Here is a 61,966-nt window from a genome sequence, read left to right on the forward strand (position 1 = left end):
AATAAGAGACAGAATTCATTAGCTTTGGAAATGTGACACGTGGTGAATTTCTCCTGGGAGCCACTCATTGATTAAACTCATTCTCTTGTTGGACAATGGCTGTAAGAGCCAGTGGAGCTGCTGGAACACAGACAGAATGAATAAGTCTTCACACGGGGCTGAAAATGTTGTGCACTTGCCCGCAGACTACAAGGAGATATTCATCTCATCCCCTCGTTTCAGTGTGACCTCTTAATGACGATGGAACAGGCCTGCAAGAATTCAAGCAATTTTCTAAATTGATTTTTCTCCTCAGACAATTTACTTTGCCATTAAGGCGTCATTCATAACTTTAGAGGAGATTTGACACGAGCCTCTCTGTTTGTAGCAGAGTGAACTCCGTGTCCTCCAGCAGAGCTTATTTCCAGGACTCACATGGGATGTACATGTGTCTGTACATGTGCAGTACCATGTAGGATATATATTTTTTCCACCCATGCTTATCCCAAACCACAGATGGATTAGACCTCGGTGCGAAATCTAAACATCGTCTTTCTTTTCAGCGGCGTTTTCCATCTCCTCCCCAGGAATCCCGTCCAGTGCCAGACGGGATATTTCATGTCTTCACCGGTTTTGTCGGGCCTCCCTCTGGAAGAAGACATTCCTCATCTTGTCTCTGAAGGACAACACAGACTAACGGTGAATTACACGTGTTAAAATATGCTTCTTTATTATTCCATGTTGAACACACCCAGTGGCATCTGGTCTTAAACTTCTGTGCAGAAGCTTCAACACTCCTGGTAAAACCTTCTGTGTTTTCTGTTTTGGTGAACATCAAGCTCAGGTCTGGTCAGGAACTTCTTCTGTTGATGAAGATCCTCGTCTTCATGACTGTCGGTAAAGGTTGGAAGTGGTAATCCAGAATAATAATCCACTCACAGGATGTTGGAGGAGCTCTGTTCGTTCAGATTGGTTTCTTTTGGTCGAGGTGTTGCATGTCTGGAATATTACTCCCTCTGGTTTTGCTGTGCAGCTGGAAGGATTGCTATGATGCACAACCATGGCAACCAGGTTTTGTTTTTACAAGCATTAGCATCAAATAATACCTCAACTATGACCCCAAATCCCAGGGGAGTCGAAAAGATGGCGTCATGGATGCAGAGGAAGTTCAAACCATCTTTCTTTGATCATGAGCATCATATCCCCTACTCCAACATCTCTGCCCAACTTAAAGCCACAAACCCACATAAAGAGGATTTTTATTCTGTGATCATTTAGGAACAAGACATTAAGATCGTCTTTTTATTTTTTATTTTTAGCTTGTCCTGTCTGGCAGTGTGACTCTGAAGAGAGTCAAGTTGAAGCCAGAATGATTTACTTTCACCATGATTCCCCACTTAACATATATATTAAACTGTATTAGAAATGCTTTGGGTTTATTTCAAATGTAAAGGCCACAGAGAGAAAGGAAAGAAAGAAAGGCTGAAGGAGAGAGATCACAGTCTGCCTCTAAACCTGCAGAAAGAGGAAAAACAAAACCAGAGAATCCACAACAGCAAACAACATATTCATATCTAATAATAACAATCTGACAGAAATTATTCCACCATTTATTCCCTCTGAGAACCAAAACCTCTGACTTGGAGGACAGATTTCTGTCCTGCTGCTTCACACAAACTGAAGTTTGTTCCAGTTTAGTTCTTAGTTTGACAGAAAGTCCGTTTGCTCAAACCTCAGTTTGGTTCTGCAGATGTGTTGGCATGTTTGAGTTGAACTCACCGAAAGCATCTCTGTCCAAAGAGAGAATAACTGTGTGAACATGAAGACAAATTGGTTGCAGCAGGTTTTAGGCAGGCTGGGCTGACGGTCAATAAAAAGAAGGATGAGGAGAAACTGTTCAATAAAACCACCAGGCTGTGATGCAGCTTCAGCTAGAAATGGACCAACAGAAAGAGATGCATGGAAATGTAAAGAGTTAGATGAAAGACAAAGAGAGAATCCAGCATAGGTAGAGAGGGAAGAGGTGGAATATTACAGTTTAGATTTATTATAAATAACTAGAGGGAAAGGTTTGGTTTGGTTATAAGAACCTCAGCAGAACAAAACCTCTGATCAAAACTTCAATACTTTGGTTTCATGAACTGAAACTTTTTCACAGCAAAAACACAAAATCTAATTTCTACTGCAAATGTCGAAGTAAACTTTAAATAAGACAAAACTTACTCAAAGGTGACTTTTCAGCCAGATATAATTCATTAATATTGGTGAGAATGTTCTAGTTCCACTGGCAGATTATTTAAGTTATAAGAAAACTTTTCTCCCATTTTATAAGTGAAATTATCTGCTAAAGGATGAAGTACTTTTTTGTCAAAATTAAGGAATTATTGACTGAAAACTTAGACATAAGTTAGTTGTGACTTATTTAAAGTGTACTAAGATGTTTGCAGTAGAAATAAGACTAAACTTACTTGGTAATATGTTGTGTTTTTGCAGTGAACGCACTAAAAATGAGTCATTAAAATTAAAAGTATTATCCAATGAGTGTGATGCTGGGAATCCTCAGCCCTCCCAGCTCACACACCAAACCAAACATTTTCTCTTCCTAACATAAAAATGCAAAACACATGAATGATTCCTATGATATTACAAAAAAAAACATTTTTTTATACTAAGATATTTTCACTTGAAACTAGACCAAAATTACTTGGTGAGATTTTGTGTTTTTGCTTGTGCCGTTTATTAATTTGAGTGGTAACCGCCGTCTTCGTTTTCCATGCTGTGTAAAAACCAAGAGCCCAGAAAGGAAAGAGCCAGAGAGGAGCTGCAGGAGGACAGGCAGCAGCTCTGCACGGAGCGAGGCTTTCCTTTATAAATGCTCTGTTTTGGCTCTGCTTCCCCAGGTGTAATTAGGGTTAAATCCAAGGCTGTCAGTCAGCCTGTCATTTATGGCCACTAAAGGAGCCATCTCCAGTGCTGAGGAGTGCAGGTCTGCCACTCCAATCAGCTTTATGATGCCGGGGGCTTGTCAGATAAGCAGGACCTGGCAGAGCAGCAGGATACGTGCAGCCGTGGCGGCGGGCAAATGATCCGCTCCTTCAATGAGCCAATTAATGAAGGAAGGAGGATGCAGTGTCACACGGCTGTGGAAACACTTAGCATTGTTAAACGCCACAATCGACTGAGCAATAAATCCATTGTGATGGGTAATCCCAGGAATTACAACTGAATTGGCATTAATGCATTTTCAGTTTTTTAATAAACAAAGTTATTTATTACTTTACTAATCCTGATCTCTGAATTTCAACTTTTATTTTCTTTTTTCTTTAAACTTAACATTCATTATAATGACTGTTTCTGTTTGGGTCTGTTTTGACACCAACATTTCCCCACCGAGGGACGATACAGAATATTTCTCTACTATTTTATTCTAGTCTAATATTCCTACAGCACTTTGAACTTTAATAAATCAAAGTGCTTTACATTATAAAAACACAAAATAATCATACAAATAATCCTCAAAATGAAACTTCAGAGTAGATACGTCTTTCATTTATCTATGCAATGCATATTAATCAACATATCAGCAGTTAGCATCAATATAAATCTGCCAGTTAGCAACACAGCGAGTTTCTTTTGCCGACTGGCAAATAAGAAGAAGCAGAAATAAAAGAGAGCAGAGAAATAAACACAGAAACATAAAGTTAGAATAAAGTCATGAAATGGACAAAGGAACCTAAATATGAGAAAACCTCAGCTTAGCTTTCCACCAGTGTTTCAAAGAGTTTTAAAGATGGCCGCCGCCATTAATCCTGCACCGCCTCATTTCAAACAAAAATAAAAACGCCTCATTCTGGCTCCAAAACTTTTTATAGAAAACTTAGTTTGTTCCAAACCATTGAGTGAATTTATTTTTGAAATTTCAGAGTCGGGCAGTAATTGGTTACATTTACTTGAGTAAAATTTCTGGATTTTTTGAATGAAAAACATTTTTAACCAAAACTTCACCAGACACACCTGCAGCTTTTGTCAAGTTTCATCAGTTTTTAATTGAAATCAACTGATTTGGAAACATTTTCTTTTAATTGATTTTGTTCTGTATTATTTGTATGAATTACTGTAATTTTTCTCCTTAAAATACCGAAATTTCCACGTAACTTTATATTTTGGTCCGTCTGGTTTTGTAGTTTTTAGATATTAAATGATTGATAATTTGATCATCACTTGACTTTTTACTCTTACTGGAGTAATTTCTTGTCTCTCCTTCTCTCACCAGTTATGCTAATGTCACCTCCCTGTCTGCACTCCTCCTCAGCCAACGCAGTGACTTGATAATCTGCTGCTAAGAGAGCAAAGAGCAGATGAGAAAACAATCAGAATCTGACAGAACGGAGAGGAACCAGCCGACAGACTCCCGTCTAATGACGGCTTTAACACCAGCCAAGTGACCGACGGCTTCGGCAGGCCTTCTCACCGAGCCGGTAAAAGTCTGGATCGTCACCAGTGGCACAAGTTAATTAGGCGAATGTCATGAGCTCGTCCCCTCAGCAGACAACAGCCCGGCCCACCCACAGAGGAATAATACTGTTAACCGATCAGAGTGGCCGACCTCATTAATTTCTCCAGACGTCTCCTGTCATCAGCTCCTGGCAGCTTCACTTTTTACACCCATTTTTCCTAATAAGCCACAAAGCAGGAAGAGCCAAGAGAGTTTGGATCGTCCCGTCCAGCTCAGTCGTTACCAGAGAGTCGATTTCTCTGCGTCACGACTCAGACTGGGCCTATTTAAAGAGACGCGCCTGTCCTTCCCCCCACAGTCCTGACGCTGAAGAGCAAGGAAAGCCAAGACTTCTTACTTTATCACTTTACCTCTGATTTTTAGCATTTCTTCAAGAGTGCTTCACCAGCGTATTCCCTGAATATCTCCATATTTTATCCTGTTATCATCAGCTGTATTGGATTATTATCTGATACGCTTTAAAAATCAGAAAACTGAACAAGACCTGGAGCTCAACTTCCCTCTGCATGAAATGTGAACTCAGGTGGAGCGGCGTCAGATTTTACAGGTCGTAGGATTTTCTTCTGCTGGCGCCAGACGCGTCTTTATGCAGGCTGTATTTACCCAGAATGCCCTGTGCTGTAGTCCACTTCCTGCTTTTGGAGCGGTCTCTGGACCGCTTGGCGTTCACATTTGCATCTGAACCGCACCAGTATTCACTTCAATCGACCCGAGGCCGAGGTTTGTAGGTCCCAAATGAACCGGACTTCCTAGACAAACAAACTGGAGTTGGATTACAGCAGATTAAGCAGGGCTGGTGTGAACACTAGCCAGTCATATATATATATATCGAATATGACTTAAAGGAAATTTGACCTCCTGATTTAAGCCTTGAAATTGGGCCCCTGTCTCTTTAAAGATTCCTGCTCTGGTTGAAACTCCGCCTTCAACATGGCTCCTCTGCTAACACTTTAAAGTTTTTACCAGCGTTTCACTGTGAGGTAGCTGCTACAATGAGCTCAGCAGGTGTTTGCTAATTGCTGCTGGCTAGTCTGAAGGAGCTCAGAAGCTTGGAAACTGCAGCTTAGAGGAGGAGCTGCGTCTTGAAGGCGGGGCTAGGTCCAACCAGGCATTTTGCATAGCTGAATGGTTGCCATGGAGACTGCAGGTTTTCTCAAACATGCCTGAAAGAATCAAATCAACACTCCGGGTTTGTTTTGGATGAAGATCAAAAACTTTTAAATATTTCTTCTTAAAGTTGACATGGTGTGAGTCTCGACCAGTGGATGCTGAATGCAGCGTTACGTGACCTTGTGTGTCCGTCATAAACTGTACAATTAGATCGTAAAATTATAATTAAGGTAATCAAGTTCTTGTATGAATGGAGTCTGTCCAACTGGTGAAGGTCTGTCACATCAAAATCCCAATAAAACATGATGCAGCTCATGGTTGTAAAAAAGAAAACTTCACGTTAAACGTCACAAGTCGATTCCTTCTGATGTTTTTCGATTGCCCTCTTTGAGACGCAGTGAGACTTTCTATAAAACAGGAGCAGAGCAGGGATTATTCAAACACCTGCTTTCCCTCCGTAATCCTGAAACGGGATGGAAATGCGGCAGCAGGAGGAAATCTGAGCAGTTCGGACACTGATGGACGGCTTAAGGAATTACTGGACCGTGTAAAGTCTCACCTTGCTGAGCATCTGCTGTTCATGTGAAGCTCGGGCCTGATAATGTGGGTCTTTTGTCCGACTGCCCTCGCCTGGCCCAATAAAAAGGCAGCTCTGGTTCTGCTGCGTAAATGAGCGATGTAACTCGATCTGGACACGACGGCAGCTTTTATGTCTGGAATGGGAGCGCCGGCACATCTGCAGGTCCCATCTCCGCGTTGCCTGCTCTGATTTGTTTGTCCTTACTGCTGTGGCTTTTATCTGCTGGTTCTGAGCTAATGTTTCTGACAGCCGTGACCTCAGCAGTAATGGACCGCTCACAGCGCCGCCTTCAGATGGCGGTCCAGCCACCGCTCCTCCGTCCAGGAGGGAAACGTTCACTCTGACATCATCGCTTCTGAGAAAAACCATCATTTAACGACAATAATTTGGGCTAAAACTGGGAAGATTCCTCTGGGTTTGGATTTTTCCAGAGATGACAAAATCAATCGATCAATCAAGTTTATTTGTACTTTAAATTTCAGCAACAAACATAAAAACATCATAGAAATACAGTCAACAATTGTGAAACTAGTAACAAACACAGCATTTTGTCAAAGACCATCATCAAAATCACCAATACATCAAATATTATCTTCCTAAAATAATTGGAATCTCTTTTCTTTTTTCAAAAGTCTTAGGTTTTTTTTTTTTTTAAATCAAAAACTGATTTATGCTTTTATTTTCAGAAGTTGACAGCATGCTGGTCAGTTTCTCCAAACCGGAGGGTTTTAGTCTGGATGTAAAGGAACTCAGTGTTTCTGCTGATTTGCAGTTTTCTGGAGGTTTGTTCCAGATTTGTGGTGCATAGAAGCTGAATGCTGCTTTTCTATGTTTGGTTCTGCAGATCAGAGGGTTGATACAACAGCAGATCAATCAACTGAACATAAATGCATAGATTTAGAGTTTCTTTACATTTAAGACCTACAAGACAAACTCAACTAGACTAACTAAACACTTTTGGCTGAAACTGGTTCTATAATTATTTATAAACCAGTTATAAATGTGAGAAGAGAGGCTCCCTCTGGACAAACTGCTCACAGCTCTGTGCTTCGTTTTATGATGAAACAACATATTTTATTACTTTTTCTAAGCAAAAGGTGGGGTTTTTATACGATCATCAAACTGCGGGTGGTTTTAGAAGATTTATTTTTATAATATCACAGAAATCATTAACATGTTTCTCATTTTATCTATCAGTACGAGAAGATGTTGAGGCTTTATGTGTGAGCTGAGGATTCCCAACGTCAGTCTTCCTCTTTGGATATACCTTTAATTTTAGCGACTAAAGTTTTAACATATTTGCTGCAAAAACACAAAATCTTACCAAATATTTCTGGTCTAGTTTCTTAGTTCACTTGAAATAAGACAAAACTAACTTACAGTAACGTTTCTGCAATATGTAAGAGCTGGTTTTTAATCAGTAATTCTTTAATGTTAGTTCCAGTTCTGTTGGCAGATTATTTCATTTAGAACAAGATAAAAATGTCTTATTATTGATTAAATAATCTGCCAATCAAACTGGTACTTCTTCAGCAATATTAAGGAATTATTGATTTACAATCAGCTCTTATATCTTGAGTAAGTTGTCTTACTTCAGGTATACGAAGATTTTAGCACTAGAAATACTCGGTAAGATTTTGGGTTTTAGCCGTTAGTAGAAAATTAAATATAAACTCTTACTTTGCTTATTTGTTCTGGAAATAAATGATTGTGTTTCCAAAAGACTCGTTTAGCAGAATATGAACAGAAAGTCTTTCTTCTCTTAGAAGTTCAACCAGTAAATGAAACAGCAGTGATGGATTCACAGTGGCAGGAACTTGGTCATCTGCTCTGTTTTTAACAACACCGACTGAACGCCTCACAGCAAAACTTCCAAGAGTGGATAGACATTTAAAGCAACACAGCTTCTTTAATTCGAAAAGCTGTAAAAGTTGAAGGGAAGGCCTTTGACGAAAGGAGGGGCTCTGAAACCCGGTGGAGAAACTTTGTGCTGTGCAGCAAAAACAGGCTAACTTGAGATTTGGTGGAAGTTCCAGCCGTGGGTTATAAATCTGTCACCCGTAATGAAACGCAGAGTGTTGCCGTGAATTGCTTGAAGGGGTCTCAGGGCTGCAGATGAAACAGGCACGTTTGTGCTTCTATTTGTGGGGGAAAAGGCAAAAGTGTGAGGAAAAGTCAAAGACGTTAAATCATTTATTAACGTTATTTATTATGCAGTAAAAAGTACGAACAGACCAGACTCAGCTGTTTGCAGCTGAGGGGATCTGCCTGACTGACTTTAGAGCAAATCTCATCTGTTGCTGCAGCTTTCATTAGATTTCTGCATTTATGGGAGCAGTGACAAAGAAAGGCAATGCAGCTCATATTTTCCAGGGTACTGTACATTTTGTGGAACAATTATTAATCAGAACTGGTAAAAATATCAAAGTTAAACTTGAGCTATTCTTGTTTTTAGGCAAAGGCACAATAACAGTGTGAAAATATGAGCTTCACTTTAACATCAGGATGTTTCAGATCAGGTCTGAAGCACCAAGATTCACAAATGTGACAACAAATCATTTTAATGGTGAAAAAAGAACGATGCTGATGTAAATATTAGTTTTCCTTAAGGTGGAACAATTTCCAGACCTGCTACGTTCACACAGCACATGTTGATGCTCAATTCTCATGTCTTGCTCATTTTTGTGAGTTTATTTTCATTTATATTTCCACTTTGTGTTCTCTTGTGTCTGTTGAGCAACGATAGGCCTCTCTGTTGTAAACTTGTTTCTTTTAAACCAAAACACATCTCACATCTTACACTGCAATGACAAAATCTTACCAAGTAGTTTTGGTCTGGTTTCTAGTGCAAATATCTTAGAAAACTTTATTTAAGACAAAACTAACTGACAAGTAACTTTTCAGCAAGATATAGAAAGTTGTTTTAAATCAATAACTTCACAGATCCTATGGCTTGCAGATAAATTACTTGCAAGTTTGCTTTGTGTCTTTGCAGTGTCAGAAATCCAGCAACTTTGTGGAATAAAGGTGGTCCACTGAGGTCCGCCGCCTCCCTTTGGGTTCTCCAACCAAGCGGACAGAATAGCTGCAGAGGATGTCGCCACAAGTGAAGCACTGACCTGAGAGAGACGGCGGACGAAGGCCGAGGTAAGTGTTCAGTCAGCCTGGACCTGCGGCTGAATCAGCAAACATCTGCCAGACGTTTGCTCACAGGTGAAGGAAGTGGATGGGAAGAGATTTGAGTTGCACAGCGATCCGGCTCCAGTGGAGTCAGGAACACCGGAGAACTCAGACTGCATCAGTCATGGATGAGAAAACTACGACTGGATGAGACGGTTTTTAAGGTTTCACCCGCCTATCAGCACACAAAGTAAAATAAATACATTGGAAATCAGGGGTCACATTTGGAGTCCATTCACCCAATGGACATTTTTGTTTCTCTTTTCCTTTTGTTTAGTTTGCATAACTTTGTAGAAACCGTCATATAAAATCTGCCAAGTCTTTGGAAGAACGCCAACAGAACCTTTACACCAGACAATGAAGGGTTAAATATTCCACACTTTTCCAGACTAAAATTTGTGCTTTTCCTGAATTTCGCGTTTTACAAAAAGCACAGCTGCTTATATTCCTACAGCATTCAGGGTTTGATAATAAACCTGCTAAAAGCAGATTTAGATCTAAATGAATGGACAGATTGGTTTATAGCCTAAAGGACGGATAGAAAACCAGGTTTTTAAGAGAACTGGAGCTGCAAACCAAAGAGAAAAGTCATTAAGTTGTCAAACAACCTAAGACTGAGTATTTATCGTATCGTTTATCATGATAAACTTCTTATCATGATAAGAATTTTGATTTATCATCATGGTAAGTTAATGATGTTTAAACTCTCCCAAACTGTTTGTATTGTTGGAATTGTTAGTTTTACCATTTCCTCCACATTTTTTACTGAGTGCATCAATAAATATCAGTAAAGTTGAAAATATGATGAAATGTCCCTCTGAATGTTAGTGAAGTTATTGAAGTGTCTGGAGCTGTGAGTGCAGTCACAGCCAAACCTAAAGTTACATAATAAAGATGTAAAAAATAGATCTTATTGTCACAATAGTACAACAAAATGTTGTAAACCCCTAACATGACTGCAGTGCGTCAACAGCCAGCAATGAGTCAAATAGTTTCAGTCAAAGCTTTAAGGCATTAAATGGAAGAAACTGCAGGCACTTTCAAAATAATGTCTGTATAGTTTGTTTGAAAAATACATTAAAAAGGTTGATAAATCTGACATGTTTCAGAATAAGGCTCTTCAATGAACTGACAGACATGTTATTAATGATCAGCCATAACTTGTATGTTGCAGATTCAAATATTCTGTGTTGCTGGGAGAGTTTCAGCAGTTCTGCAGCCGCCGGGTCCAAACGTTTGGCGACTGCAGGAGGTCAGCAAAGTGTCCTGAGTGCCAGGCTGCAGGCTGAAGCAGACTCCACAGAGCCAGGCACATTCTTGTTGCCTTTTTATGTTATTTTCAGAGACCACAATGACAGAGCAGAAAAAGTGAATGTGCTATATAATGCTTATTTTGGCTGTCCAGCATTAAACATGTTTAATTTAGCAGAGAGCAGAAACACACAGAACCCGGATGTTATGGTTATTTTCCGCTTTTTGTTGAATTGTTTGTTTGCTGAGCCTCACTTGGTTATTTCTGTAAACAGAGGCAGAAAGACCAGAAGCAGAAACAGGAAACCCAGAGCAAACTGATCATTCCTCTCCTCCAGTGGAGAGCTGCACTGCTGCAGGATTAAACTATTCACATCTCAACCACAAAATTAGCACTAAAAACCTTGTTATACTCAGAGAACCAGGAGCCTGGCACTGAAATGGGTTAACGACTCCTGACCTTTCAACTTTAACACGTCTGCTGCTCAGTTAAACCTTCATGAAAACCAAACATCCAGACAAGGTGAAGGAATAAAACAAAGCAACTAAGATCCAGTCTGAAGTGAATGTAAACCCCACAACTACTTCAGCAAATTTATAAAGTCTCCGTTAAAACCAGTGTTGTCAGTACATTAGTTTGATTAACAAGACATTCTGCTGTTGGTGGCATCGGTTATTTGTAAGTGTGGATTCACACCAGTCCTGTTCAGTTCGCTTTATTTGAACTGTAGTTCGTTTTCCCAGGAAGTCCGGTTCGTTTGAGGTCTGAATGCGCAATCGCAAAACAGCGACCGTCTAAAAACCTCCGTCTCGGTTCGGATGATGTGAACTCTGCTGCAGTTCAAATGCAAATGTGAACGCCGAACAGACCGGAGACCGCTCCAAAAGCAGGAAGTGAACTACAACACAAGGCATTCTGGGTAAATACAACCAAAACAAATGCGCTAGTCCTAACCCTAAATGGCTAAAATCTGTATCAGTGTCTTGTTCAGGAGTTTTCATGTCGTTTCCTACAGTGGTTCTTGGTGCAGCGCCCCCACAGGCCAGGAGGGGAACAGGTTGGTTTGACTCGGTGGAGCTGGAAATGCAACAAATGTTGCAGTTTTGGTCTCGACGTGAAGTGAGTCTACTAAGTGTGAAAACACTCTTCTTATTAACAGACACCACAAACCAAAAATTATAAACTCTTCAAAAACATTGATGTGTGATTAATGAGAAACGTCTCAACAGAAAGGGCTGCTGGAAATATTTCAAAAAGTCTCAGGTTTACCAGAGGGCGATAACTGGGAATCCAGCTGGTGGTCACTGATGTTACAACTGGACTGAAGACGATGGAGGGCAAAAAAATGTCTGCACACAGACGGAGAAACATCCAATAGTTACGAAATTCAAAATTAGAAAAAAAAAAGCTGTACAGATCTGGAGACAGTTGCACTTGCAGCTAAAACCTGAAGACTTGAGAAAACAACAACCACATGAAAGAAGTCGTAGAGATTTAGTCCTTAAATGAAGCTATGTGTAAAATTTCAAAGTATTGATGACATTTACACAAACGTATCGAAGCATTTCGTGTCTGCAGATCCTAAAGGTCGCGGCGTCCTTTCTCTGCAGTCTGACCTCAGATTGGGTCAGTTCATGGAGAGAAAACTGATTCACAACAAACGTCCTTCTGAAAGCTCAAAAAGAACAAGAAATTATAAATATAATGCCAACAATGTACGCATCAGTAGAACTGGAGAAAGTATTATTACAAAGATTCCTAGAACTGCAGTTTTATTGGACCTTTCTTTTTCATTTCACCAGTTAAGTAAAAAAAAAAAAAATCCTGCATTTTGTATTCACTGCCTCAGTGGTAATGACTCGGTTGTTGTTATCTCAGCAGGATCTCTCCTATTTTAAAGAAGAAAGATAAGAGTTTTACGAGGTATTCTTTCTTCCTTGACCGCGGTTCGGTTTGTATCCGAGACCTTAAGCAGAAATCGGACTGCCGTAGATCCGTCACGCTGGAAATTGGTTTGGTTTTTCTGTATATCTGCACAGCATGCCCTGCAGCTAAAGCTTCTCTATCTGTGGGCAAAATCTCCAGCAAACAAGAACATTACAGGAACTTAACTTTTTAATATCAACAAATAAGCACACTCTGCCAGGCACTTATAAAAATGTCCATTTCCAAAGGTTGAGCGTCGCCTTGCTCTCCGTCGTGTGGCGGTATCTCTCTGCTGACTGTGGCTATAAAACTGCACTGTAAATAGAGTTTTTAAAAGATTTATATTTAACATTTGTGTTTTATATGACGGTAAATGTCTAGAGTGACGGTCGGTTGTCGCTCCAACAGACGCACTTTCATTTATTTTTTGACCTTGCCTCTGCAGCGGGCTTAAAGGGCCAGCTGCCGCCACCCTTTACTCGGCACATGGAGCTTTTAATTAGCAGGATGAAGCCTGGAAAGAGACTTCCTGTCTGAAAACTTCGGACAGCCTGAGAACGGTCATCAATGCGTCAGAAAAACACAAAAACAAGAACATTGGAATCTTTTTGGAGGGCTGTGTGTGGCATTCGTTTTCTCGATAAATTTATTCCATATTTATGAAATTGTCTGTCATGTAATCCTCCATCCCCGTTCTCCCCATCAGGCCGTCTGTCAAACATAATTCACACAAACTTCAGTCGCTGAAACGCTTCTCCAGCTGACAGCTGATATCCTAACCTGAAATAACTCCTCCATCATTCACACTCATTTTTTTTCATTGAATCTCAATATGTGCTGACAGGAAGTTTGATCCCAAGTTTTGTTTCCATCGTTCTTCAGGTTCAGTTAATGAAAAACATTAGTAAATGAGACACTTTGTGTCATTAAAGCGTCGGGAACTTTGGATCCTCGGAGCCGTTTCACAGCATGAACAGAAACTGAACTTGCAGACTTTCCTGCAGAGCCTGGAAGTGGTGAAACTGAGGCTGCAGCAGCTTGGAGGTGTGTGCTGTGAGGTCCGACAGCGAGGCGGAGGTGTGATTATTTAACCTAATTAGACTCAGAACTAGAGGACAACCATAAAGCGGCAGCGTCGGCCTCGTAAGCGCGGCCCTCTGAAGGAGCAAAACAGCAATTTCGGATTTTATGATCAGTTTTATTTGACGGTTTTGAAGAGTAAACAAGAATCTTTTTTTTCCCACAACCACACTAAAAGTGTGAAACAAACGAGAAATATTTTTATGCCCAGAGGTAATTACATTTAATTAGTTTAAACACCATGTCCAATAAAATCCTTTAATGATTGTTTGCACAACTTTGTCCACTGGGTGTTTATTCCACATAACTAGAAGCTTTAAAATCAAACATCAGCTGAAAGATTTGACCTTCTCTGTTACAGAAAGCGCAGATCTTCTTCCATGTGATGAAACCCGTTTCCACCGCCGGTGAAACGGATCCAGCTGCCGACGCCATGTTGGGTCATAATTTAATGTTAGTTTAACACATCCTGGGATGCAGGCATTTAAATACCGAGACGTTATTAAAACCTTCAAATCAAGGTTTTTATTAATTTCATTTAAATAAACCTTGTATGTAAACAAAAATGTATAACTTTATAGATTTTTCAAAAAGACTTTTTTATACTTCTGCAGAAGATTCTGAGATATTTGTGGTTGTAGTTTTAATATTTGCAATTTTTGTTTTTTTACATTTTTGTAGAAATTTAAGATGAAAATCTACTAAATGTATATGTTGAAAGTAAATTTATATGTTGAAAGTGAGCAAAGCCATCATGCAGAACGCCGTCATGGAACATCTGCTTATTTTAATAGTTAAAACATCAAATATAAATTAATGTGAATTAATACGCGCAGCAGAAAACGTCCTGGAACGACCACAGAAGCAAATATTTATAATTTTCCTCACCCAAGGAAAATGTACCACTAGGTGGATTTTTCATGAATAATTTTGACTTATGATTCACATTTACACACTGAAGGTGGCAACACAGGCAAAATATATAAAAATGTAGAAAATAAATGCATGATTCTACTTTAAAAATGTTAAAAATTATTTTCTCTTCTGTCATCATGAAGGAAGTTTGGAGACTAATCCAATTTACTCTGGAATGATTCTAATGCAGCAAAAACACACATTTTTAATAATTTTTGTATTGTTTATATATTAAAGAATTTGGACCAATTTTTAATAATTTAACTTATTTTTCTTCTAATTCCTTACACACAGATGGGTTTTATTCTTTTTCCAATTATGACACACACTTTGTATCCTAAATATGTGATTTTGCTGACGCAGCTTTCAAACACCGGAGCTTTTTGCTTCTTTTCCATCTGATTTAGAGCTTTTTGGCATCAGAGATCACAGCTCACAGCTTCTGCATCAAACCCCAACATCTTCTTCATGGGGGGTTTTCAGCTCAGCCGCGATTTATTTTGAATTTATTATTCAACAACACTTTTCACCGTACAGTGCGTACATCAGTAGGAGAAGCTCGGGTTTCCTCATTAGCAGCACCAAAAGCAAGCAAGCAGTAAAACAAATAATCCCGGCTGAAGTAGACATAGCAAAACTTTCCAGTGAAACTGGAGTGATAGTGTATGGGAAGGCGTGCTATGAAAGCAAATGAAACCCGAACCCGCGCCTAAAATATTTTTATAACAGAGCTCACATTCAGTCGGGCCCTGCAGCAGCCACCCAAACGTCAGAGCTTCATGTTTTCTCATGTAACGCGACCTCGTGTTCAGCCACAGTCAAATGAAAGACCGACTCGCTTTAAGTCCAGGGTTTTAAATAAAGCCCCGTAATAAAAGTGTCTTCACCAGATTATTAAATTATTTAAATCTGAATCCCAAGAGAACAAAAACACACAACAGATTTCAATGTTTGTTAAGGAACCGTGAAGTCCAGATGTAAGCTGAGGCTCCATTTGAGACTCACTCTGCAGTTCAGTTTAGGTGGTAAATGTTAAAATCGATGGACGAGTTGAAGTTACTGGTGGAGGACCAGGCACCGAGCGGTCACTGAGTAACCCGAAAAATAAAATCAGAGGCAGCTGAAACTGGGGCATCAACAGGACAGTGATCCAAATACAGCAGAAATCTACAAAACGACGCAGAAAAAGAACAGAATCGATGTTTTGCTATTGTCCAAAGTCAATCAGAGACCAAGTCCAAAATTCTCCCACAAGGATGTGGAAGGAAAAGACAAGACTTTGGAATCTGTTCTTTTTTTGTTAGACAATTTGTTACTTTGATGTTTTTTAAGGAGTTAAATTCCTGCCAAAATGTTGACCACAATTAAAACATATTTTACAAACCGTCCAGAAACGCTGAATAAATATAAAACATATTTTACAAACTGTCCTCATGTACAAAACATAAGAATAACGCCACAAGATTTCAAGCTTTATTTTTAGCTTGAAATCTTGAGTTTGTGTTTAGCGCCGTCATGGTTGCTAGGTGACAGGATCTACGGTCGCCACGTCCTTTAATGAATTTGAACACATTTTACTGTTTTGCTGAGAGTAAAGTGTATCATAATCATTATCCAGAAAAAACTCATTTTGTTTTTTCACCTGTAGATCAAAATTTGACGTCTCTGCTTACAGGCAAAATGAAATTTATTTTTAAATTTAAAAGTACAAAGAATGTTTCAGTTGTCTCGACGGCCCCCCCTGCTGCCTAGGAGGGGAAAATGCCTAAGCTAATACGTGACTGCAGGCCGAAAGTTTGCACAGTGTTTGGTATGCGAGACGAGATCATTTTGTGAAAGATGATTCATGTGTGATACAGTCCAGGACAGTTTGTGGAAACGTTTTATACGTGTGCAACATTCTGGCAGGAAATTAACTTTTTTTTTACTGTAAACAATTAGAAATTTGAAAACACAGATGCCACTGCAACAAAGGATGAAACTAAGGCAAGCAACTTGATTGTTTATATTTCAGATCCTTATATGTTGTTTCTGTCTTGCTTCACATTCAGACTCATGTTAAAGAATCTGAGGTTTTTGCTACCAACTCACTGTGTTTCAGTGGCACCTTGTGAAAGAAAACCCCCAAATCACTTCGCTTGTGTCTGCAGGTCAGCTGAAAGTCACATTGCTTCCACTTCAACACCTGCAGATCTGCGAGGTCGCCAAGCCGTGATTGGGTGTTTGGGGCCACATGACTGCCCTCCTGCCAACCTCACCCCAATATCTTCGCTCCCCCTCCGCTCCAAAGCTGCCTTCGCTGGAGCTGGTGGTCGCTGACAGATGAGGGATGACAGAATGTGACCCACAACTCTTTGAATGTGGAGCGGCTCCACCTGAGAGGGGGATGGGGGCTTCCCCGCAGCGGGCCACCACTCGCTCTCCCTGCACACGATTGGACCCGATCTGGTGGCGGTTCTGTGGTGCCGTTTGAAAATAAACCATCCATCAGAGTGCGGACCACAAAACCTTTTTTTGTCTTAAAATATCAAACATTCACATATTTTTACTCAACACTGACCGCATGGTTTACAGTTATCACTCATGTTTTGGTATTTACTTTCTTCTGAGCTTATTGTCAGAGAAAGTGAAATGTGTGGCAGTGAAATCTCAAAATCTGCACTTAGATATTTATTCAGGGTTAATAATGGCACCGAGAAACAAAGTTAGATAAATAAAATAAGCACCAAAAAGTGACATTCTGCATTATTACATTTAAATCAGCTGACATTAAATCTTTATTTTAATTCTGTTAGTTTGTCCAAACCCTAAAAAAAGCAAAACATCAATCAGCTGCAGACAATGATAAATTGGTTTGAGTTGTTAATCAGTTTTTTTAGATAGAAGAAAGTTTGTATAATTAAAAAAAAATTAAATATTTTTTCACAAGAGCGAAAAATCTATATTGCAATAAGTAAAAATTAATACAATCATTGAATCTTAAATGTCAATAAAGAAAATCAATACTGAAATTAATTTGCACATCTGAGTCCGTTGTGAACAAATTACTCCATAAATGACGTTAAATATTAAATACATGCAATTAATTCAACCAGCTGAATTCTCGTCACTCAGTTCATCCTCAATTATTTTTAACCGCACGGCTTAAGATGCAAATAAAGGATTTAATTTTAGGAAAATGTTTAACAAAAAACTGCAGTTTATGGCAGGTAGACAAAAAGCTGAGACGTTTTATACGAAGAAATTATGAGCTGTAAAAACTCTGTTAATGTTTGTTAATGAAATGGTGACATTTTTAATTTATAACAAAGTTTCATAAATAATGAGCAAAGAGACTAAAATTACTCCACAGTACTTAGATTGCGATTTAAAAAAAACAAAACAAAAAAAAACTAATATTAAAATAAAAATATGCCATATACATAGTTTAATATAAAGAAATAACTAATACATTTTTACGACAAGTAAAAAATCTGTAACTGAAAGCTATAAAAAAAATTGTGGAAAAGTTTGAGCCATTTAGAGGAAAAAGTATCTGCAGCTTGTTAATGTTTATGGTTTCTGATAAATGAAAACTGGTTTTAAATGTGTTAACTGTCAAAAAACGGTCTAACGTTGAAAAACAAAATAAAAACTAAGAAATTGAATATGGAAATCATGTTGTAGTCTTCATGGTTTATTCTTTATGCCATTTTATAAAAGCCAAAAATCAGATATCCTAAAATAAACTCCTTAAAAAGTATTTAAAATTTAAAATAAATTGAATTTTTCACCATGACATCAGATCTGCCCTCAGGTAATAAAGACTTTATACTTGAGCTAACAGATTAAGAATTAAAGATTTTTGTTTGACTATTTTCAAACCTTTATATTCACAAACAGAATTAATCACAGTTTTTTTTTAATTTAATTGGTAGTTTTCTCTTGGGTGAAAATAAAGATAAGTTTTACAGTGTATGGTGGTTGTGTGAGTTTTTTATGTTTTAATAGGAAAAGTTAAGTTCAGGAATTAAACTGGAAACTTGATGTAAATTTTTATTTACATGATAAAAAATGGAGTAAAAAATATATTTTTATCTGAAAATTTGGGGAAACATCAAAGGATGAAGGAATTTATAATTTACTGAACTTAAATTCATAATTTTTGTTTTTTACTACAGAATACTTGTAATTAAATTTTGTTTAAATCAATAATAATAAACAGTATATTTAATGAAGAATAAGTTCAGTTCAATTCAGTCAATGTGAGTCACATCAATCATACAAAAAAAAAATTATTTTAACACATCTCATCTCAAAAAGGATAAAAAACAATAAAAAGTGACGCATTAAAGTGTCCTTCTGGAGACTTTCCTCTTTCCCATTACTTAGATGAAGATAATTTAAAGTTAAAAGCTAAAATGTTTGGTTTGCCCTCGTTTTAAACGAAGGTTATCACCAGAGGAAGCAGATAAAATCCCCCTGTGCGTTTCACGGGCTGAATTTTATGGAAAACGTCCGTCTTCCCCCGTCCCCGTTTGTCGTTCTTAATTTGTTAAATTACAGCCGATCCTTTAGAAGAAGTCGAATCGATATGACAAAGCACCAAAGTCAAGTTTATTGTTTCTTTTCTCTGAATTCATGTTTACTAGGCCCAGGATAAATAAAAATTCGCTCTAAGTGGTTGTGCCAGGTCATGAATGCTGCGCGCTCGTTTGGCGCTGGATGGCCTTAATTCCTTCTGTCAGGCAGTAATCAGGTCTGTTTCACATAACGGGCCATTAGTTTAAAGAGCAAATCTGCTTTCGGCACTGCTGACAATGGACTCTGTGTTTGTGTTTGTGTGTGCGGCGGGGCGGCAGTGGGGAGGGGTGGCGTAATGGGCGGGGCCAAGCCCGACCCGGCGAGGCCAGGACCGAGGAACCCACAGTGACGCGCAGAGACGAAAGTTTCAGTTGGAAGAAAGAAGGACGGCCGCACTCACTCACTCACTCACTCACTCATCGGATCCACTCCAGGGAAGCGACAGTGACGGGTCAGCCTGTGCCCTGAAGATGTTTCCATCTCCACATCTGTAACCGCTGTCCTCTGCATGAACCTGCTCCTCTTTCTACTTCATCGAGCGAAGAACAACAACAGAATCAGAAGGACACAAACCTTAACAAAGAAGTGGCTAATATCCGTCTCGCCCCAGCAGTCCCCAAACATCCCATGTCACAACATTCCCCGTCCTCTCCGCTGAGTTCGGGAGGTTTTCCTGTCGAAGCGTGTTCGCATGCAGGAGAGGTCAGCGATGAAAACCCGACGCCGTCAGCCACTGGCTCCCCCAGGAGATGTCACCATCTCGTTAGATCATCCCCTCGCCGCCACAGTCCAGCGGGCGGCTAATTGGAAACATGGCGGTGCAAAAAGTCACACACATACCCAACGTTGCATTTCCTCACAGCCGCAAAAACACACAATACTGCCAATTTCCACTGCAAATATCTTAGCTCACTTGGAATAAGACAGAGGCGACTTCACAGCAACACGCAAGGGCTCGTTCTAAACCAGTAACTCCGTAATATTGGTGAGAAATACTAGTTCCATTGGCAGATAATTTCACGTTTTCCCCATGTCAAAAGTAAAATTACCTGCCAATGGTACTATTTCATCAAAATTAAGGAGTTCTTGACTTAAAACAAAGTTTACATATTTCAAGTCTGCTGAGACATTTGCACTAAAAACTAGACCAAAAATGCTTGGTAGGATTTGGTGTTTTCTCAGTGTGTGGAAGTTAATTCACTGAAGGCAGCTCTGTGCAAGGCACTATTTTCTGTGGTCCATGTCTGCTGGAGCGGACCGGGCGGTGCTGGGTGGAGGCGGGGGGTTCGGGCCGAACGGCGCCTCTTACCCTAATGGTTTCGGACACGTCCAGCATTTGCTTTCATCTCTCTGGGGCAGCACTGACACTAACCATTTGCATTCCTCTCTGCCGTTCCTCCATTCAATGATCCGCAAACTTCACTTTTGTAATTATCACTACATTTCAATGCATTAACACAAGTAAGCAATTTAGGCAGGAAACATATGAAAATAGAGCCAAAAAAATAGAGTATTCCAGAGGGCAAAGCGGGTTTTAATGAGGCGACGCAGAAACGCCGAAGCTTTACTGTCCCGTTTCTCCACAGTCAGGATTGAGATAAGCTGTGTAACTATGAGTGAAATTGTTTCAGATGGATCTGCATTGCTTCATTAGGTAAAGATAATTAAATTTTCTCATTTTTTTAGGCTTGCTTGGACAGGGATTGAAAGCAGCATGTGCAAAGCTGGACATAGTAAATATTTCTCTAAATCAAACATTCAGTCCGGCACAGAAAAAGGCAGATTTATCCTTTACGGTTTTCCTCTAAACTGTTCAAACTGATCAGAAATTACTGTTTCTTTTTTGCTCTGGTATTTATACATCGACCACCAAACCACACAGATTGGTTTGTTCTTAAAGTGAAACAATAAACATCAACGGTTCCCATTTTTAACCATCAATCACTATTAAACACTTACGGCAGAACAGATTATTAAACAGGAAAAGTTTCTATTCTCGTGTTTTTGTCAAACATTTTGAGAATGATTTAACATCTGCTTTCATTTCTATCACAACAATCTTCTCTTTAAAACTACTCTGAAGTCTACTGCGAATGATTTTAGCTTTTTGTCTTTAGCGTTTATCTGTAACACGGTTTCATCTTAACGAGGCATGAAGTTTGTCCAAACTTGTTCAAAGTTTCTGTTAGCTGCGCTTGGCAGTTGGTGGTTACCATGGTAACAGTCGGTGGTTACCATAGTAACCACCGACTGTCAGCTCCGCCCCCTTTTTCTGTTGCCTTTTCTTGGCAAATTTAATCATATGCAGTGTTTTGTATGTGTTATTATTAATGTTGTCCATTTTAGCTATGTTTAATTTTACAAATATTACCTGCTGCTAACTTCTCATTGGGAGCTACGGTTATTTATTACATTATAAACCTGAATGTGTCTGTGGTGAAGTCGGCCTACTGGACCTGAGACGAACATTGAAGGGTTTCATTTCTAAATGAACTCAGTGTTTCGGCTGTTTTGCAGTTTTTTTTGGATGTTTGTTCCAGATTTGTGGTGCATAGAAGCTGAAACTAAAAAACACAGCAGATTTTCTTAAAGGTTCAGAGTTTAGTCTGCAACTTAAATTAGATATTTTACAATAATTGATAAACAGGAACTCTTTGGGTAATAACGACTAACTTTTGGTGAAGAAATGGTCTTAAAATTAAACTAATTGGTAAAAGTTGATTTGTAGTTACATTAATCCTTACATAACTGATATTAATAATATAATATGAGGGAGAAATGAGACAGAGGTGGGAATATAGCGGGCTGTCCTCCATTTCTTATGGTTAAAATAAAGATTAGTCAATGAAAGGTTCAGATGTTGGTCCTGATTCAGTGACCACAGCTTTATCTAATATTTATTATACATTCATAAGTTGTTTTTCATGGAGCAGTACAGAGCACGATTTGTCACACATTGCAAAGTATGAGTTGCTTGGTTAGAGTTTAATTCTGGCAGCTGGAGGTTCTCCGTTCCTCAACAAATCGTCTGACTGAATGAGAAATACAAAACAGAAGTGAGTGTGCAATTTAATTAGCACTGTTGGCTGGGAGAGTGTCTGGATTCAGACGGTAATTAGATGTTCCCTTACATTCATTACAAATGTCTTTCCAGCAGCATAAAAATGAAATTATGAATTATTAAGATGCAAAAAGTGCATCAATCTTTAGTATTAAGTTAGCAAAACAAGTTTCAAATAAATTATTTAGAAATATGGAGCTTGATGCCACGAGCAAATCTAAAACTTTTAAGAAGACATAGTCAGACACATTTAAAGAAAAAATAAAATAGTTTGAAAACGTTCCTTAATTATTAGATTAATTATTGACAGGTATATTGACTGCTGTAAAGTAAAAAAAGTCCACTTCACATTGGTTCTATTTTTGCTTTTTTATAAAATCAAACCAGTTTTATTATCAGTCACCTGACGAAACACAAGCTGCTATTTTCAGAGGATGATTTTATAAATTTGGGGAAGAAAAAGTTGTCCAAACTAACCTGTTTGAAAACTGAATTGTAAACATCAGATGCTTTTGGTAGCAACATCAAGGTCTCACAACTGTTATATGGTAAAACAACTGCACAAATTGCACTTACAAAAATGAATTTGCTTAAAAAAACTCATGTTTATCTCTAAAATGTTTTAGCGCTGTGAGGCGGTCTATCGGCTGTACTGAAAACAGCGCATTTCACAAAACTGCTACAGAAAGACTTTTTTCACATCGAGTCACATGATCAACAACCGGATGTTACTACTGGTGGAAATGATGAAGACGACGACAGGAAGTGGTTTGAGGACGATGAAGGTGTGGTATGTTTTTAATAACTTGTATAACGAGAACACTGCAATTTTGAAATTGTGTTTTTATAACTTTAGTATAACTTCAGTAATATTATTACTTAATATTAAGTAAGTACTACTTATTAAGTAAGTATTAAACTTACTTAATATGTGTAAGTTTTGCACATATTTGTAGTTGAAACACGACTTATGATTCTTTAACTTTGCTGTGGAGGAATTCTGGATTAATTGTTGCTCGTAGTTCAATAATGTCTCCTTTGCAGATATCATCTCTCACTTCCATTCAGTGGAGTTCCTAAACCTTAGAAATGGCTTTGAAACCTTTTCCAGACTGAAATGTCACTGGACTCCTCATCTGTTCTCCACATTCTTTAGCTTGGAGTATGATTTGTTCCTTTTTCATATCTGTTTGCCTACTTCATGTTGTTGTACAGCTGCTACTCAAGGAAATGCTTGATGATTCAGGTCTACCGTTAATCAGCTTTGTGAAAACCACCAGATGAACTCTTGAGGCTTCTCTACATACATTTATACACCAAATATACCTTAATGTGTGTCAACATGCACAGTGGAAACTGTATTGCCTCTAACGCAGAAGCTAACATGGACTGTCTTCTGATCTTCACTCTTTGGGATTCAGCCAATCAGTGCCAAGAAGAATTAATGGTGGTTTCTGATTGGCTGCTTTGGAAACGCCAGTAAATTTAACATCGAGTCCAAAGCTGGATTTTCTTTTTTTATTTTACAAAAAACCCCATGAATTGGCAACATTTCTACATATAATTTGGAGTTAATTCCACAGGTGACTACCAAACTGAACTTACAGAAGGTCTGCTGTTCTCAGGTCATTTTGGATTCAACATTAGTTTGATAATCTGAAACATGGAAGTGTGACAAAAACAAAAAATAGCATAAAACCAGCGAGGAGGAAAAATTCCTTTAATTCTATAGAAACAATCTGTTTTCAACCCCAGGCAACATTTAGCCACTAAACATCCCATAATACACTTAATAAACACCGCTTGGTGTTAAATTAGTGTCTTTAGGTTTTGGACATTATCAAACATATGAATCCCCGTTGTTCAAATTTCATATGTAACTGCATTAAAACTCCATTAATTTTCCTCATAGTTTACTAATATTCCTCACCATTTCATTCAAAAGTAAACGTGTCCCAAGGAGAATATCAGTCCATTAATAAGGTCTGCATTAAATCCTCAGCACTAATATAGTTTGTTCATGACACACACACGATCTGTGAATAGAAATTCATCCTGTCACAACAACAGTTTGGTATTTCTGCTTTCATCGTTTGCACATCGTCCATATGTGCTCAGTGAGGTAGATTCTGCATTAGCTGTCCCTTTCTGAGCGGCTGGGATGCAGCCTCCGTACCCCGGGGGGAAAGCGTCCGATCCGGATGCTTTCCCCGTCCCGCCCTGCAGTCCTGCGCCGCCATGTGAGGCGCAGTGAAAACGCTCCCTCCCCCTCCCCAACCAGCGACATGGCATTTGCACTGCTGAGGAGAATGTGAGCTAATGAAAGTGTAAAGCCTGTGTTCACTAGAGTATAAAATTCACATTTGGCGAAGACCGGCTGTGCAATCTGATATTATGAGCCCTGCTGCAGAGAACAGGGGGCTGGAAAAGACAAAAAAAATCACAGCGAGAGAAACACAGGAGAGGAACACGCTACCAGAGCTCATTTTTGTCAAATTATTTCATTTGCAGAACGGTTGAGTTTTCATTATCGTCATTTCGATGATGTTACGGAGAAATGTCCAACGATCTGGAGAAAGGCGCGGAGTTAAAAACTCACAGAAACAGCAACTTGGCGGCCTTAATGAAAAGCAAAGCAAAGTGAAAGAGACGAACAGAACGTAAGGTACCGTACGCCGCCATCTTGTTTCTTGTGTACACAGCAGAGAGCAGCCGCTTGCCCTGTTAAATGGAGGTTTGCTGCAGACAGAAATGAGGTCAGAGGCGGCGTAAAGACGTGACGCAAACAACCGAAGGGGGAGAAAAAAAACCTCTGGGTTACGACAGAAAATCTGAAAGAGATTATGGAACATTTAGCTTTGAAAATACAAAGTAAATACCTACAAGCTTCTTGTGGATTCCTTTTAGCGTCCTCGTGACTCGGCTGCTTTTTCGCCACTTCCTCCCTGAAATTAAAGCAGAATCTTTAATTCTGGATCAGGAGACGGTGGTTTGGTTCCAGCAGTCGGAGGAGTCTGTTGTTCAGCTACTAGCTGCACTCCCGTCAGGTCAAAAGTTCAAGCACATTAACACCGGCTGACCTATTTTCTGCAGTGAACTTTGGAATCCGTCCCTCGTCTTTTTCCCCTCGGTTTATCCGCTCCTCTATCCAGCTGGATAAGTCGCTAAAGACGTTCCAGAATACATAAATGCGACTTTTTCTATTTAAAGGACATAAAAACGCAGAGTACCAATTGAACCTGAAGTGACTCGTAAAAAGCTCTGATTGTTTCTCATCACTGCAACTTCAGAATTACATATAATCTTAAGAGATATTGCATTTTATACATGAATACTTTATACTGAAGCACGGTTGTTTCTCGAACCGTCACAAAACAATACGTGTAAATGTGTGGCAATATTACTTTCCAGATTCCTTCCTGATCACTCATACCTCCACACTATGTTTTGAGTGACCTAAACATAAAATGTATAATTTTTCAATGATCAAACTACAGATTTTTCTCTTCCTTTTGTTGCTAACGTTACCATCAGAACTGCTTTGAAGTTCAGCCAAACTTTATTTAACCTTGGGAATACGCGGTTACACACATTCGGAGCTCTAACGCTTAAATTTCAGCCTTTTGCAGACCGTCATTATGATTCACCATTAGTCACCACCAGAAGAAGATGAGAGGGCGGATAGAAGCTGAGGTCAGAAGTCAGATGTTTGTCAGCAGCAGAACATGATCCGTGCTGCGGGTGAGCCAGTCGAGCATCCTGATGAGCAAAGGTTGGCAATTATCATCAGGCAAATGGAGCCCTACCTACATGATTGCATGCTATTGTGTTTCTGCAGAGCTGCGCAGAGACAGCGTGGAAAATATAAACTCTGGCCATTAGCTTGGATTCATTTTTTTATTATATTTGGAGGAATACGCACCAAGCATTGGGTAGGAAAGTTCAGTCAGAGTGTATGTAGGGCAGCGTGTGCTGCAGAGCGGCGGCCCTTCAGCTGTAGGCCAGCGTCTCTCTAAAGACGTCCAACTTTCTTTGGTTTTAGTCCGAATGGTCGTATTCCCGTTATATAACCAGGTGAAGCCGAGTCTGGTCACTGCGGGCGATCGGACTTGTTTACTCGGATTAGCATGAGGTGCAGCCCACTGTAAAGAGCACAGACAGGACAAATAATGTCATTAGAGGTGAAAAATAGAAATGCAGCGTTACAAAACAGCCTGGATACAATTTGCATGTTATCTGCATCGGAAACGTCCTGCTCCTCCTCACTGGTTAACTCTAATCATGTCCAGTGTTTCAGCACAGAGTCGCATTATCAAGTCATCTCAGTTTATTAAGCATCTCATTGTAAAACAGGCAAAAATCCTTGACAAATTCTGAAATTATAACTTCACAAAGTAAAACTGCTGATGCTTTATTCAGATCTAGTTTAGAGCATCTTCTGCGATTTTAAACTTAGCATTAAAACAAGAGTGAAAAATAAACATATCCACAGCAAATGTGGAAAAATAAAAATGAAAGAAATCCATCTAAAACAGTATAGAAATGTATCCATAATTAAAAGTAAAAAATGGGAATATATATTCATAACATGATGAAATTAAGTTTAAATTTAAAGATTAGTTTATTTGTGGTTAGTTGCAGTTTCAAATGAGTGTTTTCTGTTTTAACTTGTGAGCTTTGCTTTATCTTATATTTTATGTCCAATATGAACACAAGGTATTTATATTTTTATACTTTAGGAGAATTTTAAATGAGTTCAGAGTGTTATTAATTGTAATTGACAAGTTAAATCCATGCACCGTCGTTGAATTATGTTTTCAAAATATTTTTTACACAAATTTGACACTAAAATATTAACTTAACATTGACATACAAGTATTTTCAAATCCAAGCAAAAATAAAATATTTTTTAATCTATTGGATAAAATAAAATAAATATCAACGTTCTGAGAATTTTCAGGTAATTTTTTTCTCTCGGGTTTTTGACATTTTGGAATGAAATGGCAAAAATAAATTCAATTCCAACTCTGCTCATTTTCTGTCACAAAAATATTTAAAAATGTAAGATCACAAGACAGAGGTTAGAAATCAGACAGAGAAACATAATAAAATGATTTAAATGAACAAATAAGGTAAATATTGATCGTAATCAAAAGTGAGAAAAAAAATCAACTGTAGAGAAAACGCAACTTTAGAAATGTAATCATGTGGATTAGTGAGGAAATACCGTATAAGAAATGTGAAATTATTAGAATAAAATGTGAAGATAATAAACTGTAAACCTGAATAATAATAAAATCTGGAATTTTAAATAGCAATATTCTTAAAACATAAACCGATACATTCCTTTATAAACAACTTAAAAAGAAATAAAATATTAATAAATTATAAATGTTGCGAGAACTTAAATAAAAATAATAGACTACAAGAGAAACTGAATTGCATGTTTATTTTTGCTTTACTAAACATTTCTTCATGAATTATTGCAGCAGTTTTATAGACTGTTTCCTGATGCTGCTCTGACCTTACATTTATTTATAAATGCAGCTTGTGGACACGCTGCGCACTTGAATGTCACCTTGCATTAAACATTTATCTTCAAGGCAGAAGAAAAAGAAACTCAAATGGAGAAGGAAAAATGCACATTTGTGTTTTTTATTCTTCCCCATCTCTAAACTCTGAGTTTGTCCTTCGGTGTTGGAGTGTTGAGTCGCCATGAGGTCACAGACAAAGTTGTGCTGAACGCGGCGGCAGAGGAGCAACGATCGCACAAATCAAATCCACCTGTGGATGTTTCTCTGCCGCGGGTTCTGGGGACCAGAGAAGGTAAAGCACTCAGAGGGCGGCGTGTTGCATTTCAGCCGGCAGACAGCTGCTCTGCGTTTTCCCCAGCAGGACGTTCTCTGACTCCGGTGCTTTCCCGGCCTCGTTCGCCATACCAACGACGGCTCTGGCCCTGCGCCGTGTTTGGACTAGACCAGAGATTCTACAGGTGGACACCTTTAAAAATCCACCTTTGGCATTTGGCTCCAAACTGTCATTGTGGAGAAAGAGCAGGTCATGGAGAAGCATGGCTGCTGAGCGGCGTGGAATGTGGAGTAAAACGAGCGGCGCCAGCTTAGGTTATGTATGCTGTGATTTGCAAAACTGTCAGCTCTGATTTTTCTGCCGGGCGAACTTTGAAATTTGTTAAAAAAAATTAAAAATCAAGAAGAAGAAAGGCATTTTTATTATTTAAATATACCTGAGTTACACAGCAACAAGCCACAGAAGATCAAATACAGAATATTGAAAAAAAAAAAACATTCAGCACAGATGAAATACACCTAAAATCTTCAAAATTTACATTTTATCTTTTTTGTTTTAAAACAAAAATAAAAACACAACTGAATTAAATCCATCATGTTCAAATTAAACAAAACTGATAACTAAAAGCAATTATGTGTGTATATAGAAATGAAATGTATCATGACTGGTATTTCAGTCGTTTGCAATAAACTTTATTAGTGCACATCTGCTTTTCTATAAAATATAAAATAACATTTATGTTTTCACAGTAAAGTATTTTAAGTAAAAAAGAGCAGATCTTTTTTACTTAGTTCTTCCTTTAGCAGAACTGTTTGTTTCATGAGTCTCATTAATTATTAATGTGCTCTAGCATGTGGCCTAGATTCAAACTTGATACATTTTCCTGTAATTTTTCTGTTTTTTGCAGCTGTTCAGACATTTACCGTGACCTTTGTGATGCGTTGGTCCCGGGGTCGGCAGATCGGACCCACGTTTGTGTTTCTACTTTTTAAATTTGCGGGTATCAGGAGGCGGTTCGGCTCGCGGCTTCTCGCCGGCGCCCGGTTTGTTCGGTAGACGGCACACTCGCTCCACATTAAAATCAGCAGAGGCCTAATGGCGGCACTCGGTTATGACACAACCAAAGCAGAGTGTGTGTGTGTGTGTGTGTGTTGGGGGCGCTGTGCAGACAAGCTGACCGAGCACTCACCTCTCCCCAAACACTTTTATTTATTTATTTCCACTCTGGATTAAAGAGCTTTTGTGGCGCTAACCTACATAGCAGCCTGGCGCTGCAGCCAACTCGTCGTCCACCTTGATACAGATCCGATGACAGAATCCTCAGAAATAAAGACAATGGCGTCTCCGTCAGCCTGTTGGCCCACATACTTACTGAAAATCACTCATTAAACTCCATTGAGCTTCTCCACTCGAGCACACTATGCTTTAGTGGAAAACTTGGGCGCCTATTGAGAAGTGAATTACTTCCATATCATGAACGAACACTGTCAGATACAATTCATTCTCCTGGTTTGTTTGTGGCGAACAGTGATTCTCAGTCAGATTTGATTTCCTTTAACATTCAGCGGGGTTTTATCAGCTGTGAACGAGATCGCAGCTCAAACTTTTTAAAAGTTTCATGTTGCTGTTGCCCGAAGTCGTCGCTTCTTTATGCGACGCATGAATCCGGATTTTATGTAAAGTCTGGAGTTTGTGTTGGGGAAAACTTTATGTCTGTCTGGGAATTTTTTTATTTATTTTTTAGTTTTGTAGAAACAGGAAATGAATGTGAGTAGCACACATACAAATCACCACACAAAACATAATTAAAAATACATGGACTGAGGGCAAAGGCTGTATGTATTTCTGCTGCTTAAAATTCGAGTTATTCCTAAGGTATGTCTGGGGGAATTTTGACAGGAATACATATTATATTTGTTGTTATATAATTTTTTGCTGAGTTTTGCAAAGTCCAAGCAGAAAATCTGAGGTCCTAAAACATAAGTTCAAGTGTTTTTCATTTTATTATTACAAATTATCCAATTTCAAATTACAGTCAAAAATTTGTTTTAAAATGTTATGTTGCAATATTTTTACCTCTGGTCTCCATTTTACCAACAATGTATTTTTCTTGCTATGTAAATACAGCCCTGAATTATGAGAAAGTTATATCCAAAATAAATATATTTTAGAAAAATCATAATTTAAGTCAGCAATGCTTAGTTGTTTATGGTGAAACAAATAGATTTTTGAGCAAAGGGGTAAACTGTATAGGACTTCTTCTAATTTTAATTCAAAACTTTTGTTTAAATCAACATGTTCATTTTAAATTGTAAATGAAGGAAATAAATTCTTTATGCTGCTTCATATTTGAGTGCTCCGGTTTATTTTTTCATGTTTGCACAGATTACGCTCACAGGTGTTTATTAATGAAGCATGAAAGCGTTCAACATTTTTACCTCTGTTCAAAATGTAGCCATGAATAATCAGACAGTTCTGATTATTCATCAGAACTGTCTGATAAAAACATTGTTTAAAAATACATTTCTAGTAATAATTTAAGGTCCTTTTTTTGGAACTTCTCCTTTTCACTCAAAACTTTAGTTTACATCAACATACATGTTCATATTAAACTGTAAATGAATTAAATATTAATGGTTGATATTTGGGTGTCCTGTTTATTTCTTTCATGAACGCTCTAAGCTGTTTGTTACTGAGGCATGAAATCATTTGTCATTTTTCAATATTTTTAAGTCTGGTCTCTTGCTATATAAACACAGCCCTGAATAACCAGTCAGTTTTATCTAAAGTAACATTTTCACTTAAAAATCTACTTTTTGATCATGATTTAAATCACTAATTAGTTACTTAGAGAGAAGGGGTAGAATATATAGGATGTTTATCTTCCAACTATTTTTCATTCAAAACTTTTGTCTATATATTCATATTAGACTGTAAAAGAATGAAGCTAATAAATAAGTACAGTTCTGCATTACTGCTAGATAATTGGATGACTTCTTTTTTCAAGAAGAGTCAGACATCCTGCACAGATTTCGCCTAGAGGTGTTTGTTAATGAAGTGTGAAAGTGTTCAGAAGGGAAAAACTTTCTGAATTCAGTCAGTCAGTCCCTGATGATGTCACGCCAATGCATGGCGGCTCGGTTTGGAGACGATGCCACGGTCCCGGCTCGACACGCAGAGAGGTGAAAGGTCGGCTCGCAGCCCGTCTCCTTCACGGCCGCTTGCCTCCGTGGTGTCGGCCGTTTAAAGCTCTCAGGGGACGGAGACGCTGTCCACGCAGGTCCCCTGTCCTGCTGCCACATCACATGTTCCCGCATCGTCCAGAGGTCACAGAGGGGTCGCTGTGGAATATGACTGTCTCCAGTGGCGGGCAATGTAGGACTGTCCTGATTGATGGCTCTAATTTAAAATAGGAGGCTCGCTGGCGCCCTGCTGATGGCGTCCAGTCAAACTCTGCATCCCAAAGCAGGACACACAGATCAAACCGCCTGTTTCTGAGTGCATAAGTATTTTTAATGGATCAGGAAGAGGAGACAGAGATAAGCAAAAGAGGCAGAAGTGGTGAGATGTGTGGGAAGCAGAAAATGACCCAGACGCCTACAGCAGCGTTTTTCATGTCAACAGGTACGAAGAAGCAACAGAAACGAGCCGAGCGGCGAAACAGAAAGGTTCAGCGCGGTCAACGCGGTGCGGTCAGATTCAGTCGATCTTTCACCAGGGCAGCGGCCATGATGAACTCGACGTGAACTCGCTTGTATCTGTGGGAGCAGAGCAGACGAGCCGCGTGATTGGACGAGGCCGCTGCTCCGTATTCAGGAGATTATTGAAGCTAAATTCAGGGATTCATCTGCACTCCAAAAACACTCCGACCCCCCAACCCACCGAGCTGCGTTCAACAAATCTAAACGTTTAAAGGCTTTTTAAATATCACATTAATTCACCCAAATTCTGCCAGCTGGATTCTGAAAAAGAAAGGTTTATTTGTTTATTAGTAATGTTTTGTTTTTATTACATTCATAAAAACATTTCCAGAAATAAACCATAAAACATTCAGGTTATGTTTAAGAATAAAGCTGGAAATTAAACCATTATTGAACAGCTGCAGGATTTTAAATCAGATGGGTCTTCTGTTTTAATAATTTGATAAAATTATAAATATTATCTGATTTTAAAGCAGCAAATTAAGTTTACATATGGATAATTAAGGTAAAAAAAATAGTGAAGCTTTTCAAAAGCATTTTTTACTGTTTTTACAAAAAAAGAAAATTTTTGTAATTGCTTAAATAGAAAAAAAGAGCAAATAATTTTAAATATTTTGTGATCCAGTTATTCAGAAAAAAAAAAATATAAAAACATTTTCAAATTAAAATAGTGTATGTACTTTTTATGTATCGTTCTTTGATAACTAAGTAATAATTTGTACATGTGTAGATAGCGGTTACATATATATTTAATATCTATTTTTAAAATCTGTACATTTGTTATGTACAATAAAAGTTATTGTATATTTTTACAATGTTTACTATGATACATTTTATTTTCTGCTTTTTGCACTGTACATTTTATTCTAAATATTAAAAAATTATTTAACAGATTTTAAACATCTAGAATTGTGTGAAATTGAGACTTTAGTGTCCAAAACGTCTATTTCTCAAAAGGAAATCATAAAAATATTCATTACTTATGTACCATTTAAATATGTTAATATTTGCATGGATGTAGATACTGGTTACATATTGAACATTTTACTATAAATATCTTTAGATTTTACAAAAAAAATCATATATACCAAGTGTAGTCAATGTGATTATATAAATAAATAGTAAATCTGTTTTATATTTTATCAGTTATTTCAGAGGTTTATGAAACTGACTCAGGCTGATGTTTCAGGTTGGTACGACCTCTGGTTCACCTCGAGTTTTTGGGGCGATTTTAACCTAAAAACCTCCGGATCCCTTGGCGACGACGTCAGACTCGTCCGGGTTCACAGAGAGTTTACGGTTGGCGATTTGTGAGACGGCGTTGGCGAACTGATGAAGGTGGCGGCCATGATGGCGGAGCGGAGTCAGCGGTTCCCGCCTCCTGCCACACTAACCCCTGCCTGAACTCGCGATGCGTCTATCCCACAGGCCCTTTCCTCACCCCCAAACTGTCACATGCTTTCCGATCGCCGGTCCCATCCACGGCCGCCCCCTCCCACAGCCGCCCAACCGCTCCGCTTCGTGCTTTTACTCCCAACTGGGTGAAATGCTTTCACTCCATGTTCTGTCTCTCCACTTTTTATTCCTGCAGACTGATGGTCTAACCTGTACAAGAAAATTAGGGTCTCTGAAAAAAACCAAAACAAAAAAAAAAACAGAATTCTGACTAGGAATAGAATCAGAATTATAAGAAAAGAGACGGAAATTTGAGATTAAAAATTCTGAGATTAAAATTAGAGTTCTGACATGAAAGTCCAAATCCTGAGGAAAAAAAATGGAATTCTGAGATTAAAGTCATAATTCAGATTTTTAAGTCAGAATTGTGAGAAATAAAGTCAGAATTTTGAGATCAAAGTCAGAACTCTAAAAAAAAAAACATTTTATTTTTATTAGTTTTTTTTTTTTTTTTTTTTACCAGTGCCCCTAATCCTCTCCATACTAACCCCCCTCTGATACAAACATTGTGAAGTTAGTCTGGGATTACAAGAAGACTCGTGAAAAAAATGTGACAGCCTAAATCCCTGGAAATACCCAGTGGCACTAGAACAAGATTCTACATCTACCAACATAATTTCAATTTGAGTAACATTTGTAAGATGTCCTACTTTCTAGATCAAAAGATAGTGACGCTCTTATCATGTTACAGTATTTTTAATTGATTGTTTTGAACCTTTCAGCGTTGCTTCATTTTTAAATTAAATCCCACTTCTGCTGTGTGTTCGGTTCATCTGAGCTGCCCACGTCCGACTGATGAGAACTGACTGAGCTCACACTGTTCGTCAGCGGGATTTGTCTCTCAGGAGTTTAATCGAAATGCAACTCGGGGCTGCAGTGTCGGCGCTCCACCAGAGCCGATGGGGGCGCTGCAGCTTCACCGTGGAGCAGCTCGTAATGAGGCCTTTTAGGTCAGTTTCTCCTAAGCTGGGTTTAGCATGAGGCAACAGCTGGCGCTAGTTTATAGATGGTGAGACGGAGGGGGGTTACATGCAATCCTCCCCCTTCACTTTTCTGTTAATCTCAGATCTCTGACCCTTTAACGAAGCCTCCAGTCACAGTTGTGGCAGATTGAATAGAAGAAATTACAGCACTGGGCCCGGGTTAAACCTTCCTAACGCGTCCCGAACTCGGACCTGTCCATCCGTATTTCTGGTCCAATATTTCTTAAAATCTTCATCCCAGTCTTGGAAACGGGAACCTGTTGCACTTTGTATTTAGCTTCACAGGAATGTGGTGAGTAGGGCAATAAATTAACTCATAAAACATTTCACGGTTTGCATGGTTTTGTCTAAAATTTTACATTTTAGTTATTTTTATCAGTGTAAAAATCTCTTGTTAAATTATTCATACTGCTAAAACATAAAGCTCAGTTTTTGTTTGTGGGATTTTATTTGATAGACCAAGAAAAAGTTTGAATAAGTGAGATTAAAACGTTGCAGAATCGCTTCCCAGCTGATTCTGGGAAATGCAACTCGGGGCTGCATTTCCCAGCCCCGAGCTGCTGGAGAAACTGTGCATTTCTCCAGCAGCTGGGATTATTTAGAAAACTGTTGCTCATTCTTGTTGCAGTCTTACCACAGACTCTTAATTCAATTTAGATTGCTGTTGCCTTGCTAAAAGGTTTCCCAGCATCCTTAAAAAGTCTTCAATTTGTGTTTCTAAAGTTAAGGCCTTAAAATGTCTCAAATTCATTAGAAAATGTAAATTGGCCTCAAATATGTTAATTATTGGTTTTAAATTTTGAGGTGACAGGACAATTTAATGCCTTTCTTGTGCAAATTGTCTTTCAGGAAAACCTTTGAGTCACACTCTGCCAGTTGAGGCTACCGCTAACTAGCTACTAATATACTAGTGCTAGTTAGCTAGCTTGTTTGTGACTACCAAGCGGCAAATGTAGATTTATCACTGCTTTGCTGGATGATGTTGATCACTGACACTCGTTCACTTCTGTCGCAAAACTCATGATGCTATATTCATCTAAACTAAATGTTTGAACATCTTTATTGTTACACTTTTCTTAAATTTTGTTCAAATCGGCCAACAAAAGGTATTAAGTTGGTCAAACTTGCACAAAGTTATTTGGTCTTCATGATGATGTTTATTCTCTAATGTTCTCTTTATAAAACACCTAAACTTATGCTGAGATTAAATTACACAGTTTGTTAACTGTGTGACTTCTGAATATTTATTTACATATATTATAAATGTAAATAGCATTAATAAATTATTTATCATTTTCTGTACACTTCAAAATTGTGCTTTTCTTTGTGCTGGCCCATCACTTAAAATAAAATACATTGTAGGTGTTGGAAGAAATGTGTCAAAAGCAACCTGAATGTTATTTTTTTTGTTTCAATCTGAACGTCCCATTTCCGATCTTTACACTCTTCCAAAAATCCGATTTGTACCACTTCCAATAACCAAATACACATCCGATAGTTTCCGGAGCGACTGCAGTCTGAAAGGTTTATTTAGCTTTTACGTCATCGGATATGCGTGTTTTGATGAAAGAGTCTGAAGAAAAGGTTCAAAGTGTTCTGTGACATTCTGAAATTATGAAGGAAGTCTGAGTCAGTGAAGTGCATCACATCACAATCACTCCACTCTTGGTTCCGACTCCACATCCAAACAGATCCTCTACAGTCAACCCTCCACAGCTGCTATTAGCTCTGCTTTCTTTTCTTGGCTTCCTCCGTCTCGTGATTTCATGACAATAGTATTGGCTTATGTTGCTCAAACTGTAAACTGTTCACACACAAGTCTCACATTTAATTAGGAGTATGAATTCAAAATAAAAAAAATAAATAAAACTGATTTCATAAAACAATCTGACTTGCTGTGAACAGAGCTGCGGGTCTGAATACTTTCAACAAAGCAGCAGATTCCCCAACAGTTCCACCTCCAGTCTCTGTGAGACTGGTTGATAAATGGCTCCACTTTTTCAAAGTGTCACAGACAAATCTGAGTGGAAATCAGCCTTTGTTGCTTGGCGGGAGCAGCAGGTTTGGAGCACAGCACATGAAACATGAGAGACAGCAGACCGCATATGTTTTAAACGCATAAACTCTCCACAAACGGCAGCCGTCTGCATTAGAACTGTGAGAATCTCATTTCAAATCAGACTTTGGAAAAATATTCCCTCACATCTGGAATTTCAGTGGGATAAAAACGGGAAGCGGCGAAAATGTTGAGTCTTTACATCTTGATACTTTACAGGTGATGAGTTACTTTGTCAAAACTGGATTACAAAATGTCGTCAGTGTGAAAATGATAAAAGAATTACTTTCTCTTGAAAAATTCTTTAATTTTAAACCTCAACCATCTCCTAAAAAGCTTGTTTCCACATCAATAATCACTATTCTACTTTGAAATATAAAAAAAAAATAAGTATAAATAATGGAATTAGATTTACAAATTTAAGAATTAAATTCAAATACAATTTGAGTTTCTGAGTCCATCAAGTTTGCAACAGAGCTGACCTCCTTTTCCCAGAGTTTGTGAAATTTAAAAAGCTTTTTCTGGGAGTTTTTCTGGTTCTTTTGCTGCTGCATCTGCTACTCCTCTCCTTGCTTACATTTTGTTAGAAATAAATAAAACATAAGTGCAATCGGACAAATGGAAAAACAACTCTTCTCAGGACATTTCTACAACTGTATTTTTAGCCAGCTCTTATTTCCACACATTATTTACTCCTCTAGAGTTTGTGCAGCCATCACAGAAATGGAGGGAGAAAGTGTTTTGAAATCACCTCGGTGTACCTTCCATTAGCAGCACATGATTTTTCCCTGCATCCAGAATATTTATTTTCCTGCTGGGCTCGTTTTTCCTGCTCCTATCTGTTACTTTTACTCCACGTCTTTGGTCGGATGGAGGCATCGGTACAAGCATCTCTTAAATAAATGATGCCCTGAAACATTTTAAACGGTTCAAAAAACACTAAAATGGAAAGATTTAAATTCGTGACGGTGAATCCAGCGAAGCCATGAATAGAACGACTCAGTGCGTGAGCAGAGACGTCCTCTGTACTGCACTGTGATGGACTAAGACTGGAGCCTTCAGAGCCACATAAAGACAATTACAAAGTCAGATTTCTATCACCTGAAGAACATTTCCAGGATCTAGAAAAACTCATCCATGGGTTTATCTTGAGTCACACTGTTTACTAATACAGCGTCTTCACAGGTCTGCCTAAGATAATCAAACCTCCAACTGCAGCTGATCCAAAACGCTGCTGCTGGCGTTCTGACTAAAACCAGGAGGATAGAGAACATCACCCAGTTCTACAGGCTCCCTGTAGCTCAGAGAACAGACTTTAAAATACTGTTAGTTTATAAATCACTGAACAGCTTAGCAACCTTCCAGAACCTCTCAGGTCTTCTGGTTCTGCTGTGCATCAGAACCAGAACCAAACAGCATTCAGCTTCTATGCACCACAAATCTAGAGCAAACTTCCTAAAAACTGCAAAACAGCCAAAACACTGAGTTACTTTAAGTCAAGACCAAAAACCCACTTTATAAAGTTGATATTAATTCATAATAAATGGAACATTGATCAACATTTATGCTATTGATGACTGACAAAATACATTGATTATTGATCGTTTCATAGCTGGTTACTATGATGTTTTAATGATGTAAAGCACTTTGTTGGTGAAATATTCTGCAGAAATCAACTTGACTTATTAAGACGTCAGCATGCTTTTCTGAACCTCAGCCTGCTCTCAGTTTTTTACTATTTTTGGTTTTCAACATTAATTCTGGTGCAGCAATGAGCATAAATCAAAGAAATACCCAGAATAGAAGTGCATTGTGAGACCGATGTGGCAGTGATGGTAAATTACCAGCCGCCTCATGGGCCCTGCTTCGTATCCAACATGTCAATCAGTCCAGGAGAAACACAGGCAGAGTCTAACTGGAGTAACTGGGACATGTCAGTTCAGCCCAGCAGTATTTGACCGTGGGGGCCGGCAGCTATGTGGAAAAAAAAAAGATCCATCTCTGATCGTGGGCTGTGTTCAGCTCTGGGAATGACCTGAAGGGATGCTGTTGACTGCCAAATCCAACACAAACTGTCTGAAAGCACACAGAGCACCTTTAATCTCTCCTCACTCTCAGCCAGTCTGCTCCCATCAGGAGCACGGCACAAAAAGAGGAGCTCAGGGGGACGAGCTGTGCTCCTGCGGGCCCTCGCCTGCGTTAAGCACATTCAGAACTCATCTTTTTAGTCGGTGCCTCTCCTGTCCCCGGCTGCATAATGCCACATCAATGCCGCAGCAGGGAGGAGGCACCACACGAATGTAAACACTGAAGACGCAGCACAAAGGCGGCATGAATAAGGTGAGACGTGTCATCCTGATTAGATGTAATAAAAAAGACGAAGAAAAGGGCGAAAAATGTGGTTAGAAGGAGAGACAGAGAGGGAGTTTAGAGCGAATTGTTGTCACTTAAATGGCATCGTGGGCATAAGTCAGGCTTTGGGGAGGGCCACCCTCTGAATGGCTCCTGTATGGTGGGTCCAGTGGGAGAGCCGGACTGGGAGCAGCGGGTAGCCGGCAGAGCCTCCCCGACTTTAATCCTCCAGTCTGAGCGGGAGAGGCAGGAGGAATTAGATTCTTCACAGTTGTTACTGCGGCGGTGGGAACCTGCTGCTGCTGCTCTTTCTGCGAGTCATAAAGTATTCAGTCGGCTCTTCTCCACTGCTTGACACTTTGTTTTTGCCCCGGCTGCTTACTGTTCGCACTGATTGAAAGACTTGCTGTTTTTCACTGAAATGCAGCAAAGCCCTCAAGCTGTGAGCGGCTAAAACCCGTTAAGATGGGGGAGACCGGTGGGAGCGGCCGCTCTCAGCATGGAGGTACAGTAACTGGATCGCAGCTACAACTACTGGGAATTGTTTTTCCCCTGCTCGCATTTAAACATGAGAATAAATCTAAATAACTAGAATATGTCAGGAGAAACTGTAGAGAAGAGAAACGCAGCCACACTGATCTCCTTCACACTCCAAAACAATCTCAATTTTTCAAAAATCCTAAACAAAAACACAAAATCTCACCAAAAATGTTTTGTCTAGTTTCTAGTGTAAATATCTTGGCAGACTTTAAACAACACAAAAGTAATTTAAAGGTAACTTTTCTGCAGTCATAGGAGCTTGTTTTAGGTTCTACTTCTTGCTGAAAACTTCTGAGTTTGTTTTGTCTTATTTCAACTGCACTAAAATATTTGAATTTGAAACTAAACAAAAAACATTTTTTGGTCATTTTTTGTGATTTGGTGGTATAATTTTTCTAGCAATAATTCTTTACTACGTTAGCATCAATCAAATACTTATGCTGAACAAGTATTGATATTATAGATATTTTTAAAAGAAAACAGACTGAAATAAAGTAAAACAAAAACCAGGCTGATGAATGAAGAACAAATAAATGAACCAAACTGCAGACCCAGAAAATAAATTCACACAAAAATATGTATAAATGGAACAAAAACATAAACTGTAATTTTTCAAAATATGTAAAACATTAAAAATACCAATTCAGTCAAATGAAGGGCAACTATTTTGTTTAAAAAGTAGGCTTCTTTATGAATCATGTTTCTGTTATAATGTATGATGAAGGCTGGACTTTATTTCTTCTAGCAGAATCTCTTCACCAAATGTAGGAAAATGGTTGTGGTTCTTTGAAAAGCTCCAACAAGGTGAAATCCCGCTCTGAGTCACAGAACCGCATTACTTTCACTGAAACATTGCCACTGATGAAAAGCGACATTGAAACCGATGAACAAAAATACAGAGTAAAGCTACATAAATAATGAAGCAGCTGAAACTTTCCAGGGCTCATCTTAGGACGGCTAACTTTAAATGTGTAATATGAATAAAGTGCAATGCTCCTCCTCGTTCTAATCTCTGTTTTAAAGCACAGAGCGCTTCAGGGCGCACAGCGGCGAAGGACAGCTCCTCACCCGCTGCTCTCTGTGTCTAGACGCCACGTTGGGGGCTAATCGAAGAGATCAAACAGATTTAACACTTTGCTAATACAGATCAAAGACTTAACCAGCCCATATGTGGCAAAGGGAGGAGTGAGAAATTAATTGGGGACAGATGAGAACAAATGCAGGAACAGGAACCAAGAAAAAAAGATTAAAAAATAAACATTTCTTCAGCCATGTATCCCAGAAAAACACAATATCAGGTATTTGTCACCATTTGTCTAAGTGCTCTGACTTATGTGCAAAAAGGAGGTGTTGAATTACTTATGATGACAAAGTATTTGCACTTGTACGCTCTCCGTCACCCACCACCAGTTTGCAGCTGAACCCTGGGACTCTGATACCAATCAGGACGTCTGAACCGTCAGAGCTGCATCATCAACCTGCAGCGCTCCTGTAATCAAACAGCAGCTCAGACGTGGATGTAGAAAGAGCAATAACCAAGTCATCAGACCACAGCCTTCAGTGAAAAGGTGAAAGCTGGGTTGTGATATAATCCAGAGACATGTGTTTGTCTTGAGAGAAACTGGAAGCTCTAATTATGCCTGTTAAAGTCAGAGGGTTAAAAATTATCACAACAAAAAGGTCTTCAGAAAAAGAGCTAAAATATGTTCTGTATTTTCTCAGAATGCACTGCAAAAACACACTGGCAGATTAATTCAGTCATAACATGGGAAAAATGTCTTGTTTGAAATAATCTGCTTGTGGAACTAGTCATTTTTAATCAATAACAAATTATTATTTACTTAATACAAACTTCTATATCTTGCTGAAAAGTTACTTCTAAGTTTGCCATATTCCAAGTGTGCTTAGATATTGGCACTAGAAACTAGACCAAACATGCTTGGTAAGATTTTGTGTTTTTGCAGTGTGCAGCTGATTATATTATACTAAACACTATCCTACATGCCAGCTCAGAAAACAAGACCAAAAGCTACAGGTACATCTCAGTAAATTAAAAAGATTCATTCATCATTTTTAATTTCTCTGAAAACTATATCTAATTATTAAAGACCAGATTTTAACAGGATTTTACCCCAGAAATGTGGGTCAGGTCTAAAAGTGTTCACATAATGTTCTGTACATTCAAATCCAATTCATATCAAAAACACTTTATTGATCCCAGAGAAAAATTAAATATTATTGTAACTCGTATCAATTCAAGGTTCTTCAAATAGTTGTAGAAAGGGATTTCTGTGGGCAGAAATTATCTCCTAAAATAAAAATACAACCACATTCATACCAACTGAACGTAAATAAAATACTTGATAAACCAACAGCTTTTAAAATAAGGTACTTTGATCACGTACTATTTGACGGAGTTGATAAAGGTTAATATTGAAGTTGGTCCAATCATTGAGAGCAGCAAAAATGAAACAAGGATTTTGCGTAATAAGTTCTAATCATTGGAGAATATTGATGAGTGAGTGAAGGTATGGAGGGGAATTACCAATCAGCTCTATAGATGAATCTATACTAATTTATGAACGTCGTGTTCATCAACAAATAGTGCAGTCTAGAAAATCATTTCAGATATTATTAATACACTAAGCCCTAACTTAGAAATATGTGTATTCTTAAACACTTTAATCTGTATCATTTTTTTTTATTTTAGTATCAACTGAGATAGTTTCATACAAACCAGAAGCTGCATTTCCATTATAAATGTGCACAAAACTTTTTCAAGTTTGCAATTAAAATAATAGATATTTGAGATACGCAAATTTCAACTAAAAAAAACAAAAAACTCTTTCTAAACTTTATCGAAAAAATGTAATCTTTTTCAAAATTAGCACATTTTCATTAAGCAAATTTGTTTTTGCAATTCCAAGTTACGTGGAGACAGAGATACTGTGATGTAAGCAGCCAAATAAAGATAGTTTTATTTATACAGCACTTTTTCAGCAACAAGGCAGTTCAAAGTGCTTTTCATGAATTAGAAGAAAAACAAAAACACCACAAGCACAATAAAAGAAAAACTACACTTTAAAATGCTCCATTTGTTCTGGGTTTCTAAATAGACAGCATTTTCTAAGTTTGGTCTCGATTAGTAAGGTATAAAGCTAAATGTTGGTTCTGCATGTTTGATTCTTGTTCTGGGTTGCCAAGTCCTCCAGAACTTAAAAACCAACCCGGGTTTCTAGGTCTTGCTCTGATTTAAGTCCTTTAAGCCTGGAAATGTTCTTCAGGAAGTCATTTTTCAAAATAAAAGTCGCAAATGTAGATTTGTGTTCTGAATGAAAACTTTATGAATATTTAATTCTGATTTTTGGTTGACCACAGCAGGTCTGGATTACCTAAATATGCGCAGATCTGTCTAACACCAGGAAAGATCCACGACCTTCGACCTTAACCAACATGCAGAACGGTCCAGACATGTCGGGAAATGAGCCATGAGAATAAACTCCCACCGTCAGTTTCACTGACATAATGGTTACAGTTTGTTCCTTCTAAATCCATCAACAAATGCGGCTTCAGTCCGTGCACTTGCGCCCTGGTGAATAATTGTATAAAAACTCTGAATGTAGCACATGTTTTCTCATTTCAACCAATCATTTCGCTGGCTTATAAACTTAATGAAACAAGACAAACATATGGAACCCAATACATATACAACCGAAGAAGTTTTGTTTTTCAAAAGTATTAAATTCGCCAAGCTCCATGGGTTTTTTACTCATGTATCTGTCAGCAAGCATTTAAGCGATCCAATTACTTCAAGGCTGAAACATTTCCACTATAAAGGCCTCAGTGGGCAGATTCTTTCCCCCGGTTGCCCCGCACTCACACCATCTCCCATCCACTTCTCCACATCTGCTGCAAAACAAAGAGGCCAGATGAGGCACGCCACTCCACAGAAATCTGGGCAGACACTGGAGTTTCACTCTGATAAAATAAACCTAGAGAGCCTCAGATGCTGGATAAATAAGCAGTACGCTGTGGCCCGGTGGAGAAGCGGTGCTCCCCGGCTCAGTGATGTAAGTGATTGTTCCCTTTACCCGCTGATTAAAAGGAGACTAACATTCACATTAAACAGGAAAAATTCCCCTAATCCCTGGAAAATGATCAGCTAAACAATTTTGACTGGCAAAGTCCCACAAGAATCGGAAGAATTTAAAAGCTCTTTGATGTGGAACCAAATCGGTCTCAAAGGTTGGAAACCTGAAGAAAAGACTTCATTTACAGCGTTTTGTTCATATTCAGCAGGGAAAAAGCTTTATGTAGAGAGACTATGGGAACTGTGATTAAAAATCCACTAATGGCAGAAAAAACTAATGACATCTGCATTACAACTGAGGGCGCAAACTTGCAAGGTCCACATTAAGGAAGCCAATCAAATCATAGTGGAGGAAATAAAGTGTGGAAAACCGCAACAAACTAAACAGAAAGCTTATATATACAAGATTTAATTTTAGTCATCAGAGTCTGGCTAAAACCTTCAAAACTGTGTTTAAAAAGCTTTAAAATAGCCAAATAGTCACGGATTATCATCTGTCAACTGGTTTCTGTTGACAGACCCTCAAATTACAGAAAACCTAAAACACAGAAACCCGAAAACACAAGAGCCAAACGCATAAAAATGAGGGACTGTTTTTAGTTCCCTTTGAAACTTACAACTTGTGAACAGAACACAACCTTCCTTAGACATTTGTTTTAGTTCATGAGAACGGTTCAGAAAGCATGACTTGAATAAATAAAAACCTAAAATAATACTTTTTACAGGTTTTAATTTTACTTCACGAAGGCCTAAAGTGACCCATCACATTTTAGCCTCTAGGAAAGTATCCATAAAACCACTTTATGCTGTGATCTTCCTCAACTATTGACAATTTTAATTAAAACTTTGATAAACTGGACACCCAGTATTCATATAGTAGCTCCATTTTTATCATTCAAGCACCAAATATTCCTTTATATACATTAGTGTGGACAGTGGACACCGTCTCAAGACTACCTCAGATAGTTATACGTATATCATTGGAGCACCAATGGTGTGTGAGGTAGCATTGTCTCGAGCTGCATTTTCTTTAGAAAACATTAGACAAGCTCTAAGGAAAAGTCAGAAAAATCTCCATCTTAAAGTGACGAGAGAATCAATCACTTAGGTTTCCTCAACCTTTAATGCTGCGTTCACACCAAAACGTTTTACATGTCAAAAGCCCGTCTGACACTTCAACTTTGAAGTGAGACATTTTGTTCTAGACGCACGTCAAACAAGTCAAAATCGCTACAGACGTGCACTGGGACGAGCCATTGTCGCTCTCTTTGTACAATAGCGGATGAAATTGAGAGAGTGGCACCAAAATATTATGTAGTGAAATCTTTTGCAATAGTAACGGAGGCTCAGATGTCTTTGCTGAACCTTTTGTGTTCAGTTTCTATCGAACAAACAACAGTGACAGTTGGTAACGGTGCGCGTTGGAGCCTCTTGATGCTCCGCATTGAGCGGTGAAAGTTCAGACTTTTCAATTCCAGCGTTGGCCGCTTGACACGCATCAAACACTCAAAACTCATTTCAACCACGCGGTGCGTTTCCAGTTGGACGTCCGACTTCAGGAGTCTTCCAGATTAATGTTTTAGCTTGAAACGTTGAATTCTTCCTAATGTTCCAAGTTTAGATTCGTAATCAAAAACATGTTTACATTAACTAGCAAGAAGCAACTGGACTGTCTTTAGCTCAACAAAGTAGCTGTCTACAAATCGGAAAGTTGTTGGATTCTTGCTTTCCCAACGTATTGAAGTTCAAGGTTGGGCAAGACACTAAGCTCCATGTTGGTTTGGGATTGTGTTGCTGTAAACTTGTGTTGCTAACCTTAATGTGACTAAGAGTTTAAACCTATTTAAAGGCTAAATTGCATAAAGGCTGTCCATTTGCATTTTTACACAAAACTGTAAAAACCTGCTTAGCTTAATTGCTACCTTCACAGGGTTAATCTAGAAAAACAGTGGCATCCTGGAATAATTTAACTCCATCTGTAATTTGTGACTGATGGAAAATTATGCATTTCTTCCTTTTGCTGCCAAACCAATTGTTTGGTGTGTTTGGATTTTTAATAAATATGTGTTTTCATCAAATACACAATCAAGAATAGTTTCAATGTTTTTTCATTATCTACCACATTTTTTAGTTAATAAAATTTGAAACTACTGAAAACAAAACCAGCAGAACAAATTTTCTGAAAACAAGATTTTATTTCAGTTCACCTGGAATACGCTGAAGATACGAGCACCTGCACGGTAATGATACACCTTTCAGTTCTGGTTGACATTGTGACATCGTCGACAGTTTGTTTTTAGAGGCTGATCGTCTTTGGGCTTTTAAGGAATTCTTGGTCATTTTTCACGTTTGCTCCACAGCCACCAACACAGATTTTCTACACCTGCAGAGAAAGTGCCTTTCTGCAGCGCAGCCACAGCAACATGCTCAACTTTTCTATTTCTGTATGTGACATTTGCACAGCTCAGCAGAAGAAGCAGCTGGGCTGCATTGTTTGCTCTGATTCTGAAGTCATCAGCTGCACCGAACCTCCACCCAAGTCTTACATCTGCTAGACCCACATTCAGTGCAGTGGCCTAAAAACATAAGAGAGCTCCACACTTTCAGCACACCCAACTCTTAAAAACGCTCCAGAAAGGAAATAAAACATCATGTTTCCATAGTGGGACTAAACATTTTCAATCAGAATTTACATCATGGAACAAGTACTGTGGTTTCACGCTGTCATTTTCCCCCCTTTAGCTGTAATTATTGCTGTATTTTATCTATTTTTTGCTTTTTTAAAATGGTTTTACTGCTTTGCAACTTACATACAGAAATGCAAGCACAGCTCACAAAAAAACAACAATATATTTTGCAATAAACGCGTGATTAATATCAATGGATGATACATCTACTAGACTATTAAACTCCGATCCAGAACCGCACAGCATTCTGGGAGATGTAGGCAGAGGAAAGGCTTTAGCCACTTAACCTGTCACAATAACAAATTTTGCTGAGCGATTGTCTAAAAAATGATTGCGATAAACGATAATATTGTTTCAAGACCAGTTGACACTGATTTAATGGAAATGACTAATAATGCATGTGATTTCCTGCCATAGATAGATACACTTTATTTTCAAAAGAACACATAACACTGGAACTGATAAACTAAAACAACCAAAAACAAAAAGTAAAATGGATTCTCAGTCTCCATTAACAAAAAACGTACTTGAATAAAAACTAAACATAAAGCCAAAGTGAAAATAAATACTGCATTCAACCAAAAGAGTGCAGATTATGAAGTCTGTATACTGTATTGGCCTTCAGTAATCACTAGATTTAAATAGAGAAGATGGGCCATCCTGATGCAATAGTTCACACTACACGATTTTTTGTTTGTTACGATAATCTTAGAAAGTTGGGGGTTCCAAGATTGTTGCTGGTGATTTCGTAACCGATCATCCTGCAGTGTGTGGTGTGTTACGGTAGATCGTCGGTCGTGGCCGCTCCGATCTAAATCAGGGGTTTTCCCCGACTGGGAGCTTAACGCAGCCTGTTGAATGTGACAGGTAGCCAATCAGAAAGCAGGATTCTCCTCCGTGCTTTCTGAGGGGAAATTACAAGGGGAATCCCAAACAGCTGACATGGCGCAACCCGAAGTCCAGCGGACATTGGAGATGATATGTGGAAACAACATTAATATTTATTCAACATTTCGTGCAAAGAATATAGAAATGACAAGGGGAGGAGTTGGTAGCGACGTTGCTACCGCAGTTGATAAACCCGGTAAGTTTTCAGCTGTTCTTCGTTAACGTGACATAAATAGGTTATAATAATTTTCATTCAGTCAGGACTTTACGCTGACTCTATGCATAACAGGTAGATTCTAGTAAAGCATTGATTAATGCCTGATTTTAAAATTAGTTAACTGGACTTGTAACCATTATTTTGTGCCCATGTGGCTGGACACCACACGGCACGACGAACCCGACTGAACCGTTACCTAGGATTTCTGTCGGTTAATGCGTCTCTCAGGTTTTGAAAATGGGCTGACAGTCAGCCGACAACTCGTGTAGTGTGAGCTGGACATTACACTAAGGAAATGTCCTTAGTGTAAAGGCTCACCGGAGTTGAGCCTTTTTTCATTCAGTGTCATCAACAGAAAGAAAAAAGGCAGGAAGAGACGATAAAGCCGATAATTAAAATGAGGTCGATAGGTTTATCATGCGATTAATTGATTTATCGTTTATCGCGACAGGCCTACTCTCACATCCAGCAAAGCCAACTGAAAGGAATCAAATAACTCGCTCACTCTTTGGTTACCTAGCAACATGTTTCTGGGCAACAAGCAGCTTCAAGTCCCTCCCCCAAACTTTGGTTACCTAGCAACAACCTGCTGAGTAACTTGGGCAGCAGCAGTTCAAGGTTTCGCCTCATAACTGCTTAAAAATAAGCAGTTATCTGAATTACCAGTTTGGTGGTATTGCAGATATTTAAAGCAAAAAATCAATAATTATTGATATTGACTGATATGAAGTGCATATACAAGTTTTTCAGCCATATTGTCCTGGCCTAAATGCAAGTAGACTTTAGTAGCTGGTTTGATTGTCTCATGTTTTATGTTTTTATTACTTGTAATTTTGTAAAGGAGCTAATTCCAAATATCCAACTTTTTTTGGACTGTTATCTATTTCAGCAGTTTGTTAGTTTATTGGACTACAACGTTTGTGTGTATCTGAGATGCATTTTCTAAGTTTTGTATCAGTCTGATTTGTTTTTACTATAAAACATGCTCAGATGCTTTTTTTAAACAGTTGGCCTTGATTCAGCATTGCATTATTTGACATCCATCATGCAACTTTAAAAAAAAGAAAAGAGAGACTTGCTTTACAACATTTAAACCAGTAAATCTGGTTTTCACTAGGGTCCATGCAGCTTGTAATATCACACGCCCACCAAGCGTAAAAGCAACGCCACCAATATTCGATACCATCAGTGTTCCTCAGCCAAGCCTTTTTTTCTCTGGCCGTTCCACCATGAAGTCCAGCTTTTTGGACCGTCGCTGTGCAGTGGTTCAGTGGACCGACGCGCTGATCTCTGCTGTGGGGCTCTGCGGCTCCCTCAGGGTTATCTTTGGCCTGTGGCCCTCCTTTCCTGCTCTGTGAGTTTGGGTGGTCTACTCTCTCTTGGCAGAGTGGTGGTGGTGCCATATTCTTTCAATTTTTTCAATATTGAATTTAATGTTGCTTCCAGGGATTAAAAAAAAAGAAACCTCTCAAGACTTTTACAAAAAGTATATTGAAAGCTTTTGACATTCAGATTACACACAGGCCAATTTAAAAAACGAACAACTACTGAATGATTGCTCACCATGACTGGATCCGAAATAAAAATTGGAAATGAAATTCAAAACCAAGGCAGGTTTATATCAACAGCATCTATTATTACAGCGTTGTTACAGAAATTATATTATAATGCAGACATTTTGTGAAAAGTTGTATGGAAATGCAGATTTATATTTAAATAAATAAGTCAGATCTAAACACAATATTTAGGATGAGCTGCAGCTGCTTACTGTTTGTGGTTTTTACTGACATCTGTAAGAAAATCAAACTAATAATATAAATAATATATTTGAGTGAGTCCATCTTTACATTTCTGGAGTTTTAACTTCACCGAGTCGTTAAGTGTTGATCTCCAACGTTATCAACACAAAACAAATAATGGCTTCTGTTTATCACAAAGATGATGCAAGTTTATTCATATTCAAAGTGGTATAATACAGGAAAGCGAAGTAAAATTGGATGAGAGAATAAAATTAAAGATGTTTAAGGAAGTTTTACAATAAACAGTCAAAGGCAACTCTAAAGTGAGCTTCTAGCCTCGATTCAGCATTTTCTGGAAGTCTGTGCCAAATCAAAGGGAAAGAAATGCTGCCAAAGTGATAACAAGAACCATAAAGTGTTGTGCTGTCAATGTAAGCACACAGAGATAGTGAAAGACAACATCAATAAAGCATAAACTGAGTCATAGATACTGCCAAAGGAGTTGCTTGAGAATGGAACCTTGAGGAACTCCACATGTGATTTTGTTCACATATACATATAAATACATATATACGTATACCCATTTTTCCAATTAGGTTAGTAAAGTCAGCTTTGAAAACCGTAAAACTGAAAAAGTAGAACCAAGATGCTGTAATGTAGCGTAATTTTTAATGAGTATCAGTGTTGTTCATAATGTAATACAGGTCAAAAGTCCAAAACTAATAAAGTTATGTAAAATGACAATGATTAGGTCCAAAATTAAGGTGAAAAAGATGGTTTCAAAACTCACAGTGCCCCAGAAATATTCATTCTTCAACTAAAAAGTTGTTCATATTGAGAGTACGTACCTAAGTTAAAGGACTGTTGCTTCACTTGAATCCGCCTTTGGATCTGTGTAAAATCTTTAGTGGTTTTTCCTCAGGAGTCGAAGTGTCGTCAGCATAGCTTGGGGCGAGATTGACGGTAGGAACTGAAGCGCAGCAGATAAAACTCCAGTGTTGTAATCCTTACAGATGATGATTCTAAACCCTGTAAGGTTGTGAAAAGGATGAAAATGTTTCACTTTATATGACACTAATCTGAATAAAAATTACTCTAAAGCAAAACAAACTACCTGGTTTATGATCTAATGAGAAAGAAAAACTGGTTTGATTTGATTAAACTAGAATATTCATAGATGAGAAGAAAAAAATATCTCCACTGAGAATATGCCAGTAGTTGCATCAAATACATGTCCTGCATAGAATAACTACTGTTTCCAATTTCTGGTTACAAGTGGAAACAACAAAAAGTTATCTGAGCTGCATGAGCCAAAGCACACACAAACACACAAAAGCAGTAGTATGTTCATGTCCAGGGGAGTTCACAGCCAGTGGCAGAACTCGCTTTCATCTTCCCTGGAGTGAGATGAAGAGAAAGAGAGAGCAGAAAGAGTAAGAGATGAGAAAGTGCGAGAGATGAAAAGGACAGTTGTGAAAAAACACTTCTTCTTCCTCACATGTAGTTGGTCTGTTTGGGGAAAGTTTCCTATGTTCTGTACTTTCATCTGTCTCTGCTGCCTGTCCTCTGGACTTCAGCAGCTTCCACAAAGCAAGCTAACAATCAGACGAGCTCGTTGTGCTTTTAAGAAATATAGCTTTGTACAAACACTTCATCAAACCCTCTGATTTGACCAGGACTTGTGAACATCAATGCTCTCTGATCACAGTACCCACCTACTAAGTGTGTTTTCATACCAGAGTCCAGTAGACTCAGTTTGAATATGTGTTACTATTTAAGCTCTTGTGGTTCATTTTCATATTGCAATGTGTCAAATGATCCAAGCTAATTGGAAAAGCTGTTCGCCTCCTCGCCTGCTGAGGCGCTGTACCAAGAACTGCTACAAAACACAAAAACCTCAGAAGACATGAGTGTACCTTCCATTTTCACAAAATGAAAACAAAAAGATTTTAGCAGTTTTAGAGTTTTTCTTTTGTCTTTGGTAAAAGATCACAAATCATTTCTCTTGCTAGCGCTAGACTCTCGGGTTTGTTCTGGTTGTATTTACCCAGAATGCCTTGAACTATAGTCCACTTCCTGCGTTTGTAACCACACCAGAGTTCATTTCAAACGAACCGAGGCCGAGGTTTGTATGCAGACCAAAGTTCACTTTTTTTTTTCTGCATTATGCATTCACAACTCCATTAACAAACCAGACTTTGAAAACGAACTAGTTTGATTAAGGCAAACTTTAATCAAATCCACTCTAGAATGAAATAGTAATGTTGTATTTTGTTCTCTCAACATGTGACGTTGTCACATGGAAAAGATGAGACAAATGTTGAGCTACCTTTAGCATCTAACAGGAAGGTTTATTATTCTGTGTAATGACTGTACTCCATTTACAACACTACATATGCAATACTTCATATCAAATACTTCAGGTATCACTGAATAACTTCAACAGATAACCTCTAGATCCAGTACAGCACAAATGGCTGTAATATCCCTTTATATCAAATGAGAATTATTTTAACATGCTACATTATGAATTTTCTTGAATGACAAAATATCTTAGCTTTTAATTCTCCAAACCACATTAGTTTTGTTTTAACTCAAATATCTTGTCCCTTTTTCTCAGACCTTTTGTATTATTGACTATCAAAATAGAAATATATGGATTTGCTTTTAACTATTTTAATAGCTTTTGCAATTTTTAATCTGCACAAATATATACTTTAGTATTGAAGCAATGTAGCCTTTAACTGTATCCATTGTTTTAACAAAATTACCGTATTTCATCTTGCACAAAAAACTACAAAACTGCTCCTTTAATACTGACCCTTTACGCAGCCATTTACTCATTGAGTTTGATAACATTGTTTCTGTGGTTTTTGCAATAACCCATAAAGAAAAGACACCAGAAAAATGTCTTTTACCGTTTCAAAAAGTGAAAAATACAATAAGTTCAAAGTGAATTCAATAGTCCTTCAACTGTTTCTCAGCTAGTTCAACACATATGTACAAATATGTACATTAATGCTCGCATTAGCATTAATTAGCCTCCAGAAATATGTCCCGTTTTCTACACAATACTAATCAAAAGCTGCCTAAAGTGTCTCACTGGTTGACTCTCGATTCAATAACCTCTTCAACTCTTAAAGGATACCAACATTTATGCACCAAAGTACATTTTTACTGACCTGTGATACAAAAAAGACGAGACACAAGTTTAGCATCCTTTAGCGTCTAACATTCTTCTTCTGTGTGCCCAACCTTCTCTATGGCACCAATGCGACTGGCGTCCCCTAGTTGTTGTATATGGAATTGCACTGAATAACTAAAATAACACGAATGAACTTATTACAATAAATTAAGGATAGAAATATAAAAATAATGTCGGGGTGCATATTTTTATACTTAGTGTTTTTTATTACTTATAACAGTTTGTTTTCATCCCTCTACACAACTGATTATGTCACCATAGTTATTTTTCATTACCATGAAGTCTTAAGCATTTTAATCTCTACCATTAGCAGGCTACAATGAATTTAAAATTACTGCTTAATGTGAAAGAAATTATGCTAATCTGTTACCATCACTGTACAGTACAGTGTATGCACCGGCAATCTGCCCCCTGCTGCTTCATTCTGCTTACAGTCACTGCCAATGAGTTTTTCTGAATTGGATATAACAGATAATCTGTGGAAAGTCTTATAAAGCTATTTAGTCAGGAAAGACTCCCATCTCGAAGTATACTGTATTTTCATTTGTATCATCTTAAAGCTTTTTTACACTTGCTACACACTACAATTCCCATGTGCTATGATTGCTTCTGTTCTTACCTTTATATCCCACTTACATATTTCATGTTCTTAATTTCTTTAAACCAAAATAGATCTAAAACACAGTTATTTTTATTCTAATCTTATTTTATAACCTGGCTATTTATAACATAAGAATAATTTGCCTCATGAACTTGATAACTTTCCCATCACAACCATGATGAAGTGTTTGTGATAACTGGCTTCTTCAATGACGTGTATCAGTTTCACGCCATCTGTTTCCCTTAGCATAGGCTGCACAGTTTACATCTATTAAAATGGAGGTTTCTACGCCTTCACTATCAGTTTCAGCCATGCTCTGGAGAATAATAAACATCAATATTTTCTGTCATAATGGCATCATCAGTATCTTATGAATTATCATACTGTGATAATCAAATAATCAGCAGTATGACAGGATGGAGATGACAGAGTTTTCTGCAATTTTATTTCTCCCTCATCCAGTTGGTGCAGCTTCGTACCTTTTGCCCAAAATAGCAGTTGAATGTCGTTTGAGCACTGCAGAGTATCCATTACCCCCTGGAGAGCATGACAGTGTGATCAGAGCATGGCACGATCCTCTTGGTTGGAGCAAGAGAGGGCATAAAAATCACTCTGCCAAGACCGTTGCAGGATTTTGCTTGAAGCAATGCCAGCTACATTGATATGCATGGGCCTTATGTCATGGATAAGTCACAACAACAATCCTCCAAGCTCTATGCATAACCTTTGTGTCTGCTAAAACCCTCAGGAACTCTCACACACCGTGACTCAAACATTGTTAGTACATCCCTCACCGAAACTCTGTAAAGTTCATCCATGCTCCTTTTTACATTGCAGCAGGGTCTTCATTCATTGTGCACCATTCAGTGCTTTTAGTGTCTTTAGAATTGGCTCCATCCTTCTTACATATTTCTCAGCACAAGTAAATAAACAGGTCTATCATGCCAGCTACCAATTTTTCTCCAATATTCCCACTTTTGTAATCTTTAAAATCATCACGTCCGCTCATCATCCATTTCACTCAACATCTTCTGTTGCCACCTACCTGTTCAATCATCTGCGTTTTCTGTGAGTAATTGATGTTACGCTGTAGGTGTCCTGGGGTCCTCCAAGCACCAGACATTATAGGCGCTGTGGAATAAAACATCACTTCATTTGCATGCTTATCGTTTAAGCTGCACCTCGTGGCTTGACCCAGGTAATAATGCAGTTTTGATATATTCACAAGAGATTGAGCCACCGCATTTGAAATAACAACACAGAAAGGCACAGAGGCAATTAAGGGAGTAAAAGAAGAAAAGAGACCAATGGCAGAGCATTCATGCTGACAGAAAACTGGTATTAAAGGGAGACACACTACGAAACTAATCATTTTCTGCACTTGAGTCCATATAATAGGTTATTTGAAGAGACAAACAGCTGAAAAATTCCATATGATATATTATAACTTTGTTTTGTTCGTGTCATTTTAGCAAACAACTCAATATTTGCAGGGTTCTTTTGTGCACCTGTCAGGTAATCCAATTACTTCCATGGTCACCAATATACAGAACTAGAGTACTGATGCATGCATGCTGGTTTGAAAAGCATCTGTGATGGCTCAGCAAATTCCAGTATGGTATTGTGAGGAGTTGGAACAATTTCTGATTAAATATTCCCCTGTTCCACTGTTAGTGGTATTGCAACAAACTGGAAGTGATAGGAAATGACAGCAACTCAGCCGTAAAGTGGTAGACCCCAGAAAATCACTCTTCTGTGTCATTGAATGCACAGTAAGGAGAGTTAATAGCTGAAGACTTTCAAACTTCAAATGACCCTCGGATTACCTCAAGAGAGCTTTGTGGAAGAGGTTTTAATGGCCAAGCAGTTGCCTCAAAGCCTTACATCACTAGGTGCAAAGCTAAGCTTGAAACATCACTGGACTCCAGAGCTCTGAAGACATGCTCTCTGGAGTTATGAACTTCTCCGTCTGGCAATCTGTGTTGGTAGCTGACAAGACGGCATCGCTTGGCAGAATGAACTGAAGTGTAAAGTCTGGTGCTGATTGGATTATGGTGAAAAGTTGTTTGTCAGAAGACAGGCTCCTCCCATTAGCTCCAGCTCCAGTGAAAAGCACACCAAGAAACTTCAGGCGATTTTATGCACTTTGTGGGAACAGTTTGGATGATCCAACCCGACTGAGCATCACTGAACAAAGCAAGATCCATAAAGACATGAACAGATTTGGTGTATAAGAACTTGGATGGTGAGTAGAGTTCTGATCTCAAACCAACATTAGTGTCTGACCTCACAAATGCATTTCTGGAAGAAAGATAAAATATCCCTATAAACACACACCTTGACCTTGAAAAGCCTTTCCAAGAAAACCCATGACCTCCAAAGTTATAATTAGAAATGGTCTGACAAAATATTTTTTTCACCTAAGTCTAAAAGTGAGGTGAACATGATAGGTGGGATCTGGGGGTTCTTCTCAGCTTAAGCTGCAAACCCAGCCCTTCACTGTTTGCAGAAGACTCTCGACCAGCATAAGTAAAAGAAAAAACTCTGTTGGTTAGGACACAGCCTTTAGTTCATGCTGGTAGTTTTGAAGCATAAGGGATACATATTTTATACACCCTTCCCCACAAAGCCAGATTATTGTGCCCACAGGCAGACAGAGCAACCACCAAACACTGGCCTTTGAGGGAAAATCATCCTTTTCTGTAAAGGAAAAAGACCTGAAAGTTTCTGTTGCCATAGTATTCACCTTTAAACAGAGTCGTCATTTTATAGAAGTAGTGATCGCCACAATTCTGCTAATCAACTGATAGAGGAACAAATCTTTTGCTTAGCAGTTAGTTTCTCCAAAATGAATTCTAAAACGCTAATTTATTTGACTGTTTTGAAGACTTTTAGCTGGTTAAAGCTCAACATCTGTGCTGATGTTTTGTTTATCGACTGTTAAAAAAAATCCTTAAGTTGTTAGACATTAATATTCATGCTCTTATTTTGAAGGGGGACAGCAGAGAATAAGATATATAAATGCAATACCTAAGTGCAAAATAAAACATGTAAATTATACAGTCAAAATTAAATTGGTGATGGAGGGTTGTAGTCTGTCAAGACCTGCTCAACATTTAAGTTAGTTTTTTATTACTTTAGCATTAGCATCTTCTGAATATTGTGTAAGCTCAAATTTATGATTATCTTCTAGGGTCAGGAGAATTAACATTTTAGTTAGCGGTGCCCACCACTGCATATAAGTCTGAGAAAGTTGCATCAATAATTATAAAAGTTCTTCAAAAACATTAGATCTACTAATGAATGTGCTTGTTTAAGGTTATTCATGCACAACAAAAGCTGGGACTTCAGGTTAGATTTCTAAAACCCACATGCTAAACTTTTATGCTAAACATAAAACTAAATATGCTAAGATGTGGTTTGTAATCTACAGAATATAGTAAGGTTATTTTTTTCTGTTGTTTTTGCATATTTTTTTGAAATTCTTAGTTAATCTCATTGATGTTCAACCCCTCTAAAACATGCTAGTTTCTGATTAAAGGTTGGTGGTTTTATGTGTTCGATTAAAGGGACAACAATACATTTTGGGATCTGTAACAATGTGACATAAACAGATGCATTTTTGTTTTCCGTTTTCTAACCTTGACAGTACTTTTAATGTATACCACATAAAATTATGTCTCTTTCCTTTTTTTTTGGTGTTTTTCTCCTACATGGTGTCTGTCTTCAGCTCTTTTCACACCATCTAACAGTTGAAGCCTTCCTCTTCCAGCTCCTAGAGAAAAAAAATGCTTTCAGGCAATTTCAGAGAATGTCAACAGCGCTCTTCGCCGGCGCTGCTTCCCCCTCTGCAGCTCACAGGAGTGCTGTGTGAGGAGGTATGGTGGACGCGGTTGGGGGGCGCCTGAAGAGGGGTACAGAACCTGTTACACTGGACAAGTACTTGGCACCCGGAGAGGCCGCAGCGAGCGCAGACCCTTCATCGCCTGCTGAGGATTTAGAGACTGTCTCTTAAATCCGGCTGCCAAACCAAACACTAGCTAATGACGAACAAATACAACCTGGATACCCGAAACACTGCAAATAACTCCTGAAATCTAAACTTGTAAGTTATTCAGAGAGCCTCCTCAAGGATAGAAGAGTTGATATGACCCAAGCGTATAAATTTTGACTGAAACGTTAACACCCACTAGGAGGGCTCCTGAAGTAATTGTTTATATTAGCATAATTAGTATTCCAGTTGGATTCTGGTCATCAGGTGTTGGGCAGCCTTGGTAGCATCCAATAATATAAATCAACTCTAATTTTTTTGGAGTTTTTCTTCCACTTGTGTTAGATTGCCTTTTGTATGACGGCGCACGCGGAGCCTGTCTTCACAGAGAAAGTTATCAATGTGAGAGCCACTGGAGGGTCCATTAGAGATCCACACCAACTGGGTCCCTCTCTCTGTTCATACAGTATCAAAGGCATCCAATTAGGCGTAAGGGTAGGGGCAGAACAATGGAGTGTATGCTGAAGGAGCTGTTTTTGAATGAGTCTAAAAAAATAAGCATCTCCCAGTTCATATTCCATCTGTTGAATCATTTCATTAAAGTTGAATTCATAACAATTCAAGGATGCATCATCTTAGAAGAGTCTCTGAAGTTTTTCTTTTGGATGTTACTCATCTCTTCTTTATTTGGAGTTTCAGCCTCTGTTTAAACATGCTTTATGAAAGGAATCAGTGAAAGGTGAATTTTATGCAAATAATAAAGAAATATGTCCAACCAAAAGAAAAATCTACCAATATTGAACTGCAAATAGATGAGGGATGCCTTAACTCACGTGTCAAACTCGAGGCCTCTGGGACAAATCCGGCCCATCATAGTTTATTATGTGGCCTGCTAGACTTTAGAGGGACCCATAAATAGAATCGTCAAGACAACAGTTCTTAAATATTATTTTATCAATCACATCAAGGCCGTTTTCATCTACTTACTGGCAGATAACATCAGTTAGTTCCTCCAGTTTCTTGTGAATTGTTGTGTAAATTCACACAAAATCAACAAATCATCACACTTTTTTGTCCTAATGCATAATTGTGAGTTTATTGCAGATTTTTTGGCAATCATAATAAAAATCATCGGGTTTAAGTGACGCCAACTTCCTGACACATACTAAACGGCTTAATTGATGTCAAATTATAGTCCATTATCTATATGGTCATACATATGTGCAGTTATCGCAAATGTTTCTAAATTAGTAAGACAAACACTTTAATTTTTAATGCAAATAATCACAAAACCAAAAGCAAAACCCTGGAGGGACTGATCAATATGAAAAGATAGTCAGTATAATGTAATTTTAAGAACTGATTAATATTTTAAAGTTTGTTCACGGGTTTGGTTAATACATTCTAGCACAACCGGCCCTTTAAGAGCGTCCATGATCTTGATTTGGCCCAAAATGAAAATGAGTTTGACATCCCTCCCTTAACTCAACCAAAACTCAGTGAAACCCAATTCAGATTTAAAATTATAGAAAAAATATTCCTCATTATGGAAATATCCAACAACCTTAATGATTTATATAATGAAAGAATAAAACAAAGTGAATGAAACAAAGAGAATAACAAATGTATGTTTAAGGTAATCCCAGTTGTATTTAAAAAGACTAAAATGTTCCACACCTGGCCAACCAGCATTGTTTAGTCTCACTTTCAGCTCCTTCCTGGAAGGAAACCAATCTGATGGAGTAAATGGAAGATATAAAGTGTACCAGTCACACCTGTCCAGGCCATAAAAACACAGTCAGTGTTTGCCTAAAGGAGGCCCATGTCAGCAGAGTCCCCGAAGCAGCAGTCAGCTAAATAACCTCTGTTAGGTCTCTCTATCAAAGTTGCAGTCTAAGGTGGAAGATTTATAATGGCACCATTGTTGTTGTTTGACCGACTCTAAGAAGTACCTGAAGAAAATCTGGAGATTTATGTGGCTTGATGAGACTGTGGAAATAGTTCAGAAAGAGCGCAGAGCAAGTGGAAACACGGCGGTAACTGCTGTGTTTGACAAGGGTTTAAACAAGGCCGCATGTGTCGCAGCGGGGTAAATGGGTTAATCCGAGAGAAAACAATCTCTGAGATATACCTGCTGCTCCGGACGCTCTGTGGACTCAGGATCAAACAGTCATCAGCTGCAGTTTCAACCTCACCTCATAAGGAGAATAACAGGGAAAATATGGCTGCAGCGTTGCTTGCAAACACAAAGTATGAGATGAGAGAAAAAGCATTGATCAAAAATCTTTTTGATTCAGAATGAATCAAGTTTTATTTAATAATATGAAAAGCTAAAAGACAAAATGCATGAAAAACAAAAACACAAGTCTCTTTAAAAGTTTGTCAACAGGAGGTAATTTTTTTATTCCCAAAACCAAAAACTGTTTGACGGATCTATAAAATGGCCAAAGTGGATGTTTGACGGATACTTTTCAACTTTATCTAATTTCAGATCTTTGCTGTTATTTCACACGTTTTTGATTACATTTTCTGTGGAACTGAATGATTTTCAGATGGAAGCAAATATGTGCATTTTTAATTCAGAATTTGAATTTAAAAGGCCTCTAAAATGTGAATGTTCAGTGTTAAAATATATTCAGAATATATTTTTAACTGAAAATAATTTTCATTGTCAATCTTTCTAAATATAAAAAAATCATTGTCATTATTTGTACATGGTTGAAATTTCATTTGTTAAAAAAATTCACATTCCTATTTCAAAGTTATCAAATGTGCCATATTTTTTTCAGTTTCATTTTTCAGTCTTAAAAACATTCAGCATATAGAAAAAAATCTACTTTTCAAAATTCAAATGCAATAGTTTCAGTGTCCTGAAATTCAACTTGCTCAAATTTCCTGTCTCAAATTCAGCGACTGAAAATTCGTGGTAAAAATGGCAAAGTTACTTCAGGTCACAGACATTAGCAATGGATGTCAGATTTCAACACCCAGCCAATCACATGACACAAGCGTCATATTGAAGAAATACGAGCATCACCGAGGCTGGCGACCGTGGAGGCGAACGCAAACCCAACGGTGAGTTTAATGCTTTTATATTTCTGTAGGACTGATGGGTAGGGACTTTCCGGGTTGTTTGGATGTTGTCTTAGGTGAGACTGAGACAGGCAGTCTTAGTAAAGTTGTATTTTTCCAGGAGATGCTACCGCTAATGCAGTAAGCTAATATGGCTGCCTTGTATGGTTCAAGGACGGGCTTTGAATACTTCCGACATTAATATAACCACAACCCCATTCTGTTCAGCTACTGTATTTTTAATGTGACTTGATTTATGAATGAATTAGTACATTTATTGTCATTATAACATAATTCAAAATACCAGTTACCTATCAAACTGTAGATTTACTTGTGTTTGATATAATTTCTACAATTTTAATGGGAGAAGAGCACAGTAGGGTTGCCATCTATATTTGGCAGTTAAATATTGATAAGGGACGCGATTCGTTTTGTATTTCTATAAATGTCCTGTGTGTGACAGGAACTCCTATCACACACATATCAAGATTTAGTGCAGCAACAATTACGAAAATAAAACATAGGACATGCTAAGGTCAGCTAAATTGTGGCGGGAGCTACTGAGGACCCCAGAACGCTACGGATCGATGCTGTTGTCACGGTTGCCTAGAAACGGACTCTATGCAGTCGCGGTGCCGCTATCAACCCGCGTCTTTTTAAAACGTCCTCTACCGAGACTCCACTGTATCCTTAGCAGCAAAATGTTAGGACTTTCTTTGTGTTTTATTTAGAAATGTTCATATATTTTAAGAATAATTGTTCAGTGGCCATTTAATATATTATTTCACTATTGTTTTATTAATGTGACTTACCAGTTGGGATAACCTGACTTAATATTCGTGAACAAAAAACATGCTAACCAAAAAAGCACCAGACAAGACCTGCAGCCCAGGGGCGGTTCTAGACAGGGGCCAAGATTGGTACTGAAGAAATTATACTAAACAAATATATTTTTATTCTTTAAAACTTGTGGTGCTAGGGTAGAGCAATAGAGCAGTTATATTTTCCTATTGAAATAGGATGACACTTTCCATCTGCTAGCTCTAGGATTGGTGTAACAGAGAGAAAAGCTTGTGTGTCTTTGTGTGAGTTTTGACACGTGAGTTTTGGCTTTTAAAAATACTTAAGTATTAAAAGTAGAAGTACTTGCTGAATGCATTACCTAATCCCTAATACAATATCATTAAGTGAACCGATCGTATTTAATTTTAATATATCAGAAATGTGCCATTTTAATGAACAATGCCACAGATAAAGCATGTTTTTATTGTTTACTCTCTGTAACATAGTTTAGACTATGTGATTCTATGCATCACAATTTCAGGGATGGAAACATCATGTCTTCTGTCCTAACATAGTATGAACTTCACTTTTTTTTGCCACTAGTGGCATTTATTTTTAAATAAATCCAACAGAAAGGGGATGGAAAGAAGGTGAGTGGGGGAGGACATGCAACCGAGGAGCCACGAAGCAGAGTCGTAGTCAAGACCACCAACCCAAGACCAAGTCAAGACCAGCACCCCGCTCTACGTGACACAAAAAAATTCAGTTTTACCTATCAAAATTGCTTCTCAAATTTATCTGAAAGATCCACATTCCCATAAAACACCTAGATATTAAATACTTAGAGCTGAAATAAATTTAATCAGTAAAGATCCGTCCAGAAGAATCGGATCGTTCCTGAATGCCATATCAATACAGACTTTGGTCACAGCTTTGTCCCATATTTGCGACACCCCAGTCAACACCTCCACACAATAATTCAGCGCATGAGTGACAACAGTTTTTCCTCGCAGGTGCAACGTGTCTCAGTCAGTACAGCTAGCTTTGCTAGCATCACGTCCACAGATCTTACCTTTCTTTAAGCTTTCCTTCCAAGTGACGCTAAAAGTTGGACTAAGTCCCACCGTCCTTGAAAGCGAAGCGTTGCTTATTTTAAAATAAGCCATGACTTACATGGCTTATTTTACATGTCGCCATATATCTATGATTTATGCAGCACTATTATATAACTGACGATCAGACATCTTCTCCCGCTCAGAGGAAACCACTGCGCATGTCTGGAGCTCCGCGTGCGAGTAAAGGTGGAGACGGGTGACAACAGACACTAAGTCACGTTATTGCTTGGATTTTACGGCGCCACCTTAAGACCCTGAACTTCACATTTTAACGGAAAAAAAGAGCAACGCGACTTGGATGTAACGAGTAACGCAACAGTTTTGTAGAAATGTAGTGAAGTAGAAAGTACAGATACTTACTGTAAAATGTAGTGGAGTAAAAGTAGAAAGTACCCATTATTAAATCTACTTAAGTAAAGTACAGATACACGAAAATTGTACTTAAGTACAGTAACGAAGTACTTGTACTTCGTTACTTCCCACCACTGTATATATATATATATATATATTCTCTTTCATCC

General features: G+C 38.2%; 1 long non-coding RNA gene across 2 annotated transcripts; it reads right to left on the minus strand.

Moving 5' to 3' along the window:
* Positions 1-23,865: 23,865 nt before the first annotated feature.
* LOC106961987 (uncharacterized) lies at positions 23,866-51,954 on the minus strand. Of its 2 annotated transcripts, XR_001427874.1 has the most exons (5): positions 51,861-51,954; positions 49,527-49,707; positions 26,085-26,304; positions 25,046-25,107; positions 23,866-24,901 (listed from the first exon to the last, which is right to left on the minus strand). It is a non-coding gene; the product is annotated as an uncharacterized LOC106961987 (long non-coding RNA). The 2 variants fall into 2 exon arrangements; XR_001427873.1 differs by having other exon boundaries at positions 23,866-25,107.
* Between the last annotated feature and the right edge of the window lie 10,012 nt (positions 51,955-61,966).

The sequence above is a fragment of the Poecilia latipinna genome, unplaced genomic scaffold (genome assembly GCF_001443285.1).
Source record: "Poecilia latipinna isolate Pla-1442-1.1 unplaced genomic scaffold, P_latipinna-1.0 Scaffold1358, whole genome shotgun sequence".
In the NCBI taxonomy this organism is placed as follows: Eukaryota; Metazoa; Chordata; class Actinopteri; order Cyprinodontiformes; family Poeciliidae; genus Poecilia; species Poecilia latipinna.